At 41.4% G+C, this 72089-nt stretch overlaps 1 protein-coding gene across 2 annotated transcripts; it reads left to right on the top strand.

Moving 5' to 3' along the window:
* Positions 1-41018: 41018 nt before the first annotated feature.
* LOC139765927 (kynurenine/alpha-aminoadipate aminotransferase, mitochondrial-like) lies at positions 41019-69929 on the top strand. Of its 2 annotated transcripts, none has more exons than XM_071693893.1 (11): positions 41019-41198; positions 61727-61854; positions 62889-63057; positions 63765-63954; positions 64488-64595; positions 65229-65372; positions 65792-65971; positions 68435-68561; positions 69192-69241; positions 69433-69591; positions 69691-69929. In XM_071693893.1, the coding sequence occupies exons 2-11, from the start codon at positions 61794-61796 to the stop codon at positions 69748-69750; spliced, it is 1248 nt and encodes a 415-aa protein (XP_071549994.1). In that variant the 5' UTR covers positions 41019-41198; positions 61727-61793; the 3' UTR covers positions 69751-69929. The 2 variants fall into 2 exon arrangements, with proteins under 2 accessions (XP_071549994.1, XP_071549995.1); XM_071693894.1 differs by having other exon boundaries at positions 41030-41092.
* The last annotated feature ends 2160 nt before the right edge of the window (positions 69930-72089 follow it).

The raw sequence follows: 72089 nt of genomic DNA, 5'->3' as shown, positions 1-72089 counted from the left end.
AGACAGTTAAACAGCGTTATCCAACAAGTGATGAGGCTTGCTACCATGGCAAAATCTCGTCGTAGATCCTCTCAAAGTATATCCACACACACACACACACACACACACACACACACACACACACACACACACACATACACACACACACACACACACACACACACACACACACAAATGGAGAGAATGAGTGAGGAGAGATTGACCAAGAGGATATATGTGTCGGAGGTGGAGGGAACGAGGAGAAGAGGGAGACCAAATTGGAGGTGGAAAGATGGAGTGAAAAAGATTTTGTGTGATCGGGGCTTGAACATGCAGGAGGGTGAAAGGAGGGCAAGAAATAGAGTGAATTGGAGCGATGTGGTATACAGGGGTTGACGTGCTGTCAGTGGATTGAAGCAAGGCATGTGAAGCGTCTGGGGTAAACCATGGAAAGCTGTGTAGGTATGTATATTTGCGTGTGTGGACGTGTGTATGTACATGTGTATGGGGGGGGGGGGGGTTGGGCCATTTCTTTCGTCTGTTTCCTTGCGCTACCTCGCAAACGCGGGAGACAGCGACAAAGTATAAAAAAAAAAAAAAAAAAAAAAAAAAATATATATATATATATATATATATATATATATATATATATATATATATATATATATATATATATATATATATATATATATATATATATATATATATCTTTTTCTTTTTCTTTCAAACTATTCGCCATTTCCCGCGTTAGCGAGGTAGCGTTAAGAACAGAGGACTGGGCCTTTGAGGGAATATCCTCACCTGGCCCCCTTCTCTGTTCCTTCTTTTGGGTTGGGGAAAAAAAAAGATAGAACATAGATAGGTAGATGCATGGATTGAGAGAGACGAGTTGATATAGGAATAGCCGTATCTATAATTTATGTTGTTTATATCCACCTCATTACTATGTCATGGTCTCCGTACATGTTTTTCATTATTTCTGCTTCCAGTTCTTTTTCCTCTCCAGGCACAGAGGCAAGAGATTCTGATACATTCTCGCTAACAACCGGGTTATTAGGCTGTGAAGATTGCCTTAAGACGGTGAATGAAGTTGTTAGGGTTGGTGAACTGGGAGGGGCATGTGAGGGAGAGGGGACTGCTAGGTTGGGTGTGCTGGAGAGGGAGATGTGAGGGAGAGGGACCACCGCTAGGGTGGATATGTAGGGAAGGAGATGTGAGGGAGAGGGACCACAGGACCACCGCTAGGGTGGATATGTAGGGAGGGAGATGGGAGGGAGGCGGACGTCATATCTTCCCTCTGTAAGTTTCTTTCAAAAAGGATTTAGAAGCGCGGCTCTGATTCTCTCCTCCTTCGCCCCTGAGCATCAGAGCAGCATTTTAGAACACATCCCCCTCCTCCCCAACCCTTGCCACTTATATACATAGCCAGGAAATTGCTTTGTTCCTCACATTAAGACATGTCCTGGGCGCCGCCGCTGCTGCTGCTACTTCACATTTGGTAGGTACTGTGCTATTTTTTCTCTATATCTGGTAGGTACTGTGCTATTTTTCTCTATATCTGGTAGGTACTGTGCTATTTTTTCTATTTTTGGTAGCGCGCACGCGCGCACACACACACACACACACACACACACACACACACACACACACACACACACACACACACACACACACAGCTCAGCGTGAACGGTCCCAGGTGTGGGAATGCGGGGGTTTGCCACTGACGGATGCTTTTCCCATTGATGCCGCAGCACCACCACCAGCAGCACCCCCTCCCCTCCCTCTGCTGTGTCACGGTCTCGCGTCAGAGAAAAGATTTAGAAATACTGCGCAATGTGTGACAGGCTGGCACTAGAGGGTTGGGGTGGGGGGGGGGCTAAGTGCAGGTCGTGAGGCGAGACAAGTGGCCGGGGAATTTATTCCTCCACGGCAGCGGGAGGGAGGGGCGGCGCTCCCCCAGCTCCCCAGGTATTGGAGAGAGAGAGAGAGAGAGAGAGAGAGAGAGAGAGAGAGAGAGAGAGAGAGAGAGAGAGAGAGAGAGAGAGAAGCTGATACATTGGGAAAATAGAGAGAGAAAGAGAGATAGGAAGGAAGAAAGAAAGAAGAGAAGGTCGGGGGGTATGATAATTATCTCGGGCCTCGGGAGGAGAGAGAACACAGGCCTCTCCAGTCACCCCCAGTCGTTTCTCCCCAGATCACAACCTCACCTGCAGGTTCCCATCTCATAAATCTCTCTCTCTCTCTCTCTCTCTCTCTCTCTCTCTCTCTCTCTCTCTCTCTCTCTCTCTCTCTCTCTCTCTCTCTCTCTCTGATAAGTGATTTCTTCTTGGCTTTCAAATCAGACTGTAATTTCTCTCTCATTATAGTGACTAGGGACCTCAAACTCCAGCTTTACGTGTGAAAGTAAACGTCTTATTCGTGTGTGTGTGTGTGTGTGTGTGTGTGTGTGTGTGTGTGAATCGCTTGACCACGGTAGCTTTACCCGCTTAAGCGTTGAGGATTAACCTCTTGTGTGTACGCAACAAATACCCGCTCCCACCTCGGATACACTGCAGCTTCAGGCGACGACCCGACTTCCTTGGAGACGGCAGGTCAGACCCGGAGATTACAATGACTGAACGTCGTAAGCTTAGTGAGGGAAAAACCTCGTCGACGGTGATCGAACATGCCCCTCCTCCTCCTCTGACTCGGACCCCACGACGTCGACGGTGATCGAACATTCCCCTCCCTTCTCTTCAGACTCGGACCCCACGACGTCGACGGTGATCGAACATTCCCCTCCCTCCTCCTCTGACCCGGACCCCACGACGTCGACGATGATCGAACATTCCCCTCCCTCCTCTTCTGACTCGGACCCCACGACGTCGACGGTGATCGAACATTCCCCTCCCTTCTCTTCAGACTCGGACCCCACGACGTCGACGATGATCGAACATTCCCCTTCCTCCTCTTCTGACTCGGACCCCACGACGTCGACGGTGATCGAACATTCCCCTCCCTTCTCTTCAGACTCGGACCCCACGACGTCGACGGTGATCGAACATTCCCTTCCTCCTCCTCTTCAGACTCGGACCCCACGACGTCGACGGTGATCGAACATTCCCCTCCCTTCTCTTCAGACTCGGACCCCACGACGTCGACGGTGATCGAACATTCCCCTCCCTCCTCTTCTGACTCGGACCCCACGACGTCGACGGTGATCGAACATTCCCCTCCCTCCTCTTCTGACTCGGACCCCACGACGTCGACGGTGATCGAACATTCCCCTCCCTCCTCTTCTGACTCGAACCCCACGACTCTTAAGAGAGGAAAGAGTCACCTCTTAATTGCCAGAAGTGAACCTCCACTGTAGAGTAACTAAACTTCGTGAATATGATGAATTTATGGCACTAAGTGAGACAAGTTAATTTTCCCTGTAAGATAAATTACCGCCCATATACTACCGTAATTTAAAATGAAAACACCCCCTAGACCACTGCTATAATTCAGGCTCCCCCTCCCTCGACCAGCCGCCTTACAAGAAAGGGGAGGTGACGGATGTATTTCTTAACTAAAATCCTTTCCAACATTATGGAACGAATCTCACAAAGATACTCACATTCCCTTTTGTGTGTGTGTTTCTTCTGGGGAAAATATATTACAGATCTCAGCATCTTCTGGGAGAATCTATTGTCCAAAAACATCACATAACAGCCTGGTGTATCATAAACACAACCTGCCAGGTTATTAATGAATGTTAGTGGACACTTGGTGTCGGCGGCGGGTGGCGGGTGTCATTGCGAGGAACCCCATGCCTGGAAAGTGAGAGTGTTGGCGTGGTTGCTAAAATGCGAGCGTTGGCGTAGTGGCCAATGTGTGAGAGAGCGTTGGCGTAGTGGCCAATGTGTGAGAGCGTTGGCGTAGTGGCCAGTGTGTGAGAGCGTTGGCGTGGTGGCCAGTGTGTGATAGCGTTGGCGTGGTGGCCAGCGTGTGAGAGCGTTGGCGTAGTGGCCAGTGTGTGAGAGCGTTGGCGTAGTGGCCAATGTGTGAGAGAGCGTTGGCGTGGCGGCCAGTGTGTGTGAGAGCCCTGGCTTGGTGGCCAACGTGTGATAGCGTTGGCATGTAAGCCAGTCTTTTGTGAACTTTCACATAAATAGTCACTTTTGCTCGAGGACTTATTTATGAAGGCAGCAGGTACCCCAAGATCACATCCAGACATTTCTTTACCGTCTCCCGTGATAGATCAAGTGGTTATGGAAGAAGAAGAAAGGGCGATTACATAATGTAATCGTGAATCTTTCTTTTTCGACCAGCGATGGTCAGCGACAGACGGCGACGCCCTACATGGCATGACAAGCTTGATGCTTATCTGTCTTCTCAAGATAGTAATAGAAAAAAAAACTCCCAGACACTTATTTTCAAACGTTATAAGTTTACGTTACCGTAGTGTATAGTCAGCCTGAGACCGGGGAGTAGATTCCATTCAGATACCATTTGTCTATCGTAATTCCGGCACATATAAAGAGTCGGATCGTTATGAACTATTCATTTTTTGGCGCCCATGTCATTCCTCACCATTAGATATTTAGACACTTTAAACGTTTCATTTAAGTGCAACGTTCATGTGAACGTGTCATCCATTTTGTATCAAAGAACTTGATTTTTAAGATAAGAAAAACAGAGAAGGACGATTTCGCTCGGTTTCCCCATGTGAGTACCCACCGTATCGGGCAACCAGGTTTCCTCAAGAAATTGCATGGGAATGCATTATCATCTCCCGAACCCAAGACTTTAGTGCACCGCAAGAGTTCAACTTAAGGTTTTGAGGGTTCATTATGACCTCTAGTAGCACTGTAATATATATTGAGGACCTCATTGCAAAAACTCTTGTTTACGTATGTACTATGTTTTAACGTTACACACACACACACACACACACACACACACACACACACACACACTGTTCCTACTTGTCTTCAGAAAGTGTTGATACATACGCGTAATGGTTACCGTCTTCTCATTCGCTCCCTCCATACTTGCCGTGCACAACACGACGCGCAGGTGATACTAAGGAAATTACAAGGAAATTCAAGACAGCACACAAGACCGCTGGGTTCCCCCACGTGGCTGTAATGGTCTTTTGCATGTCCAAATTCCCCCCCTTGTTATTCCTCTGTATTACCTGCGTGTCGTGTCGGACTAACTTGAACGTTTCATCTCGGTCTATCCGCAACGTTGAAATCCTAAGCGATGGAACGTTTACATCCAAGGACCGTGTTCGAAACTGAATTTCAGCTGGAAAGCATGACTAAGTATATTCCTGCAGCTCTTTTCAAGGCGTGTGTGTGTGTGGACGGCCAGTATTATATGGTAATATTTTCACAACAGTGTGCCATGAGTTTTTCTTTTTCAAGAAAATCTTGATGTTATGAAGTCGACATTAACTTGTGTGTATATACGCTCATGTCAGCGCATGCGTCTTGGTCAATGTATCGTTGCACTTCTGTTTATACCTCCTGTGGCAGCGCATACGTCTTGGACAATGCATTGACTGTTGTGTCCGTAAGCTGATGAATCTTGACCACATCTAGATGTTGTTCATTGTGGACAAATGCTCTTTAATCGTACCACTTTTTTGTCTGGTTATTCATTTGAAGGATGTGCGAGGTGGCGCTGAGGGAGTTCGAGCAATTGCAGGTAAGGGGCGTGGGTCATCTGTATTGAGCTTCATGACCTCCTAATCCTCTCTCTCTCTCTCTCTCTCTCTCTCTCTCTCTCTCTCTCTCTCTCTCTCTCTCTCTCTCTCCCCTTTGGCTGAAAGTAAACTGTTCTTGATTCTGATTTCCTCCTACTTGAAGGTTTATTCACATGTATTCATATGAACATTCGTTACAGTCTGTGTTACAGTGACAGGGACCTCGATAGGGTTCGAACCTCACTTTCCCGAGATTTAGAAGCAGGGATATATTATGCCACCAGAGTGACTGGGGCACTCAAGTGCTCGCTAAGAGTCTCGCTCGGTGGAAGGCACAGACTTAAGTCAGTGCCCGGCTGACTTTATCGTCCCATCCGTCTTGCTGATGGTGGGGGCGACGCGACGCGGCACGACCCCACGTCCTTCACCCCCGACGACGACAGTTTGGTGTGACGCAGAACCCCACCCGGCCAACGGCATGAACGTGGGAAGAGACACGATCGCGCGCGGTGTTTAAAAGTCTTAGTATCGTCTACAAGAGCGGATGAAGCCACCTCGCTGGAACAGCGATGGCGTAAAAGGTTTATATCGACTACAGTTATTACGCCGAGGATTGATAAGGTTGTCTGCGTATTCATAGATCGTTCCTACTGTTCTCGTCTCAGCTTTCTGAAGAACTACGGGATTTACACTGGACGCGTCTCTTTACAAGGGACATGATCAGTTTCCTCCCACCTCCCTCCTCCCACCTCCCTCCTCCCATCGGTGAATGCTGTCTGCCTTCACTCTCCACTTGACCTCTTGAGGGGAGTCCTGCTGCTGCTGCCTTCTGTAGGCATGAGATCTTGCTGGAGTTGGCTGAACTTGTAGGAGGAGGAGGAGGAGGAGGAACTTCGCCGTCTTCGTCCCTCTCTCTAAGTACCATTGGCTGGTTGACTTGGAGGGGGTGTGGTGTGGAGGTAAGGTCATCGGTCCCCTGCAGCACCCAATAAATTGCCCCCACTTCTAGTCTCTCTTGACGACCTGCACTTAACCCAACTCCGGTGCTGTACCCCCCCCCCCCCCCCTCCGTCTCATCCCCCCCCCACCTCCCTCAACGATATTACGACGCTATTTTTGAATCTCTCTCCCGCAGCGCGAGATCATAACACCAGCGAAATAATACATGTCACAGGGAACGGCTGCAGGGCCTTATTTTCAATGGCGGGAGGCAGAGCGTCATCACTCCGTGACTTTGAATAACAGGGGGCCGCGGTTGGGGGGTGTTATTGTTGCTGCTTGCAGTGGTTAAAGACCTTCAGATTATTATAATTTTGTTTTTCTTTTTGAGGTGGGGTCTGCCTGGAATGAACGAGTAAAGGCCCTTCAAAGTGTGTATGGTGAAGCAATAGATATTTTCGCACGAGTTAAAACGATTCTGTTAGATTTTAAACTTACCGAGACATCGATCCTTAGAATATATATATATATATATATATATATATATATATATATATATATATATATATATATATATATATATATATATATATATATATCTTTCTTTTTCTTTCATACTATTCACCATTTCCCGCCTCAGCGAGGTAGCGTTAAGAACAGAGGACTGGGCCTCTGAGGAAACATCCTCACCTGGCCCCCTTCTCTGTTCCTTCCTTTGGAAAATTAAAAAAAAAATGAGAGGGGAAGATTTCCAGCCTCCCACTCCCTTCCCTTTTAGTCGCCTTCTACGACACGCAGGGAATACGTGGGAAGTATTCTTTCTCCCCTATCCCCAGGGATAATATATAATATATATATATATATATATATATATATATATATATATATATATATATATATATATATATATTTTTTTTTTTTTTTTTTTTTTTTGCCGCTGTCTCCCGCGTTTGCGAGGTAGCGCAAGGAAATAGACGAAAGAAATGGCCCAACCCACCCCCATACACATGTATATACATACGTCCACACACGCAAATATACATACCTACACAGCTTTCCATGGTTTACCCCAGACGCTTCACATGCCTTGAATCAATCCACTGACAGCACGTCAACCCCGGTATACCACATCGCTCCAATTCACTCTATTCCTTGCCCTCCTTTCACCCTCCTGCATGCTCAGGCCCCGATCACACAAACTCTTTTTCACTCCATCTTTCCACCTCCAATTTGGTCTCCCTCTTCTCCTCGTTCCCTCCACCTCCGACACATATATTCTCTTGGTCAATCTTTCCTCACTCATTCTCTCCATGTGCCCGAACCATTTCAAAACACCCTCTTCTGCTCTCTCAAGCACGCTCTTTTAATTTCCACACATCTCTCTTACCCTTACGTTACTTACTCGATCAAACCACCTCACACCACACATTGTCCTCAAACATCTCATTTCCAGCACATCCATCCTCCTGCGCACAACTCTATCCATAGCCCACGCCTCGCAACCATACAACATTGTTGGAACCACTATTCCTTCAAACATACTCATTTTTGCTTTCCGAGATAATGTTCTCGACTTCACACATTCTTCAAGGCTCCCAGAATTTTCGCCCCCTCCCCCACCCTATGATCCACTTCCGCTTCCATGGTTCCATCCGCTGCCAGATCCACTCCCAGATATCTAAAACACTTCACTTCCTCCAGTTTTTCTCCATTCAAACTCACCTCCCAATTGACTTGACCCTCAACCCTACTGTACCTAATAACCTTGCTCTTATTCACATTTACTCTTAACTTTCTTCTTTCACACACTTTACCAAACTCAGTCATCAGCTTCTGCAGTTTCTCACATGAATCAGCCACCAGCGCTGTATCATCAGCGAAGAACAACTGACTCACTTCCCAAGCTCTCTCATCCCCAACAGACTTCATACTTGCCCCTCTTTCCAAAACTCTTGCATTCACCTCCCTAACAACCCCATCCATAAACAAATTAAACAACCATGGAGACATCCCACACCCCTGCCGCAAACCTACATTCACTGAGAACCAATCACTTTCCTCTCTTCCTACACGTACATATGCCTTACATCCTCGATAAAAACTTTTCACTGCTTCTAACATCTTGCCTCCCACACCATATATTCTTAATACCTTCCACAGAGCATCTCTATCAACTCTATCATATGCCTTCTCCAGATCCATAAATGCTACATACAAATCCATTTGCTTTTCTAAGTATATATATATATTTTATATCTATATTTATGCTTTGTCGCTGTCTCCCGCGTTAGCGAGGTAGCGCAAGGAAATACATTGTTACGAACCTGTGTGTGCGTGTGCCCACATGTTCGTGTATATAACGTGTGTGTGTGTGTCTTGTGTATGGTGTTGTTGTTATTTCTTATCAGGGCGAGGAGTGATGTCTTCCTCTGAGACTGGCTCGGAGCTTCTCTTCCCACCGAGCGTTAGGCTGAATAATTTTGTTTTGAAGTCAGGTGGCGAATTGTCATTAAGCACCCGGACCCTTAGCAAATGCGAGAGATTAAGCTGTCAATCAGCTACGGGGTATTGCACCACCGTATGTCATCGCTGCTGTCGTAAACAAGAGGACCCGAGGGAGGGTGAAGTATGCAGAATGTGCGACAGACTAAGCTTAGGATACTCCACCCAATCACAAATGCTCTTAGTCCCATAGCCAGTCAAGGGTAGCGTTGTATCAGCAGAGCGGACGCTCGTTTTTACCTGTAATAAATACCCATGACACCCGCTGAGATTTTTGATTCCTCTCTCTCTAGCCCAGCGAGGTAAGTGGTGTCCCCCCCTGCTGTGCCGTAAGCCCGTTATAATTGAGCATCAAAGTGTAAAGGAAAGAGATCTCCTGGCTTGAAATCTTATCTGGAATGTTAACTCATGTTCAGTGTTAACCCATGTTCAAATGTTAACTCATGTTCAATGTTAAACTCATGTTCAAATGTTAACTCATGTTCAATGTTAAACTCATGTTCAGTGTTAACGTAAATGATTCATGCCTGATTTATGTGCTTATTTTTGTACTCTTCAATTCCATTTCATTGTAAGTAGATTTAATTTAATGCTGGTCTTTGATTCAATCCCATAACTTACAGATAGTGTTATCCTGTTGTGAGACATAAAATCTAACGTCCTTGCAAGACAAGGATCAGTATAGTATTTGTAACACACATATGTTACTGGCGACCTTGCCCGAATAAGTATTGAGTTCGTAACAATACATATATATATATATATATATATATATATATATATATATATATATATATATATATATATATATATATATATATATATATATATATATATATATATATATATATATATATATATATATATATTACCCTTTTAAGAAAAAGTCCTGGTGTTACCCGGGACATCTTTCCAAAAGCTCCTGCAGCTCAATCGCTGCGCTGCTTCCAGTTGCCGGGAAGTTTGGCCTCCTTTGGATATATATATATATTTTTTCTTGAGACTGTACGTACTCTCATTGATACAACTTCGCTAAAGCTAATTTTTTCACTCACGGTGTAACATCACACAGGCGTACTTCAGTGACACACACACACACACACACACGCACAGGCACACACACACACACACACACGCACATGCACACATACACACACACACGGAATTGGACCCCACCACTTAGGCACGTGTGACAGTGCGAACTCAAATCTACGGAGTATTTTCCTGTAAGAGATGCGATAAAAGCGCGACAAGGACACAGAACTCCAATATTCCCCTCTGCTGGTGAGCTGTGTTGCATAGTGCCAGCGTCGAGGAAGGGTAGTGGCTGGTGAGGTGTGGTGCGCTGTGGTTGGGGTGGGAGGGTGCGGGAGGCTGCTGGTGAGGTGTGGTGCGCTGTGGTTGGGGGTCGAGGGAGGGTAGTGGCTGGTGAGGTGTGGTGCGCTGTGGTTGGGTGTCGAGGGAGGGTAGTGGCTGGTGAGGTGTGGTGCGCTGTGGTTGGGGGTCGAGGAAGGGTAGTGGCTGGTGAGGTGTGGTGCGCTGTGGTTGGGGTGGGAGGGTGCGGGAGGCTGCTGGTGCGCTGTGGTGCGCTGTGGTTGGGGTCGAGGGAGGGTAGTGGCTGGTGAGGTGTGGTGCGCTGTGGTTGGGGGTCGAGGAAGGGTAGTGGCTGGTGAGGTGTGGTGCGCTGTGGTTGGGGTGGGAGGGTGCGGGAGGCTGCTGGTGCGCTGTGGTTGGGGTCGAGGGAGGGTAGTGGCTGGTGAGGTGTGGTGCGCTGTGGTTGGGGTGGGAGGGTGCGGGTGGCTGCTGGTGCGCTGTGATGTCCCACGGAGGCCGGGGTCGAGGGAAGGCAGCGGTTGGTGGTGAAGCGGCAACACCACTTTATTTTCTTGTCAAGAAAATGGGATCTGGTAATGTGTTTCATTTCAAGATTGCTGACGTTACGTCGTATCCTATTTCAAGGCCTCCATGTTTTATTCCACTCTATTTCAAGAACGTTGACGTTTAGTCTTGTTGTATTACAAGACGCTGACGTTTAGTCTTGTATTACAAGACGCTGACGTTTAGTCGTGTTGTATTACAAGACGCTGACGTTTAGTCGTGTTGTATTACAAGACGCTGACGTTTAGTCGTGTTGTATTACAAGACGCTAACGTTTAGTCGTGTTGTATTACAAGACGCTGACGTTTAGTCGTGTTGTATTACAAGACGCTGACGTTTAGTCGTGTTGTATTACAAGACGCTGACGTTCGTTATGCCGTGTTGTATTACAAGACGCTGACGTTTAGTCTTGTTGTATTACAAGACGCTGACGTTTAGTCGTGTTGTATTACAAGACGCTGACGTTCGTTATGCCGTGTTGTATTACAAGACGCTGACGTTCGTTGTGTCGTGTTGTATTACAAGACGCTGACGTTTAGTCGTGTTGTATTGCAAGACGCTGACGTTCGTTGTGTCGTGTTGTATTGCAAGACGCTGACGTTCGTTGTGTCGTGTTGTATTGCAAGACGCTGACGTTCGTTGTGTCGTGTTGTATTACAAGACGCTGACGTTCGTTGTGTCGTGTTGTATTGCAAGACGCTGACGTTCGTTGTGCCGTGTTGTATTGCAAGACGCTGACGTTCGTTGTGTCGTGTTGTATTGCAAGACGCTGACGTTCGTAGTCGTGTTGTATTACAAGACGCTGACGTTTAGTCGTGTTGTATTACAAGACGCTGACGTTTAGTCGTGTTGTATTACAAGACGCTGACGTTTAGTCGTGTTGTATTACAAGACGCTGATGTTTAGTCGTGTTGTATTACAAGACGCTGACGTTCGTTGTGTCGTGTTGTATTGCAAGATGCTGACGTTCGTTGTGTCGTGTTGTATTGCAAGACGCTGACGTTCGTTGTGTCGTGTTGTATTACAAGACGCTGACGTTCGTTATGCCGTGTTGTATTACAAGACGCTGACGTTTAGTCGTGTTGTATTGCAAGACGCTGACGTTCGTTGTGCCGTGTTGTATTGCAAGACGCTGACGTTTAGTCGTGTTGTATTGCAAGACGCTGACGTTTAGTCGTGTTGTATTGCAAGACGCTGACGTTTAGTCGTGTTGTATTGCAAGACGCTGACGTTCGTTGTGCCGTGTTGTATTGCAAGACGCTGACGTTTAGTCGTGTTGTATTGCAAGACGCTGACGTTCGTTGTGCCGTGTTGTATTGCAAGACGCTGACGTTCGTTATGCCGTGTTGTATTACAAGACGCTGACGTTCGTTGTGCCGTGTTTCATTCTCGAGATGTTGAAGGTTTACGGGTTTTCTCTCTCACTTCAGAGATGGAGAAGGTTTAAGATGTCTTCCATTACATTGCTGACGTTTTACGACGATAAGTTTTTTTCTTCTTTTTTTTTTTTTTTTTTTACGACGCGCTGACGTGTTTCACGTGTTTCGCTCTCTAGACGTTCCAGTTTCCAGGATGGTCTGTTTCTGGACGAAGACATTTTAGGGAAGTTTCACTCTCAAGGCGACCGATCGTTGGAGAGATGCCCCCGTGTCGCCGCCGCCGGCCTCCGGGTGGGATGGCTGCCCATCAGAAGGTTGATCCATCACACGGGTTCTAATACCAGGATGCTCGGGGTGCCACGCGTCGCCATTTCGATCATCCCTGGCGAATAGTATGTGTCAGAACGTCTCATTTCCCCCCCCCCCCCCCTGTGATGAATGACGAGGGAAAAACAACAACAACAACCACCTCCTCCTCCTCCTCCTCCCTCCCACACACATCAGGGCTTTAGGAAATGGAAGTGTGTCCCGCGTGTCGAGACTATGATAAATGAACGGGTTTAGATCGTAATGCACAGGGCATGGGCTGGAGGGTCTTAAAATGCACAGACGTGGCTGGGGTGTCTTAGATCATAATGCACACAGACATGGCTCGAGGTCTTAGTTAAGAATGCACAGACATGGCTGCAGGGTTTTTTTGTCTCAGAGTGAACACGCATGTGGCTTTGAGTATTTCGGCCCTGAATGAAGCATAAGTATTTAGGCCCTGAATGAAGCATAAGTATTTAGGCCCTGAATGAAGCATGAGTATTTAGGCCCTGAATGAAGCATGAGTATTTAGGCCCTGAATGAAGCATGAGTATTTAGGCCCTGAATGAAGCATAAGTATTTAGGCCCTGAATGAAGCATGAGTATTTAGGCCCTGAATGAAGCATGAGTATTTAGGCCCTGAATGAAGCATGAGTATTTAGGCCCTGAATGAAGCATGAGTATTTAGGCCCTGAATGAAGGATGAGTATTTAGGCCCAGAATGAAGCATGAGTATGCATGGGCTGGAGGGTCTTAAAATGCACAGACGTGGCTGGGGTGTCTTAGATCATAATGCACACAGACATGGCTCGAGGTCTTAGTTAAGAATGCACAGACATGGCTGCAGGGTTTTTTTGTCTCAGAGTGAACACGCATGTGGCTTTGAGTATTTCGGCCCTGAATGAAGCATAAGTATTTAGGCCCTGAATGAAGCATAAGTATTTAGGCCCTGAATGAAGCATAAGTATTTAGGCCCTGAATGAAGCATAAGTATTTAGGCCCTGAATGAAGCATGAGTATTTAGGCCCTGAATGAAGCATGAGTATTTAGGCCCTGAATGAAGCATGAGTATTTAGGCCCTGAATGAAGCATGAGTATTTAGGCCCTGAATGAAGCATGAGTATTTAGGCCCTGAATGAAGCATGAGTATTTCGGCCCTGAATGAAGCATGAGTATTTAGGCCGTGAATGAAGCATAGGTATTTGGGCCTTGAATGAAGGATGAGTATTTAGGCCGTGAATGAAGGACTGTGAAGTATACACCGGAAAGCCACACAGTACCATGACTGGGCGAAGATCACGCACGTTCATACTTGAACAGATGCCGTAACATCCTATATCAAGATGGCAGAATATCCTGTATCAGGATGGCGGAATATCCTATATCAAGATGGCAGAATATCCTGTATCAGGATGGCGGAATATCCTATATCAAGATGGCAGAATATCCTGTATCAGGATGGCGGAATATCCTATATCAAGATGGCAGAATATCCTGTATCAGGATGGCGGAATATCGTATATCAAGATGGCAGAATATCCTGTATCAGGATGGCGGAGTATCCTATATCAAGATGGCAGAATTCCTGGAAATCCTATATCAAGATGGCAGAATATCCTGTATCAGGATGGCGGAATATCCTATATCAGGATGCTAAAGTATTACAGAAGGCGCTAATGCTTGACAAAAAAAAAATCTTATATCAAGAACGCGAGGCATGATAGAAAGCATGATATCAAGGTACATGAGCACAGTTGATTACATGGCATTATCATGCGAGGAGAGAGAGAGATAGATAGACAGACAGATAGATAGATAGATAGATAGATAGATAGAGAGAGAGAGAGAGAGAGAGAGAGAGAGAGAGAGAGAGAGAGAGAGAGAGAGAGAGAGAGAGAGAGAGATACAGACGTAATTTTTATTTAGAACATAGGAGAACAGAGAGAGAGAGCGTGATGCAAACTTTTTTGTTTTTTCTGTCAACTTTTTTTTTTTTCCATAAACGTCTGAATTTTCATTGCCATATATTCCCAGGGTATAGACGACCGTTGTTTTTCCCGCAGTTATACGCGCTCGTTTTAGCCCAAAATTCCATTACATATGAACCGATTATAGCCCGCTGAAGTCCCTCCCTCTCCCCCAGTGCCCAGCTAACTTTTTCAACATTTCAGACTATTTTTTTTTTCTTTTTTTTTTTTTTGGTGAGGGTCGGCGTTGTATTTGATGATGAAACTTGTCGTCATATGTATTGTGTGCAGTCCGGCGGTGTTTGCTGCGAGAGCCGCAGGCGGTCTCTCACTCGCCTCTCCTGCGGCCCGAGGCTGCGGGCGGCGGCGGCAGGGGAGAGGAAGCATATACAGAAGGAGAAATAAGTACTTAAGAAGTAAGTGAGGCTGTAAGTGTTGATCGTAAGTGTAGGGGGGGGGGAAACTACTATTGATTATTGAACCGTGGCATATGAATAGAGGCGTAATGCACGACCGGTGCAAAATCTTGTAATACATTATTCACGTATTTTTCAAGAGGAACTACTTTTTTTTTTCCTTTTTCTTTCCTTTTGTCGTCCCATTTAGCCGTCAGTATCTGTCCAGCGAACACCGGCGGTGTGATCTGTCAAGATGGCCGAAGTAGTTATCTGTGAATGTTCGCATAAAGGAGGTCGATACCAGAATCACACGACCAGAATGTTCACATAAAGGAGGTCGATACCAGAATCACACGACCAGAATGTTTACATAAGCAGGTCGATACCAGAATCACACGACCAGAGTCACACTAAAGCGAACAATGGCATGAATAGAATATTTTTTTTTCCTTTCTTCTAAGAGTATAAACGAACGAATACAAGTATAATGGAATCACGCCAAGGCATTTTGTAAGATGACAGAGCTGAACTAGAGTGCTTTGATGAATAATGATTGTGCTATGAGGCCAACACCACGAAGAATAACACGAAAAAACATTCACACGAGCAAAATAACGTCACGAACTTCGATGGAGCAGAGCCCCCGAGAGGGCTTACTCACCCATGGTAAATCCTGTTTGCACTTATGCGAGGGACTCGCCCTTCGTCTTAATCCACTTCAGCAAAGAAATCGGTGATCCTGAATGCACATTAATGAGACATGAACACACCAGGTCACCTGAACCCGCAAGATTTGAGGGGGTTTGTGAGTTCTTTCGTGTCTCATATTATTGTACTTGACATCTGCTTGTTGACGCATACATTGTATATATATATATATATATATATATATATATATATATATATATATATATATATATATATATATATATATGAGAGGGCTGTGCATTAGGTGGAAGGGGTCGTTCTGGAGGTAAGTGTCTGTGGAGTGGTGAGCCGAGCAGGGGGTAGGAAGGCCTTGCGATACAAAGGTATTGCAGGAGGTTTGGGGAGGATTTGAGGATGGTAGGACCGTTCTTGGATAGGGGCTATGCAGGGTGATGGGGGCTGGCTGCCCGCCCGCACGGGTGATGTGGGTCATGTGATGAAGGAAGTGCCGGTGTGGATCATGTCCGGCCACTAAAACGGTCAAAGTGAACGGACCTTTGAAGCCCAGCATGATCGAAGCTTCGAAGCTGGGTTTTAAGGCCGGCCGAAGAAGTTTATATATATATATATATATATATATATATATATATATATATATATATATATATATATAAACTCTAAGTCCTTTTTACGAGGATCATGAAGCTTCGAGGATGCGCCCCATACGGATGCAGGATATATCCAATACACAGCCTCACGACCTTTCTTTTTTAGGGCTTCAGCAGCATCACAGATACGATCCAATCAGGGGAGCAGAAAAATGATACACACTCCCTTGGAGTGAGAAGTTCCCCAGCGAGATTGTGTTCTTTTTCGCCTCCCGACGATGTTGCAACCTCGCTGAGGGTGTTATTTTTTCTTATCCAAAGCCGGTGCCAGTAAGAGGTCTGAAGGCGGTGGATTTGTTTATATTCATTGTGTTGATGTGTGTGTGTGTGTGTGTGTGTGTGTGTGTGTGTGGAGAGCGGATGTCAGGTGGATGCTGCACGCGCGATGCAAGTGGGGAATGTCGAGAGTTATGGACCTACAAGTTAGGTTCATATCCTCCGGTGGTTAAGAGAATGATGGTGAAGCCTCTGTCCTGATTCTGTGACGCGGCGCTGCACGGTTGTTGTTTACCGTGCGGTGTCAGGGTGTGCTGACAGTGAGGTCCTCTGCATGCGAGAGAGGATATTCATGCTTCCGTGTGTTGCGTGGAGGAGGAGGAGGAGGAGGAGGGAGGTCGTGTAAGAAGTAATTGACGAGGGTTGGAGAAAGAACTGCTCCCTTGAGGCACTTCATTACAGAGGTTGAGTATTTGGAGATGATACCTTTTTTTTTTTTTCTTCCTTTCCCTTAACGAGGTAGCGTGAGGAACAGGCGACTGAGCACTCACTCCGAGAAAGCAATCCGCGCTTGGGTTCTCCTTCTGTTCCCTATTCTTAGGAATGTATGCAGGGCGAGGGGGTTCCTAGAACCTTTTAGACCCCTATCTCCCCCCTTCCTCGCCAAAGGTGAATAATTTTCACTTGCGATGTAATCTCGAGCAGGAGGAGTCTGGTACCATCTCTCTCTCTCTCTCTCTCTCTCTCTCTCTCTCTCTCTCTCTCTCTCTCTCTCTCTCTCTCTATCTCTCTCTATCTATCTATCTATCTATCTCTATCTGTCTATCTGTCTATACATATATACATACATGCAACAATTTATTCATGTAGTCATATCGAGCAGTTGTCCTCAAGGACACATTTCAGTCGATGTTTACGTAGCTTTAGGGAAGCGCCTTGGCGTCTTTGTGTTTCCAGCGCCCTCGGGACCACGCTGCACGCGGGAATTCCCAGAGGACGTTAAGGAATCACTTTCGAGTTTCTTCTCTAGAATGTATTCCAGGGTTTAAGACGGGCACGCTGCGTCGCCTTCCATATAATGGACTGCCTCCCACCACATCCTGTTTCTCTCTCTCTCTCTCTCTCTCTCTCTCTCTCTCTCTCTCTCTCTCTCTCTCTCTCTCTCTCTCTCTCTCTCTCTCTCTCTCTCTCTCTCTCTCATTTTTCCTTGTTGGAAAATATGAGTATTCAGCTTTTCCAGATTTATATTTCGAATATTCCCGTGTCAAACTGGGCTCCGTTGAAGGCCGCTGCAACAGATTCCATTTTCTGAAAACCGTGTTCTTCCTCTTCCCAGGCTCGGTCTGGGGGCTGTAGGCACCATCCTTCCAGTCTTTATATATATATATATATATATATATATATATATATATATATATATATATATATATATATATATATATATATATATATATATATATATATTTATATATATGTATATATATCCCTGGGGATAGGGGAGAAAGAATACTTCCCACGTATTCCCTGCGTGTCGTAGAAGGCGACTAAAAGGGGAGGGAGCGGGTGGCTGGAAATCCTCCCCTCTCGTTTTTTTTTTAATTTTCCAGAAGAAGGAACAGAGAAGGGGGCCAGGTGAGGATATTCCCTCTAAGGCCCAGTCCTCTGTTCTTAACGCTACCTCGCTAATGCGGGAGATGGCGAATAGTATGAAAGAAAGAAAAGATATATATATATATATATATATATATATATATATATATATATATATATATATATATATATATATATATATATATGCACGAAATCCTGAGCGCTTTCGTGTATTAACATATCTTTAGGACCTCGTGTTTCCTTTTCCATGTGGTACCCACGACCTCTTTGTAAAGGTTCCTGCAGCAGGGAAATGAAGACTCCTTTGGAGTGAGAAGCTCTTTGACGATACCCCGAGACCGTCCGTGCTCATGATGATAAACACTCACCAGGGGGTGACTCTTCACTTCCGGTGTAGCCTTTTGCACGTGGAACCCTGGAACACCTATATATATATATATATATATATATATATATATATATATATATATATATATATATATATATATATTTTTTTTTTTTTTTTTTTTTTGCTTTGTCGCTGTCTCCCACGTTTGCGAGGTAGCGCAAGGAAACAGACGAAAGAAATGGCCCAACCCACCCCCATACACATGTATATACATACCTACACAGCTTTCCATGGTTTACCCCAGACGCTTCACATATATGAGGAGGAGACAGGATGAATACATGAAAGAGAACATTTTTACCTATTCTGTGATGGAAGGATTTGGCGAAGATAGTAAAAAAAAAAAAAACATTGATAGAAGGAAGTCAGTGTAGAGGAGGGGGGGAAGTGAGAGGTTGATAAAGCATGACACGGGTCTGGAGGAGTGAGATAGAGGTGGCTCCTCCTCCCATGTGTGGTAGGTGGCTTTTGATCTATGCAGCCGGAGGTAGTAGGTATGCAAGCAGCCGAGGGTTCCTGGAGGGAGAGTCGCTCCTCCCGTGACCGCTCGTGTACATGAGGTGTGTTGTGACTGAGAATGACCTCGACACGCACAAGGCGAACAGGTGGCGAGGTTACGTGATGGTTCTGCACTTTGATTTATGCCGTGGTTTAGCTAGGGTGGACCGGGACGTCGCGATTTGGGAGGGGGGGGGGAGTGATATGGGCAAAAGAAGAACATCTTTTAGGGAAGGTGGAGATGGAAGAGAGTGAAGAAAAAAAAAATGATCAGTTTTAGTTTTTAACTGTTTCGATAAAATCATGTGGCCGCATGCTTTGAGGAACAGTTCATTTGTCATAACTGAAAATAAGGTTTGAGTACCAAAGAAATGGTTGGAGTGAAAAGAGCAGTGTGTGTGTGTGTGTGTGTGTGTGTGTGTGTGTGGGAGGGGGTGGGGTGATGGAGGGAGGGAGGCGGTGTGAGCATGGTCCAGTCACCGCGCAGGAGGTTAAAGTTAAGCTGGGATTACGTCAAGGATGAGCCCCCAAAGCCCATTCTTGCTTGTGGCAGTGGTCGTAATGGATGCCTTGCGTGAAGAAGTGTGAAGGGGATTGCTGTGCTAACTGTGATATAGAGTGCCCTCCGGTGAGGGGCCCCCCGGGCAGCTTACGTTGAGGAACAGGTGTATATCACGAGAATTAAGGCGATGCGTGAGAGGGGGGAAAAAAAAAAGTGGAGAGAAAGACAAGCAACAGCTGCACAGAATTTTGTAAGAAGAGGGGAAACATTTCTGTGTAACGAGAGAACCCACGCGACAGAGGACACAGTAAAAGATGGAACGTTATGTTCAAACACACGCACACACACACACACACACACACACACACACACACACACACACACACACACACACACACACACACAACACCCCTCGAGACACTGTAGTTGGGATGTAGGCACTTCAGAATCTAGGTCGAGTTACAGGCATCCTTACACTGGCCTTCAGGGCCCTTCCCTGAGGTCACCAAGACCCACCGTCAAGCCTTACAGACTACCCTGAGTTCACGAGGCTCACTCGAAGTGGGCCAGACCAAAAGCGGCCTCAAATTGTAACGAAGGTAACCCAGGATGAAGGGGGTGCCAGAGCTTGGATTTAAAGGTCAACAAATGCCACCTCTCAAGGTTTATGGTCACCGCAGCAGCGTGGTACTCATTCCATTTAAAATGTGACCGCACCTCGCCTTTAAAGGCCATTTGAAAGCCGACAAAGGCCATTTTGGCATATAACTTTCTGAAAGGGTCCTGGGGGTTAACCATTATATATATATACACACACACACACACACACACACACACATATATATATATATATATATATATATATATATATATATATATATATATATATATATATATATATATATACATATATATATATCTTTTCTTTCATACTATTCGCCATTTTCCACATTGGCGAGGTAGCGTCAAGAACAGGAAACTGAGCCTTAGAGGGAATATCCTCACTTGGCCCCCTTCTCTGTTCCTTCTTTTGGAAAATGAAAAAAACACGGGAAGGGAGGATTTCCAGCCCCCCCGCTCCCTCCCCTTTTAGTCGCCTTTTACGACACGCAGAGAATACGAGGGAAGTATTCTTTCTTCCCTATCCCCAGGGATGAGATATATATATATATATATATATATACCTATGAATCCACGGGGGAAATGAAACACGATAAGTTCCCAAGTGCACTTTCGTGTAATAATCACATCATCAGGGGAGACATAAGAGAGAAATATAACGGTCAGTTGATATACATCGAAGAGACGAAGTTAGGACTATATATATATATATATATATATATATATATATATATATATATATATATATATATATATATATATATATATATATATATAGTTTTATAAGTATATTCTTCAGGCGTTTTTTATTTCGAGTGTCGTCATGATTTGTCGTGTTGCCAGGAATGGGTGACGTACTGCCAGAAATCCCTGGCAATACACGTGAGCCTGTGATCCTCCTTCCCCGAGACTGGACATCCCTTTCGCTGAAAATCAGCGAGGTTTGACAGAGGCCCGGGCGGCCCCTCGCCGACAATCGGGTTATCTTTTGTGTGACACCCGTCCATCTTTTACCGAATCAGAAACATTTCGTTAGAGTCGGTGATTCCCCTTCTCTCTTTTTTTTTTTTCTAACCTCTCTGGATTTTCGAATCTTTTTCGTTAAGAGTCGGCGATTTCCCCCTCCCTCCCTCCCACTTTTTTTTTTTTCCTTCTCACATTTCTGGATTTTGAATCTTTCTCTCTCTTTTTTTTTTTTTTTGGTCGTAATCCTACCGTAGGATTCTTCGTTATATTACCGAAGTCGCCCCTAGTGACTAGCCCTCTCCGTAGCACGAATGAATGCATGCTTTGCCCCCCCTGGCGCGCACAGGAGTCCATCTGTCGCGCTGTGTATTCAAATTACATCTCGCTCCCTCTCTCTTTTATGTCTCATCTGATTATGCATATATATGTGCAGCAGCCTCACGAATACATAAAATGGGGGAGAAGAAAGCCCTGTTATGTCTGGCTGCGTGCGACGGTTTTCAGAAATCATAGAATTCCTTCATAATGCTGTTCTCCCTGTTTGTGTAAAGCAATCAGTCTGTCTGTCTGACGATTTCACACATGAGCATTCTTTTCCAGTGTGTGTGTGTGTGTGTGTGTGTGTGTGTGTGTGATATCCTATAGGTACAGGGTGAAGATGGAGTTTTGCACCCATGAGGTACCATCTCTTGAATACTATCTGTTGTCAAAGAGCTTTCCAGATCATTGTATTATATTTTTCTCCCCACTTTATCCTATTCCATTAATCGACTACTCTGATCCTATCAAACTCTTTCTTTCGATCTTTTTTTTCATAAGTTTCTTGCTTAGTATTTTTTTTTTTCCATGACCTCTCTGGTTGCTCTGTCATTGCATCTCTCTACGTGTTCGATCTGGGTCATAAGCTTGAGGGGTGTGAAATCGAGGAGCCCCACTCCCTCCTCTCGGCCATGGTGTGAATATTTATGGTCTTCTAACTCGGCCCTTTTGGCTCCGGTCTCCCTCTGGATCTTGTCTGTCACTCCCTTGTGGTTTCTCTTTAAGCTTGGTGGCTATACTTAAGATGTATATATTCTAGTCTTGACTTAATATATCTTGTGAGGAGTTCAGTAACATCACCCTGTCTTGATGCTTAGGAGCAATATCATGTGAGGAGTTCAGTAACATCACCCTGTCTTGATGCTTAGGAGCATTTCCAATATTTTTCGGCAGAGTTAGTCTCCCTTGACAATTCTCTGGCGACAGGTGAAGCACAGTGTCGACTTCCACTTTCCTGTCACACGCGCACATATTCCCTTGTAAGCTGGTGATATCCTCCTCATTCAAGGTGATACCTTACTCACTGTTCTCTTCCTTCATATCGCAGGATCATCACATTTCTGCACACACGCGGAGAAAATTCGTGTGGACCATGAACAGTATGTGGGGCATGGTCTCCTCGTGTCTTTTTTCTCTTATTAGGAATGCCATTTCTTTCCAAGACTTTTTTTTCCCTCCCCTCTCCGCCTCGCTGGTGTTCGGGCCTTAGTGTCTTCCACGGTGAAAAACACCTCTGAATTTGTTGTTTAGCTCCTGTCGTGTCTTCACATCTCCCTCTGCTACACTCTCTCTCTCTCTCTCTCTCTCTCTCTCTCTCTCTCTCTCTCTCTCTCTCTCTCTCTCTCTCTCTCTCTCTCTCTCTGAATCACAAGCCAGATTGGGCTCTCTTTAACCTATCACTCCATGACTGTCTGTCTTGATGAGAATCTAAATTCCCCCAATCTGTTTCCCCACAATTGAAATAGCCCGCTATTAGAACTTTAACACCTTTTGAGGAGTGCATCTCGTCTGCTTCCAGCACCACCCTGATTGTTCCTTCGTTGTTTTGCTGTCGAAAATTTGTTCAGTTTCGCTGAAATCCCTTAGAAGGTCACAGCTTACTCCTCCATTACGTGCCGTTTGCTGGAAGTCATCTACCAGTACCTCTTGAGACTTGATATTATTCCTTGTTAAAAGGACTAGTTCCCATACTTTCTCATCTCCTTCCCTTCTTTGCAATATCATCTTTCCCTTCGGAGAGATTAGGCCAGATCATCTTTCTTGAGTGCGTTTCCCCTTTCCTCCACTGCCCCGAGGAAATCAAGCTTTGTTTCCTGTAATTCATGGTGTAAAATCCATCTCCCTTTCCATTTACTTCCAGTCCCTTCATCATCTTTACGCATTTTCACTCTTACTTTCGCATTAGTTGACCCTTGTGACCACTCTGAGGTGATAACGACCCGTTCTGCTCTCTCTCTCTCTCTCTCTCTCTCTCTCTCTCTCTCTCTCTCTCTCTCTCTCTCTCTCTCTCTCTCTCTCTCTCTCTCTCTCTCTCTCTCTCTCTCTCTCTCTCTCTCTCTCTCTCTCTCTCCATTTAGCATGTCTGTAGCCTTTAGCAATTTTTTTTTTTGAACACGTATGTCTTCCTTTTCCACCCCCATTCCTCTTCAGCAGAATATGGTCTTGTTTATGTCCGAAGGTTATTGAATTTTTCCTCTGTCTGCCCCAAGATTCACAAAGATTCTCAGTTTCCTTTGAATCCACTTTTTCGCCAAGTCCTGCAGAGTTAATTCGTTAACCTTTGTGTCTCTGGTTGTCCTAAATAAAAATCTCGCTTTCCTTGTCTCCAACGGTGTCAGTTTCACTTTTTGTAGTTTTACTTAACAGTTTACCTTGTGTGTGTCTCTCTCCCTTTTAACGTCCCCAGGATCTGTGTTTCCCTGCATCACCCAATGCTCTTCGCTGCAGCTCATCTGGCTCAGAGTGTGCCCCTGTTCCCTGGCCTCTATATTTTCGAGAGTCTTCGGTCTGTTGATTTATGGGAATTTTCTTTTGTTGTTGTATCACAAGGACGTCCAGAGAAGACCCTCCTTGCTTCAGGGACGTGCAGAGAAGAAACCCCTTGCCTCAGGGACGTCCAGAGAAGACCCTCCTTGCCTCAAGGACGTGCAGAGAAGACCCTCCTTGCCTCAGGGACGTGCAGAGAAGATCCTCCTTGCCTTAGGGACTTGCAGAGAAGGCCCTCCTTGCCTCAGGGACGTCCAGAGAAGACCCTCCTTTTCTCAGTGGACGTCAGAGAAGACCCTCCTTGCCTCAGGGACGTGCAGAGAAGACCTTCCTTTTCTCAATGGACGTGCAGAGAAGACCCTCCTTGTCTCAGGGACGTCTAGAGAAGACCCTCCTTGTCTCAGGGACGTCTAGAGAAGACCCTTCTTGTCTCAGGGACGTGCAAAGAAAACCTTCCTGATCTTTTTTTTTTGCCTTGTCCCGTCCTCAGTGTGAATTCTTTCATTTAATTAGATTCCTTCAGTTGATTTTCATTTCGATATCACGACCTTTGACTATAGTTCTCAGCTCCTTAACTCGTTCTTCCATACGATGACACTTCTCATGTCTCGAATTTGATTCCTCAGTCTTCCTCTATTTCGTATAACTTCTGATTCTGTGAATGTCTGTGATTGACGACTTTTTTTTTGTTTTTCTACCCTTATGGTTCGGGGTGGTGGTTCACTCTCTATTGCTTCCATATCTTGGTCATTTTTTCCCCCCATCATCTGTGAGATTACCTCACATCCCCTTCACCCAGCACAGTGTAATGATACTCTTAAGGGAGGCCGCATTCAAGAGCTGGTCTGTTATCTATCTCCGCACCAACCAACCCCTCCCCCCACTCACCTTTGCCTGAAGAAGCTGTTGTCCGTGTGTAGCCTCTCCTGAAGATAAGAACTTGGGTGGGTTCTCGCTTTTTGCTGCTGACCTCTTTGTACCGACCGTATGGCGAGGAGGGAGTTTCATACTCGTGTGCTGTTGATAAACTGTCTGTCTGTTGACAGATTACTTCTCTCTGTGTCTGTCTGTCTGTCTGTCTGTCTATGCCCACCCGATTGTCTAAACTGAATCCTGTCTTTGACTGCTTTGTTTCTTCTTTTCGTTAGTCTAACCGTATTTGCCTGCGTTTGATCTATATTTCTTCCTTGTCTGTCTCGCTGACGGGCTGTCTTTTACTCTCTGTCTATCTACCTACCTTCCTGTCGTCGACGGTCAGACTGGTAGGGAGGTATGTAGGGTTAAGAGAGAGAGAGAGAGAGAGAGAGAGAGAGAGAGAGAGAGAGAGAGAGAGAGAGAGAGAGAGAGAGAGAGAGAGAGAGAGACATAGGCGGGCAGACAGGTAGAAGTGACGGACGTGAACACATACCATCGCGTTTGGGACAGAGCGACGAAGACTGAGCGAACCGGCAGGCATACAACAAGGATTCAGTCCTGTCGTCGGCGTGAAAACTTGTGGGGCGCAATGGTTACCAATTACTCGGCTCTGACGGATTACGGCGAAAAGTCGCTGCTCGATTAGGAACGCGACCTCCGACTGGCGTCTGCCCTGCGGTTTCGCTCGGTGAAACTCTCGCACAGAGAGAGAGAGAGAGAGAGAGAGAGAGAGAGAGAGAGAGAGAGAGAGAGAGAGAGAGAGAGAGAGAATCTCAACACGGGAACCAACTTTATAAAGGTAGTGCTGGAAGCATCTCTAGCTTGGGGTCCCGGTTTATTAGACATTCTAGTGGCGCTGTATCAATGAACTTAGAGATACATAGATAAAAGTTCAATATGTATCCAAAAAACTCTAGCTAACCCGCCATAGAATGAGTACTACTCTGGGAAAGTCTGTGGAATTCGGTAGCTATAGATATGACTGGGAAGTGACCGGCGGGTTAACACAGGGAGGGATGGTTAGCTAGCTGGTGTATATTAACGCTGGCCTGACGTAACGTTTTTATACATTATGACCATTTGTGTCACCAGGGGTTGGGTTACGTGTATTAATACACGCATTTTCTGTAGTGTATCAGGTTGCCCCTCTCTGACTGCAACATTTTCCCCTCATGTCGCCATTAATCCTTCTGCCTCCCTTCCTCCCATCCCCCAGATCCTCTTTCCATAGTACGTACCTCCCGGTCTCTCTCTCTCTCTCTCTCTCTCTCTCTCTCTCTCTCTCTCTCTCTCTCTCTCTCTCTCTCTCTCTCTCTCTCTCTCTCTCTCTCTCCGGAGCCTGTCTTCTCCTTCTCCCTCCCTCCCTCCCTCCGTCCCTCCAACGTAAAGTAGCCGCTGGAGAAGAGCAGGACATTGGACTTAAACGTGACCTGCCGCTTGTTCACGGCCGGTGAGACTCCGGGTCCGACCGGGTCCCTCTCCTTTATTTCCCTTCCCGTAAGGCTTCTTACCACAGGAAAGTCCACACTTCCACTCAGTTTGAGTATTACCTGTAGAAGCCCACCAGGTATGTGTGTGTGTGTGTGGCTTGGTGACAACGCCAGGCGGTCGCCACCCTAGTGAGATCCCTTATGCATGCATTGTGAGTCGCGTCTCATGGTCTATAGCTTCACACACAATACCTGTCTCATATGAATTTTTCTCAAGATGAATTCAAGTGTTTTCTTGACACAATTATTTATTTTTCTTTTCTTTTACGCCTCTTGGAACTCTGGTATGAAGTACCACACTGCTTGTGGAGGAGGAGGAGGAGGAGGAGGAGGAGGAGGAACTTAACTAATGACGTTAAAGTCATTAGTGATTAATGAAGATGATGATGCCACTGCATGTAACCTCAAATGGCGTGGGGCCACAGGACACTTGAAGGCTTGAACCCTCCACCCACCCACACCCACGCCGGGGATGTCAGGCGTCCACACTGAAAGACGAAGATTTATTGGATTATCATCACATGTGGCAACTGTTGCTGACTCCTGGGGCTGTGCCCGAAAATCTAAACTGAAAAATCTTTTACGGCGGAGGAACGTTTCGTCCGAGGCCTTGCTTAGTCTTCTGCACTTTGGGGAACCTTTGTCTGTGGCCTCCTGTGGTAGAAGAGGGCGGTCTCAACCCCACCATTGAATTTATCAAAGGGGAGATGATCCCACAGCTCCGCCCACCATGCCCCACCCCTTCATAATCGCCAACCCATTCCCCCAAGTCAACCCACTGTCCTGGACATTCCCCAGGGCTCCCCGCCCCCTCCTCTCTCTCTCTCTCTCTCTCTCTCTCTCTCTCTCTCTCTCTCTCTCTCTCTCTCTCTCTCTCTCTCTCTCTCTCCCCTCACCCTGAAAGTTCTCCCCAGTCACTCCAAAACCTCCCCTTACTCACCCTTCCAATTAGCTCCTCACTCCTACAACTCATTCCCACCCCGATATCCCCCGTCCTTCGGCACCACAGTAATTCCCTCTCTCGCATCCTGCAACTCTCGCATTCTTGCTTTGCCACTCCTCTCTTCCCCCCTTCACTCTCTCACGACTATCACCACCTTTCTCTCACCCCCCCTTCCCCCCCTCCTCCCTATTCGCATTTCTCGCCCTCCCCCTTTTTTTTTTTTTTAATCGTCTCACGTAATTGAGTTGTTGGTAATTTTTGTAAAAGGCTTCCCGTTAAACGTCCCGGGTAAAATCTGACTGAACCCCCCTTCCCTCCTTTTTTTTCTGCTGTCTTTGTCGTGAGCAGAATTCTAAACTTGACGACATCACCACCATCGTCGTCATCACCACCATTATCGGCCACAAGCACTATCACCACCACCACCATCACGATGACCATGATGACGACGACCCACCACCACCAACACGACGACGACCCCCACCACCAACACGACGGCGACCCCCACGACGACGACCCACCACCAACACGACGACGAACCCCACCACCAACACGACGACGACCCACCACCAACAACACCACACTATTGCCGTCGCCGTCACCATCAGCACCACAATCACCACCACCACCACCACCACCACCACCACCATCATCATCGCTTCCATCACTACCATCTTCACCACCACCACCACCACCACCACCACCACCACCACCACCATCACCACCACCATCGCTTCCATCACTACCATCTTCACCATCACCATCGTCATCACCACCATCATCATCATCATCATCATCATTGCCACCACCACCATTACGACCAATACCATCCACCATCGCCTCAACTACCACCACCATCACCACCATTTCTATCACCATCACCATCACTGTTGATGACCCAGGCTACCGCATTACTGGTCGTCAAGTGGATCAATAGCCTCTCCTACTGTCTGACTGGGACGAGGGAGGGAGGGAGGGAGTCGAAAGAGGAAGGGAAGGAGTCAGGAGGGAGGGAAAGAAGAAATCGGGTAGGAGGAGAGAGAGAGAGAGAGAGAGAGAGAGAGAGAGAGAGAGAGAGAGAGAGAGAGAGAGAGAGAGAGAGAGAGAGAGAGAGAGAGAGGAAGGGAAGTTGTCGGGGGAGGGTATCGAAAGAGGAAGGGAAGGAGGCGTGAGGGGAAAAGGGGTCGAAGTGGAATGGATGAAGTCAGGAGGGAGCATAGGAAGAAGTTGGAGAGGGAGGGAAGAGAGAGGGAGAGAGTAGGAGGAAAAGAGCAGGGGAGGAAAGGAGGTAGTTAGGATGGGAGGGGAGGTGGGGGAGAGAAACATGAGGGGTGGGAATACTGATGACGCGCGGGTGGAAGGAGTTAGGACGTCAGAGATCAAGGGTCAGAGCGCTCAGCGGTGGAGGAGGAGGAGGAGGAGGAGGAGGAGGAGAGGGGGGGATTGGGAGAAGATGAGGGTCCAGGATGAGGTGAGGCTCGAGAATTGGGTGAATGGTGGGGAGGGTGGGGGTGGGAGGAGTAAGGTTTAGAGGTGAAGGCTAGAAGCTGGAAGAGGTGTGTGAGTGTGGTGTTGAGGGGGGGGGGGGAGAGAGAGAGAGAAGGTGGACGATGGCTCAAGACGTGGGGGACTGGTAGGTCAGGTTCATGGTGTGTGTGTGTGTGTGTGTGTGTATGGTGGCGGGGCGAGTAAACGCTACGGAGGAGTCAGGGTTAGAAGATGCATGGAAGAAATGACATAAAGAATAAGAAAAATTGGAAGAGAGAGAGAGAGAGAGAGAGAGAGAGAGAGAGAGAGAGAGAGAGAGAGAGAGAGAGAGAGAGAGAGAGAGAGAGAGAGAGAGAGACCCCTGTTGGAAAATGATGACTTCATCTATTGGGTCTCCACGCCTGGCCGATGTTGATGCACTTAAGAACGTCTGTTGTTCACACCTGTCAGGTAGTGAGTGCAGCCTGAGCCCAAGATATCATCAGTCAAGGTGACACATGTATCATGCTTTCACCCCTGCAGCGCTGTGTGGGGGGGGGGGGGGAGTCTCCCCCCTCTCCCCGTGTCGCCGTGTGAACCACTGCAGCCAGCCTCCCTCGAGGTCTCAGTGTTGCCATGTACACGAGCCACATTCTTTTGCTCAGGTATTTTGCCATGTATTTATAGCAAAGGAGTTGAGACGTGTATAGCTGCACAGTGTTGCCCATACCTCCACTTAGAATATTCACTGTGAATAGCATCATCATCATCACTATCGTTATCATCATCGTCATCATCACTATCGTTATCATCATCATCATCATCACTATCGTTATCACCATCATTATCACTATCGTTATCATCTTCATAATGAAGACCATCACACCCTGACGATCATTTGACACTTTCATCATCATGGTCACCTTCACTTCCATCACTCATCAGACTCTGTCATCATCGTCGTCATCATTTTCACCATCATCATGAAGACGGTTCTCCTCATCATCAAAGTCATTGTCACCATCATGGTCGTCCACACGGTTCATCACGGCTGGGTCAGGTCTCGCCAGAGCAAGAAGCCCTTGTAACTCGGGATCGTTTGGCTGACTCGTCCCCTCAGTAACCCTCAGGCCTTTCCCTCGCCTGTGGCGCTGGGTTAGACGTATATTCTGGACACTTGTATGTTCATTGATTTTGACTTTTGCCGCAAGAGCGGCTATTTTATCGCGCGCTCCTACCCATCCCGAGTGCCGGTGGCGGAGAAGAGGGTACGGAGTGCGCGAAAGGTCCGGGAACTGGTCTTTTTTTTTGTTTTCAAGTAAGGAACTCTCGCGTACGAGGAGTCTGATCGGCTGAGGGAAGTCAACCACTTTCTATATGGAAGAACGTGCATCCTGGGACGGCTCACGCAGAGCTCCTCTCTCCACTAGAGGATCTCCTGTTTGATGAGCGGGTAACAGACAGCAGCTCTACTAAGACGACTACAAGAGCCTTTGCTTAGACGGGTAATAGACACCACCTCTACACTTACCACAATATCCCTTGTCTGCTGGACGAGTAACAGACAGCTCCACTTTAGAATGATTAGTCCTTTCTCTGCTGGACGACTAACAGACAGCTCCACTCTATTATAATTAGTCCTTTGTCTGCTGGACGAGTAACAGACAGCTCCGCTCTCCTATAATTAGTCCTTTGTCTGCTGGACGACTAACAGACAGCTCCATTCTTACCACAGTATGATGAATCCTTTGTCCTCTAGACGACTAAACAGAGCTACACTCCTCCACAGGGCGTTGCGTCTGCAAGGCACATTTCCTGACAGGCGGACCAGTGGAGGCCTGTGAAGGGCTGTTAGCGTCGGGAGTTATGAATGTCTCTGGATGGAGTGAGGATAGAATTCGTGCCAACGTACGTCGTTTACCCCCCCCTCTCGGAACCTGTTCAGCCGCTCTCTTTTCATGAGGGGCCCCATGTTCGCGTCTCTTCAGTGGATGCCATTGTCGCCGGTATCTTTTCCCCTTACCTCATACTTTATGCCGATTTATTACCCCCCCTTTTTGACATCTTATGCATTTCCGATTACGGTCGCAATATATGCACGCCGTCTCTGCATCTCTCGATATTCCGATAATAGTTTCCCAGATTTACAGCAAAAGGCCCCTCTCCCATGTTTTGAAGCTTAGCCGACAAAGACTCCGGGTCGCCTCGGACACCTCCGCTACATTCCTCTGAAGGAGGCTCCGCGTCAGAGGCCCGAGATCGTTTGCCAGAGAACGTTTCTTAGCTCCGCGTCAGAGGCCCGAGACCGTTTGCCAGAGAACGTTTCTTATTACTTCACCCGCCACAGTGGCTTAGTCTTTGCTGGGCTAGGCGCGGTCCGGGACACAGCAGGAAGTCTTATATAAACGTCCTCGATGGATGGAGGTCGTGTGCGGCAAGACAGGGGAAGAAGAAACAGCATAATATCACATTTTTTTTTCCCCTTCACGTTTTCTCTCACTAGATCATGGGATGAGAGGCATAGGGGTAAGCCATCAAGAGATGGGGAAGCTTGTAACGCTTTCCGTGGCTGGAGTGTCTTCAGTCTGGACCGACATTGGCTGCCTGGTTGGCTGGCTGCCTGGCCGGCCGGACGGCCACCTTAACCTTGGTCGATAATGCGAATTGTGTCCGAGAGAATTTCATTTAAATATCAATGATGCTGTCTCAAGTCTTTCCTCCCACATCCCCCATTATCTCCTCTGTCGTTCCCATAAACCTATCCGTGTGGTTTCCACACCCCTCACGACCCTGGGACTCCATAGATTTTAAGCTGTTCCAGAAAATCTTTCGAAGATGAGATTGTAATTCACATGATCAGTACACTATATTTCAGGGATCTCGCTCCCTCCCTCCCTCTCCCCTTCACAGTAGTGCCACTGTCGCTCATCCTCACGCGCCGTGAGTGCATTACAACTGCTAAAGCCGACGCCGACAGCAACGACCATCCTCCACGTATAAAGTGCTCCCGACACCTGCAGCGGAGGCGAGGGGGCTCTGCGAGAATGTGAGTTTCAAGCAACTTTACTGCCAATTGCAAGGGGGGAAAAAAATGTTTACGGGATCGCCAAGGTCTCACACTCCTGTACTTGAATGGAGTCTGCCGAGTTTTTTTTTTTTTTTTGACAGTATATGCCTGAAACTTGCACAGTATATCTACTGTACTCGGCAACTTGTGCAGTATATGCCCCTCCTCTAATGAGGAACTTCGCATTTGCACCGTCCTCCAACCACTTCATCGCCATTCACGCTGTGCACAGAAAACAAAGTGATATCTTTAAAATGTATCTCAGGATACGTGGTGAGTGTTGCGACTACGGTACAGAAACTTGTAACGGTATGTTTACTCTGTATATGTATCACTGGGAACCTTGAGCACGAACGACGCTATTGGAACATGCGAAGTACTGGAGCACTACCCAGGAAAATGGAGAACTCGTTTGACATAAGAGAGTTCATTTTCTGGACCCACTCTCCTCGCACGGTTGATATGGGAGGTTGATTGACCAGACCTTGAACTGCACTCAGGATATTGGTGGACCAATCTGTTTACTCCGCAGTGAACATGGGCTGTGTAGGTGCGCACTCATCGCGAACCCGGGCCATATCTTCTGTGTATTCAGGTGATTGAAAAGGGAAATATTCAGTGTTTGCGCCGCGCTCAGGAACACGGGGAGGAAGTTTCGTCTATGGTGTCATCAACGTGGATGATAGGAAGTAAAGCAAGTTGATATCCATCTAGATATTCAGAGAATATTCGTTAAACTCCAGCATCAAATATTACCATCAAGATGAAGTCGCATGGTAAAGACGGGTTTTCTACTTCGGTGATAAGAAAATTGGTTGACGGACAGTTAGGAAAGAGTAGTGATTACATGGTCAAGTCTCAGAATGGAAGAAAATATTCAAAAATTACCACCTTACTTAGGAATATGGACTAAAAAAAACAATCAATATTTGGATTTTCTTTTTTCTGATAAACTTTGCAACGCGTTAAGCAGCAGACGATTCTTTTTCTTTTTTCTTATCAGTCTACCAGATCATAATACATAGCAGGAGGCGCAATACACAATACACTTCAAGCTCCGTCATGTGTGCGATAACCCCCGGACGGGAGAGTGACGGGTTGAGTGTAGTGGGATCTGTCGTCGTCCACCGCCGTCTCCTCAAATACAAGGAAAGAAAGAGAAAAAGTTTTGTACGCTGGCCTGCGTCTCACTGGCTCATGAAAATGAATCACGTGGGTTGTGCTGAGGTTTGGTTCGCCGGAGTAAGTAAAGCTTCGGTAGGTAGGTAGGTAGGTAGGTAGGTAGGTAGGTGTCTGTGAGTGTGTGTGTGTGTTTCTGAACCGCGGTCTACGGCTGGTCGCTAGCCTCTTCGGTTGTCACGTACACGAGCATTGCGAAGAATGTTTGAACGATAGGAGGTGGATACGTTAAAAAGCCCATCCCCCCCCTTCTCTCTCTCTCTCTCTCTCTCTCTCTCTCTCTCTCTCTCTCTCTCTCTCTCTCTCTCTCTCTCTCTCTCTTGATGTGAAAAGACTTACTACCAGATGGATTTTATTTTTTTATGACCATCCCTCAGTGGTTCTGGGTCATGATGAATTCAGACTGAGAGAGAGAGAGAGAGAGAGAGAGAGAGAGAGAGAGAGAGAGAGAGAGAGAGAGAGAGAGAGAGAGAGAGCAAAAAAAAGGGAAGGAGATGGATATTTCTCCCTCATAAATATCCTTGTCGTGTGAAGCTGAGGTCGTCTATTTCCCTCGCTTGTACCTTATCCTCTGGGTCGAGAAGGCCCCTAGGCGCATGGTGGATGCCGGATGTAACAGACAGATGGATGGAATCCTGTAGAGATTCACCACAGGGTTTAGAGACTCTTCGTAGTGCCAGAGATTAAGAGATGCCTCGTACGTACGCCCCTGATATCCTGTTGTCACTTGACGCATTTCCCCGTCAGAACCCGACAGGAACGTCTCACGCGTAGGAACTAGGTACCCATTTCCTCCCGTGATCGTGTCGGTTTATAGGCAAACTTTTGTGGCCAGTCCGTCGCGGCGCAGCCTCATTATGCAGTATGTGTTGGTGATCACGTTATGTGCGCCTAATGCGCGTACACACACACACACACACACACACACACACACACACACACACACACACAGAATGTCCAACGATGTCCAAAGGCAAAGGAGCTGCGATATGTACGGTGGCGATGACATAGAAGATATTCCCGCCACTTACCTTATGGAAGGTATGTGAGAGGAGGGAACGAGTGAAGGACGATAAGGAATGAGGAACAAAGAAACTTTGACAATAAAACTGTGGACGAGGCAGGAGATGATCCAAAACTTTTCCATAAATTCATCAGGTGTCATTTGTCAGTTAAAGAGGGCGCTACGTAGACGTAGAGATTCTGAGGGAATTGTTGTATAAGATGATGTAGGGGATTTGTGAGAAACTGAATCATAGATTCAAAGATTGTTTTCACAGTGGAAGAAACTATATCCCTAACACTAGTGGGATGGAAAGGGGTGGAGATTTTAGAAAACACCGAGATACTAAGAAAAGAAACTGAGAGAATTCGAAAAGGTCTTGACTTATACAATTACGGCCTTGCTAAATATTTTCACCGTAAATGCTGAAGATTTGTGGAGATACGCGACATAAAACTTAAAATACTGCACAGTATGTCACTGGAGAGAAGTGCTAACGCAATGGATTAAGGCAAGCGTCATACCCATCTATAAACAGGCACTGAATTACATCCAGACCTGTCTCGCTGACGATTGTAGTCTGTAAGGTTCTAAGGAAGATTATCAAAAGGCAAATGGGAGATTTCCTACTGAAGAAACGTTACGTATGTGAGATACAGCACACTATGAGAGGAACGAAGTCATACGTAACAAACCTCTTATATTTCTACGAAAAAGTGAGCTCTGTCTTAGATGAAAGAGGAGACTTCGTGGACGTGGAACTATTGAGCAAAGCAAACTGTTGTACATTCCACGTCAGGCCAGAACCAGAACGTGCTTCCTAAGCTTGGTCTAGGTAGCAAAGAGAGCTAATAGAGAAGATCCAGAGGGGGAGAACAAAGATGTTACAATAATTAAGAGAGCTAAGTTACAGAGAAGGGATGAAAAGCCTCAGAACCATCGTATCTTGAAGCAGTGTGGACTGTACCGTGGCTGTTGTGAAAAGCTTTGGAAGATAGAGAGTCAGCAGGGGGGAGGGTTCAGCGTCACCCTTCTGTTGAAAAGTCTAACTAATTTATCATGTCTTGCAGAATTGGCTGGGCCTGTGCCACATGGAGTCCCCCCTCCCCTCCCTCCCCCTTCCTGTCTTCCTGTGTATATTAATTTTTTTTCTTTTTTTTCTCTTAACACTTCCCCCTCTCCTCCCCTTTTTGTTTCAGTCCCTTCATTTCTGTTCGTATGGTTGTGTCTTCCTTTACACACACACACACACACTCTCTCTCTCTCTCTCTCTCTCTCTCTCTCTCTCTCTCTCTCTCTCTCTCTCTCTCTCTCTCTCTCTCTCTCTCTCTCTCTCTCTCTCTCTCTCTCTCTCTCTCTCTCTCTCTCTCTCTCTCTCTCTCTCTCTCTCACTTGTAATTAACAGTCACCTCTCGCCATCACTTATGGCTTTCCCCGACAGACTTTCATTCTCTTCCTTTCAGGGGACATTTCCTGCCGTCTTACACGTTCAGAAATGCGTCTTCCTCTTAGGCAATCATTCCTGGTAAATCTCCAACGAACGGGCGTCCTCCAGCTTCAAGTGTCGTGCCCGTTCGCCACCGTTGACGCATGTTGTCTACATATACGTTGATAACGGAACCAAGATGTTATCCTCGTTGCAACCCGACCGTCATATACACAATGTCTTTTATTAAGATACAACCCCCCCGAGTCGCCTACCCCCCGGCTGTCCCCAGCCTGTCGTATGTCTTTATGCATGTTCTTTATGAACGGAACAGCTTTCCTGGGGTCATGTATGTATGTGTTTTACCACCAAGCGTCATTTGCCCCTGCCATATTTTTGTGGTCTTGTAGATGTAGATCGCCGTAGTGTTCCACACACACACACACACACACACACACACACACACACACACACACACACACACACACACACACACACGCCGTGGCTCATGGTCCCCGTTTCGGTTCATCAGGTGTTTCTGCAGTTAGTGATTGCCCCTCCCCCCTTGCCAGGCATTACGAGAAGCAAGGGGGCGTCATCGGACACGACAGATTATCTGGACTATCCAGCACTTCCCAGCAAACACGACACTATACGTTTTCTTTCCAAGTTGTGACTGACGCATGCAGGGTAAGGTAATCTCCGCGGATTATTCCAAGTGTCACCCCCCCCCCTTTTATTTACGTTAAATGGGCATGTGATGTTGTCTTCTTCCCCCGTGTCTTCCACCCAGTTCTTCAGCGTTCTTCCTCTCCCCCCCTACGTTATCCACATCCACTTTCGATGGTCACTGCTCGCCCTCACCACTTCAAGTCACTGCCGCCCGCCGCCCGCGTCGATGGGCCGCTCACGTCCGCAGAGGTGGTTATGAGGTTATCGCCTCTCTCTCTCTTCTCTCTCTCTCTCTCTCTCTCTCTCTCTCTCTCTCTCTCTCTCTCTCTCTCTCTCTCTCTCTCTCTCTCTCCCGCCCTCGGGAAAAAATAAGAAAGTATTGTATAATCCCTTCGCATCGAGAGGATGGAGGTCAGGGTTTAAACGCTGATGTTGCCTTTTTTTTATGAATACATTCTTTAAAAATAGAATGAAGGAATGCATGTTTTTGGTGAGGGAATGCATGACATAGTCACATTTGAAGGAATGCATGTTTTTGGTGAGGGAATGCATGGCATAGACACATTTACTAGCATTATCTGATTTTCTTGGACGTTTTAGTTCTACAAGGTATTTCTTCTGTCTGTTTAGTTCTACAAGGTATTTCTTCTGTCTGTTTCTTGTGCGGCGTGTTGCCGAAGGGAGTGGAGGGCGTGGAGAGGGCCTCTCTCATGCTATTCCTTTCTTCAAGTGCTTTTAAGGGGTTAATAAGGCCAGACCAAACTCATTTGGGCCATGGGATCTATGAGGGCTGTGGATAACTCTTGTGTAACCCTCCTTCCTTCCTCCTTCCAGTGATGTTCCTCATATCATTTGAACCCCTTTGTACTCTGTTTTCTGCCCTGTATACGACTTGGGTACTCTCCAAGCCAGACAGTTAGTTATCTGTTACATAATTCGGGGTCTTACATCCAACATTGTTCTCAGGGCTTCCGGCCCGGCACGTACTTGCCAAGAAATGTTGACGAGACGGTGACTTGGGGGGCCTTGGCTTCCCATTTACGAGAAAATCCAACGCCTCCCCTCTCCTTCGGGTTATATAAGGCCTCTCTCTCTCTCTCTCTCTCTCTCTCTCTCTCTCTCTCTCTCTCTCTCTCTCTCTCTCTCTCTCTCTCTCTCTCTCTCTCTCTCTCTCTCTCTCGACTGTTGCACAGGATCTTAGGGACATTTCTCAGCGACTTTGAACAGTTTATGTGGGGAAGTTTCTTGTTGACGTCGTTTATAAAAGCGTTCTCACGCATGATCAGACCAACCGGCCAGCGAGCTGGTGTTCATGCCGGATGGTGGTAACGTCCGGGGAAGAGCTGTGTAACAAGGAGTACCACCCCGTAACACGATTCTGTGACGTAACGCTGACACGGTGTCCACAAAAAACGCATGGCCAAGGACGCAACCCCAAAACAAGACCGTGCTGCTCCCGACATGCCTCCGACGCACTCCCACCACACGCAAGAGCGCGCTGTGCTAGCCCACTTCACGCACCCCGGTAAGCGTCCCAGATACTCCTGATGTGTCTTCAACGTACTTAGAAAAGTATTCCGGTACACTGGCAACACAAAACTTACGAACCCGGAGCACGCTCCAGACTGGGACCATACCAGACAACACGTCACGATCTTTCTAAAGGCCAACAGGCCCGACGCTCGCAGCTCTCGAGAACGAGAGATGAGGGCGTTGTCGCTTGCGTGCCAGAAATGTGCCGTGAGTATGTTGGAAGCGCGGTATGAGGGCAGTGCTGCGGGGTGTGCCTTTGCAGGTCACCTCCCATTCGATTCACTGCAGAGGACCACAGCCCACCCGACCTACAAACGGCACACTGGTGACACGCTCATAGTAAACGTACAGTACACTCTAAACCTTCCCCCCAGCAGAATATTACCAGCACACCAGCAACAGAATCCCTGCCACACACACACACACACACACACACACACACACACACACACACACACACACACACAAGCTACCAACATACAGTACGCACACGGCCAACACAATCAACCCACACACACACACACACACACACACACACACACACACACACACACTGCCACCAGAGAGCTGGCTCCATCAAGCGAACTTGGCTAAGAGTTTCGGGGGAGAGGGAGGGGGTCAGAGTTTTGGGGTGTGTGAGATCTGAAGCATAAAGAGGGAAAACATTTCCCCCCCCCACCCCTTGTATTCTCCCCCCCCCCCCTAGCCTGTCTTTCATACAACAACGGAAAGGAATAAAAAAAAGAGACTTATTATTGCATTAAACGTCCCAAGCCCCTTTAGTCTACGAGAAGCCTTATAATGGCTGCGCATCACAGGGCGCTGAGAGGAAATGTGAGTAGATAGCTTTAGATTGTAGTCGAAATCAAAAGGTCTTACCAACTGTACCACTTAAATGTCTTCCTAAACTGAATATAAGGAAAATATATATATATATATATATATATATATATATATATATATATATATATATATATATATATATATATATATATTTATTCATTTTTTAGTTATTCATTTCATTTATTATACTTTGTCGCTGTCTCCCGCGTTAGCGAGATAGCGCAAGGAAGCAGACGAGAGAATGGCCCAACCCACCCACATACACTTGTATATTCATACACGCCCACATACACACACATAAACATACCTATACATTTCAACGTATACATACATAGACATATACATGTATACACATGTGCATATCAATACTTGCTGCCTTCATCTATTCCGTCGCCACCCCTCCACACATGACATAAATAAATATATATGCTACATATTCGCCATTTCCATGGTTTAGCGAGGTAGCGTCAAAAACAGGGTCCTGGGAGTAAATTGCAGATAAATAGATGTACATCAGCTTAAGCCAGGTACTCATTTATCTACCAGCCAAGAGGAGGAAGATGAACAGCTGGGATGGTTGTGGGCCTACTGCCCAGCCCATGATTAACTTCGCCGAAAGTATGACGTGGGTGTTCCCTTCAGGGTCACTGTTCTCTATGTCTGTGTTTTCTTGTCGGAAATTTACTTGTAAAGTCAATCTTTATTTTCCATCATCACTGTCGATCAGTCATGCATGTGTTTCTTTATTCTTCTCCCCCTAACTGTAGACCATTCTGGTGTCTCTCTCTCTCTCTCTCTCTCTCTCTCTCTCTCTCTCTCTCTCTCTCTCTCTCTCCCTCCGATTACATTTCTATCATTATGGAGAGGCTTCACAACTCGTTGTCGACCTTGGGGAGGGGGTGGTAATGCAAGTCAGTCGCTGATGGCTGGTCACACGCTTGAAATTCGGGTAACGGCGAGAGATTTATGCGCAGCTGCGTCCAGGCACGGTATTAATGACGGGCACAGCATTGCGTGGACCCAGCTAGCGAAATCTGTAAGCCTGTCGGTGGTTACCTGTCTGCTATTATCATGGAAAGTGTTAGTGTCTGAGCTGGTGTGTGTGTGTGTGTGTGGGTGGGTGGGTGTGCGTTGGAGCTGGTGGGTTTTGGGGCCGGCGTGTTGTTTTGGGACAGATATGTTCTGTGAGAAGTGGGAGGATGGTAAGGGGTAGGCTGAGGTACCGTAGAGGTGGGAGGGGGCTCCCATATTGGAAATGGGGCGAAGTGGACGACGGTGGGCGGTTGTATATTCAAGGTGGGCCGAGGCATCGGTAGTCACTATCTGGCATCAACCCCTGCTTGAGGCCCCTCCGTGCCACCCGGAGCCGCCGTCAGATCACGGTCAGGCCTCCTGATAGCAACAGCAGCAGCTTGTCACCTCCTGCTTCAGCAGCGACGCCATCTCCATCACCCACCAGAACCACACGCTGTACCTGTTCCTTTGCTCACGGGTAAACGTGAAACGAAAAGAATAAAACGAACGTACTTTACATCTCTTGTGTCACTATGAGAACCTGTGCTTGACGTTCTGATGGCGTTTATATCCCTACTTCTTCTAAATTTTCGAGAAGCATTTATTGAGGAGCATCTGTTGTGTAGTAAACTTCCATTAATACTGTGGAGTAAATATCCATTATTATTTTCATTTTGGCTGTGCGGTCAGCTTTTTCTTGCCAACTGCATCTATGAATAGTCCTCAGCCTTCGTCTGTGAGTTCCCTCTTCCTCCCTTGGAAACAAATATAACACGTCATGCATCATTACAATAAATTTTCTCCATTCGTTGGTGCACATGGTACGGGACGAGATGATGCCCCCCCTCCCTTCCCTTCTTCTTTTTTGTTTTTGTCTTTTTCTATCACGACGTGTAGTAACTCATAAGGAGGACCTAAGCCACGCAAGAGTCAGGACATATACCGAGGATGACCATACATACATACATACATACATACATACCGTCAAGCATCGTCGTGTTGATCTGCGTAACGTAGTGCCTACCGTCACGTGTAGGGTTAAACTCTGGAAGCACCATGACCCTCCCTGATCAACCATGACCCCCCCCCTGATCAACCATGACCCTCCCTGATCAACCATGACCCTCCCTGATCAACCATGACCCTCCCTGATCAACCATGACCCCCCCCTGATCAACCATGACCCTCCCTGATCAACCATGACCCTCCCTGATCAACCATGACCCTCCCTGATCAACCATGACCCTCCCTGATCAACCATGACCCTCCCTGATCAACCATGACCCTCCCTGATCAACCATGACCCTCCCTGATCAACCATGACCCCCCTGATCAACCATGGCCCTCCCTGATCAACCATGACCCTCCCTGATCAACGTGTTATCTGATAACCCCCATGACTCACACCAGATTACTCTCTTGCTGCGCGTTGGTTCTCCTTATCTTTTCCAATCATCAGAGAACAAGCTCCTGCTGATAAGAGATAAGTTGCTGGTGATAGGAAGTCAGTGTTTCTGGGAACATCTGCATTACAGTCCGTGGGAAAGATCGCTACACAAGTATTAGAACTGTGAACAATTTGTGGGTTGGAAGTGAGTGGATTATTGGATGACAGTGATTAGAAAAAACAAGATATATCTTTGAAGTTTTATGGTATCGTGTTATATCATATTATATTATTTCGTTATTCGTCAATTGGTAAGAAAGATTTCGTAAAAGCCACACTTTAGGCTAAATGAGGATCATTCATTAATTGGTTTATCATGTTCCATATTTTGCCCGATCCCCCAATAACTCAGTTGCCAGAAATTCATCCACATCGTAGGAAGGATAGAGATGGCTGCCTGTTGGGGAAATTATTGCTCATGTCGATGCGTCCGCTTGGTGTAAAGCCCTAAGTCCAAAACAGCTGCTCAGCGACCACCCTATCCCTCCACAGGAGCGAGTGGATAAGGGCCCAGAGGGCCGGTATCTGCTGGTATTATTACAGTGATCAGGTGCAAAAAATTGTGTTAAGTCACTGAATGGATGGAAAAATGACACTTCATCGTCGAAGTATTTTCATCATTATAAACAGAGTTTATAATGATGAAAATAGGATAGGGGAGAAAGAATACTTCCCACGTATTCCCTGCGTGTCGTAGAAGGCGACTAAAAGGGGAGGGAGCGGGGGGCTGGAAATCTTCCCCTCTCGTTTTTTTTTTTTTAATTTTCCAAAACAAGGAACAGAGAAGGGGGCCAGGTGAGGATATTCCCTCCAAGGCCCAGTCTTCTGTTCTTAACGCTACCTCGCTAACGCGGGAAATGGCGAATAGTTTGAAAGAAAGAAAGAAAAATAAACAGAATTACCGAGATCGCTTTGGGACATACGATATTGTTTATCTTATGTTATTCATTAATACGTGTTTAGCAAGCGTTCTTTGACATCATTTAGTGTACATTTTACAGCATATTAATATAATTGATTACAATTAATATTAAATATGTGGTTAAGCGCTCAATTTTACGAAATGCAGTCTTATGACTCGATATCCTTAATCACCATATAGAATACCACATATACCCTGAGTTTCATTAAAATCTGAAGAACTTGAAAATCTGAGCAAAATATTACCCAAGGATTTTTCTTGATTTTTTTGAAAAAAATAGATTTTCCTGAAAATTTCAGCATAGATCCTGGTACGTGTGTTGAATGACTATCTTTGGTTATAAACTTAAGATTCGTGTAATTAGTCGAGTAATTAGCATTTTAATTTAATTAATTATTAATATTAAATATGTGGTTAAGCGCTCAATTTTACGAAATGCAGTCTTTTGACTCGATATCATGAATCACCGTATAGAATACCAAATATACCTTGAGTTTCATTAAAATCTGAAGAACTTGAAAATCTGAGCAAAATATTACCCAAGGATTTTTCTTGATTTTTTTGAAAAAAATAGATTTTCCTGAAAATTTCAGCATAGATCCTGGTACGTGTGTTGAATGACTATCTTTGGTTATAAACTTAAGATTCGTGTAATTAGTCGAGTAATTAGCATTTTAATTTAATTAATTATTAATATTAAATATGTGGTTAAGCGCTCAATTTTACGAAATGCAGTCTTTTGACTCGATATCATGAATCACCGTATATAGCCTAGGATTTTTCTTGATTTTTTTGAAAAAATAGATTTTCCTGAAAATTTCAGCATAGATCCTTTTACGTTTCTTGAATGACAATCTTTGGTTATAACCTTAAGATTCGTGTAATTAGTCGAGTAATTAGCATATTAATATAATTAATTATAATTAATATTAAATATGTTGTTAAGCGCTCAATTTTACGAAATGCAGTGTTTTGACTCGATATCCTTAATCACCATATAGAATACAACATATACCCTGAGTTTCATTAAAATCTTAAGAACTTGAAAATCTGAGCAAAATATTACCCTAGGATTTTTCTTGATTTTTTTCAAAAAAAAGATTTTCCTGAAAATTTCAGCATAGATCCTTGTACGTGTGTTGAATGACAATCTTTGGTTATAACCTTAAGATTCGTGTAATTAGTCGAGTAATTAGCATATTAATATAATTAATTATAATTAATATTAAATATGTGGTTAAGCGCTCAATTTTACGAAATGCAGTGTTTTGACTCGATATCCTTAATCACCATATAGAATACCACATATACCCTGAGTTTCATTAAAATCTGAAGAACTTGAAAATCTGAGCAAAATATTACCCAAGGCTATAGCCTAGGATTTTTCTTGATTTTTTTCGAAAAATAGATTTTCCTGAAAATTTCAGCATAGATCCTTGTACGTGTGTTGAATGACAATCTTTGGTTATAACCTTAAGATTCGTGTAATTAGTCGAGTAATTAGCATATTAATATAATTAATTTTAATTAATATTAAATATGTGGTTAAGCGCTCAATTTTACGAAATGCAGTCTTTTGACTCGATATCCTTAATCACCATATAGAATACCACATATACCCTGAGTTTCATTAAAATCTGAAGAACTTGAAAATCTGAGCAAAATATTACCCAAGGCTATAGCCTAGGATTTTTCTTGATTTTTTTCAAAAAGTAGATTTTCCTGAAAATTTCAGCATAGATCCTTGTACGTGTGTTGAATGACAATCTTTGGTTATAACCTTAAGATTCGTGTAATTAGTCGAGTAATTAGCATATTAATATAATTAATTTTAATTATATAAATATGTGGTTAAGCGCTCAATTTTACGAAATGCAGTGTTTTGACTCGATATCCTTAATCACCATATAGAATACCACATATACCCTGAGTTTCATTAAAATCTGAAGAACTTGAAAATCTGAGCAAAATATTACCCAAGGCTATAACCTAGGATTTTTCTTGATTTTTTTGAAAAAATAGATTTTCCTGAAAATTTCAGCATAGATCCTTGTACGTGTGTTGAATGACAATCTTTGGTTATAACCTTAAGATTCGTGTAATTAGTCGAGTAATTAGCATATTAATATAATTAATTATAATTAATATTAAATATGTGGTTAAGCGCTCAATTTTACGAAATGCAGTCTTTTGACTCGATATCCTTAATCACCATATAGAATACCACATATACCCTGAGTTTCATTAAAATCTGAAGAACTTGAAAATCTGAGCAAAATATTACCCAAGGCTATAGCCTAGGATTTTTCTTGATTTTTTTGAAAAAATAGATTTTCCTGAAAATTTCAGCATAGATCCTTGTACGTGTGTTGAATGACAATCTTTGGTTATAACCTTAAGATTCGTGTAATTAGTCGAGTAATTAGCATATTAATATAATTAATTATAATTAATATTAAATATGTGGTTAAGCGCTCAATTTTACGAAATGCAGTCTTTTGACTCGATATCCTTAATCACCATATAGAATACCACATATACCCTGAGTTTCATTAAAATCTGAAGAACTTGAAAATCTGAGCAAAATATTACCCAAGGCTAAGATTTTTCTTGATTTTTTTGAAAAAATAGATTTTCCTGAAAATTTCAGCATAGATCCTTGTACGTGTGTTGAATGACAATCTTTGGTTATAACCTTAAGATTCGTGTAATTAGTCGAGTAATTAGCATATTAATATAATTAATTATAATTAATATTAAATATGTGGTTAAGCGCTCAATTTTACGAAATGCAGTCTTTTGACTCGATATCCTTAATCACCATATAGAATACCACATATACCCTGAGTTTCATTAAAATCTGAAGAACTTGAAAATCTGAGCAAAATATTACCCAAGGCTATAGCCTAGGATTTTTCTTGATTTTTTTGAAAAAATAGATTTTCCTGAAAATTTCAGCATAGATCCTTGTACGTGTGTTGAATGACAATCTTTGGTTATAACCTTAAGATTCGTGTAATTAGTCGAGTAATTAGCATATTAATATAATTAATTATAATTAATATTAAATATGTGGTTAAGCGCTCAATTTTACGAAATGCAGTCTTTTGACTCGATATCCTTAATCACCATATAGAATACCACATATACCCTGAGTTTCATTAAAATCTGAAGAACTTGAAAATCTGAGCAAAATATTACCCAAGGCTATAGCCTAGGATTTTTCTTGATTTTTTTGAAAAAATAGATTTTCCTGAAAATTTCAGCATAGATCCTTGTACGTGTGTTGAATGACAATCTTTGGTTATAACCTTAAGATTCGTGTAATTAGTCGAGTAATTAGCATATTAATATAATTAATTATAATTAATATTAAATATGTGGTTAAGCGCTCAATTTTACGAAATGCAGTCTTTTGACTCGATATCCTTAATCACCATATAGAATACCACATATACCCTGAGTTTCATTAAAATCTTAAGAACTTGAAAATCTGAGCAAAATATTACCCAAGGCTAGCCTAGGATTTTTCTTGATTTTTTTGAAAAAATAGATTTTCCTGAAAATTTCAGCATAGATCCTTGTACGTGTGTTGAATGACAATCTTTGGTTATAACCTTAAGATTCGTGTAATTAGTCGAGTAATTAGCATATTAATATAATTAATTATAATTAATATTAAATATGTGGTTAAGCGCTCAATTTTACGAAATGCAGTCTTTTGACTCGATATCCTTAATCACCATATAGAATACCACATATACCCTGAGTTTCATTAAAATCTGAAGAACTTGAAAATCTGAGCAAAATATTACCCAAGGCTATAGCCTAGGATTTTTCTTGATTTTTTTGAAAAAATAGATTTTCCTGAAAATTTCAGCATAGATCCTTGTACGTGTGTTGAATGACAATCTTTGGTTATAACCTTAAGATTCGTGTAATTAGTCGAGTAATTAGCATATTAATATAATTAATTATAATTAATATTAAATATGTGGTTAAGCGCTCAATTTTACGAAATGCAGTCTTTTGACTCGATATCCTTAATCACCATATAGAATACCACATATACCCTGAGTTTCATTAAAATCTGAAGAACTTGAAAATCTGAGCAAAATATTACCCAAGGCTATAGCCTAGGATTTTTCTTGATTTTTTTGAAAAAATAGATTTTCCTGAAAATTTCAGCATAGATCCTTGTACGTGTGTTGAATGACAATCTTTGGTTATAACCTTAAGATTCGTGTAATTAGTCGAGTAATTAGCATATTAATATAATTAATTATAATTAATATTAAATATGTGGTTAAGCGCTCAATTTTACGAAATGCAGTCTTTTGACTCGATATCCTTAATCACCATATAGAATACCACATATACCCTGAGTTTCATTAAAATCTGAAGAACTTGAAAATCTGAGCAAAATATTACCCAAGGCTATAGCCTAGGATTTTTCTTGATTTTTTTGAAAAAATAGATTTTCCTGAAAATTTCAGCATAGATCCTTGTACGTGTGTTGAATGACAATCTTTGGTTATAACCTTAAGATTCGTGTAATTAGTCGAGTAATTAGCATATTAATATAATTAATTATAATTAATATTAAATATGTGGTTAAGCGCTCAATTTTACGAAATGCAGTCTTTTGACTCGATATCCTTAATCACCATATAGAATACCACATATACCCTGAGTTTCATTAAAATCTGAAGAACTTGAAAATCTGAGCAAAATATTACCCAAGGCTATAGCCTAGGATTTTTCTTGATTTTTTTGAAAAAATAGATTTTCCTGAAAATTTCAGCATAGATCCTTGTACGTGTGTTGAATGACAATCTTTGGTTATAACCTTAAGATTCGTGTAATTAGTCGAGTAATTAGCATATTAATATAATTAATTATAATTAATATTAAATATGTGGTTAAGCGCTCAATTTTACGAAATGCAGTCTTTTGACTCGATATCCTTAATCACCATATAGAATACCACATATACCCTGAGTTTCATTAAAATCTGAAGAACTTGAAAATCTGAGCAAAATATTACCCAAGGCTATAGCCTAGGATTTTTCTTGATTTTTTTGAAAAAATAGATTTTCCTGAAAATTTCAGCATAGATCCTTGTACGTGTGTTGAATGACAATCTTTGGTTATAACCTTAAGATTCGTGTAATTAGTCGAGTAATTAGCATATTAATATAATTAATTATAATTAATATTAAATATGTGGTTAAGCGCTCAATTTTACGAAATGCAGTCTTTTGACTCGATATCCTTAATCACCATATAGAATACCACATATACCCTGAGTTTCATTAAAATCTGAAGAACTTGAAAATCTGAGCAAAATATTACCCAAGGCTATAGCCTAGGATTTTTCTTGATTTTTTTGAAAAAATAGATTTTCCTGAAAATTTCAGCATAGATCCTTGTACGTGTGTTGAATGACAATCTTTGGTTATAACCTTAAGATTCGTGTAATTAGTCGAGTAATTAGCATATTAATATAATTAATTATAATTAATATTAAATATGTGGTTAAGCGCTCAATTTTACGAAATGCAGTCTTTTGACTCGATATCCTTAATCACCATATAGAATACCACATATACCCTGAGTTTCATTAAAATCTGAAGAACTTGAAAATCTGAGCAAAATATTACCCAAGGCTATAGCCTAGGATTTTTCTTGATTTTTTTGAAAAAATAGATTTTCCTGAAAATTTCAGCATAGATCCTTGTACGTGTGTTGAATGACAATCTTTGGTTATAACCTTAAGATTCGTGTAATTAGTCGAGTAATTAGCATATTAATATAATTAATTATAATTAATATTAAATATGTGGTTAAGCGCTCAATTTTACGAAATGCAGTCTTTTGACTCGATATCCTTAATCACCATATAGAATACCACATATACCCTGAGTTTCATTAAAATCTGAAGAACTTGAAAATCTGAGCAAAATATTACCCAAGGCTATAGCCTAGGATTTTTCTTGATTTTTTTGAAAAAATAGATTTTCCTGAAAATTTCAGCATAGATCCTTGTACGTGTGTTGAATGACAATCTTTGGTTATAACCTTAAGATTCGTGTAATTAGTCGAGTAATTAGCATATTAATATAATTAATTATAATTAATATTAAATATGTGGTTAAGCGCTCAATTTTACGAAATGCAGTCTTTTGACTCGATATCCTTAATCACCATATAGAATACCACATATACCCTGAGTTTCATTAAAATCTGAAGAACTTGAAAATCTGAGCAAAATATTACCCAAGGCTATAGCCTAGGATTTTTCTTGATTTTTTTGAAAAAATAGATTTTCCTGAAAATTTCAGCATAGATCCTTGTACGTGTGTTGAATGACAATCTTTGGTTATAACCTTAAGATTCGTGTAATTAGTCGAGTAATTAGCATATTAATATAATTAATTATAATTAATATTAAATATGTGGTTAAGCGCTCAATTTTACGAAATGCAGTCTTTTGACTCGATATCCTTAATCACCATATAGAATACCACATATACCCTGAGTTTCATTAAAATCTGAAGAACTTGAAAATCTGAGCAAAATATTACCCAAGGCTATAGCCTAGGATTTTTCTTGATTTTTTTGAAAAAATAGATTTTCCTGAAAATTTCAGCATAGATCCTTGTACGTGTGTTGAATGACAATCTTTGGTTATAACCTTAAGATTCGTGTAATTAGTCGAGTAATTAGCATATTAATATAATTAATTATAATTAATATTAAATATGTGGTTAAGCGCTCAATTTTACGAAATGCAGTCTTTTGACTCGATATCCTTAATCACCATATAGAATACCACATATACCCTGAGTTTCATTAAAATCTGAAGAACTTGAAAATCTGAGCAAAATATTACCCAAGGCTATAGCCTAGGATTTTTCTTGATTTTTTTGAAAAAATAGATTTTCCTGAAAATTTCAGCATAGATCCTTGTACGTGTGTTGAATGACAATCTTTGGTTATAACCTTAAGATTCGTGTAATTAGTCGAGTAATTAGCATATTAATATAATTAATTATAATTAATATTAAATATGTGGTTAAGCGCTCAATTTTACGAAATGCAGTCTTTTGACTCGATATCCTTAATCACCATATAGAATACCACATATACCCTGAGTTTCATTAAAATCTGAAGAACTTGAAAATCTGAGCAAAATATTACCCAAGGCTATAGCCTAGGATTTTTCTTGATTTTTTTGAAAAAATAGATTTTCCTGAAAATTTCAGCATAGATCCTTGTACGTGTGTTGAATGACAATCTTTGGTTATAACCTTAAGATTCGTGTAATTAGTCGAGTAATTAGCATATTAATATAATTAATTATAATTAATATTAAATATGTGGTTAAGCGCTCAATTTTACGAAATGCAGTCTTTTGACTCGATATCCTTAATCACCATATAGAATACCACATATACCCTGAGTTTCATTAAAATCTGAAGAACTTGAAAATCTGAGCAAAATATTACCCAAGGCTATAGCCTAGGATTTTTCTTGATTTTTTTGAAAAAATAGATTTTCCTGAAAATTTCAGCATAGATCCTTGTACGTGTGTTGAATGACAATCTTTGGTTATAACCTTAAGATTCGTGTAATTAGTCGAGTAATTAGCATATTAATATAATTAATTATAATTAATATTAAATATGTGGTTAAGCGCTCAATTTTACGAAATGCAGTCTTTTGACTCGATATCCTTAATCACCATATAGAATACCACATATACCCTGAGTTTCATTAAAATCTGAAGAACTTGAAAATCTGAGCAAAATATTACCCAAGGCTATAGCCTAGGATTTTTCTTGATTTTTTTGAAAAAATAGATTTTCCTGAAAATTTCAGCATAGATCCTTGTACGTGTGTTGAATGACAATCTTTGGTTATAACCTTAAGATTCGTGTAATTAGTCGAGTAATTAGCATATTAATATAATTAATTATAATTAATATTAAATATGTGGTTAAGCGCTCAATTTTACGAAATGCAGTCTTTTGACTCGATATCCTTAATCACCATATAGAATACCACATATACCCTGAGTTTCATTAAAATCTGAAGAACTTGAAAATCTGAGCAAAATATTACCCAAGGCTATAGCCTAGGATTTTTCTTGATTTTTTTGAAAAAATAGATTTTCCTGAAAATTTCAGCATAGATCCTTGTACGTGTGTTGAATGACAATCTTTGGTTATAACCTTAAGATTCGTGTAATTAGTCGAGTAATTAGCATATTAATATAATTAATTATAATTAATATTAAATATGTGGTTAAGCGCTCAATTTTACGAAATGCAGTCTTTTGACTCGATATCCTTAATCACCATATAGAATACCACATATACCCTGAGTTTCATTAAAATCTGAAGAACTTGAAAATCTGAGCAAAATATTACCCAAGGCTATAGCCTAGGATTTTTCTTGATTTTTTTGAAAAAATAGATTTTCCTGAAAATTTCAGCATAGATCCTTGTACGTGTGTTGAATGACAATCTTTGGTTATAACCTTAAGATTCGTGTAATTAGTCGAGTAATTAGCATATTAATATAATTAATTATAATTAATATTAAATATGTGGTTAAGCGCTCAATTTTACGAAATGCAGTCTTTTGACTCGATATCCTTAATCACCATATAGAATACCACATATACCCTGAGTTTCATTAAAATCTGAAGAACTTGAAAATCTGAGCAAAATATTACCCAAGGCTATAGCCTAGGATTTTTCTTGATTTTTTTGAAAAAATAGATTTTCCTGAAAATTTCAGCATAGATCCTTGTACGTGTGTTGAATGACAATCTTTGGTTATAACCTTAAGATTCGTGTAATTAGTCGAGTAATTAGCATATTAATATAATTAATTATAATTAATATTAAATATGTGGTTAAGCGCTCAATTTTACGAAATGCAGTCTTTTGACTCGATATCCTTAATCACCATATAGAATACCACATATACCCTGAGTTTCATTAAAATCTGAAGAACTTGAAAATCTGAGCAAAATATTACCCAAGGCTATAGCCTAGGATTTTTCTTGATTTTTTTGAAAAAATAGATTTTCCTGAAAATTTCAGCATAGATCCTTGTACGTGTGTTGAATGACAATCTTTGGTTATAACCTTAAGATTCGTGTAATTAGTCGAGTAATTAGCATATTAATATAATTAATTATAATTAATATTAAATATGTGGTTAAGCGCTCAATTTTACGAAATGCAGTCTTTTGACTCGATATCCTTAATCACCATATAGAATACCACATATACCCTGAGTTTCATTAAAATCTGAAGAACTTGAAAATCTGAGCAAAATATTACCCAAGGCTATAGCCTAGGATTTTTCTTGATTTTTTTGAAAAAATAGATTTTCCTGAAAATTTCAGCATAGATCCTTGTACGTGTGTTGAATGACAATCTTTGGTTATAACCTTAAGATTCGTGTAATTAGTCGAGTAATTAGCATATTAATATAATTAATTATAATTAATATTAAATATGTGGTTAAGCGCTCAATTTTACGAAATGCAGTCTTTTGACTCGATATCCTTAATCACCATATAGAATACCACATATACCCTGAGTTTCATTAAAATCTGAAGAACTTGAAAATCTGAGCAAAATATTACCCAAGGCTATAGCCTAGGATTTTTCTTGATTTTTTTGAAAAAATAGATTTTCCTGAAAATTTCAGCATAGATCCTTGTACGTGTGTTGAATGACAATCTTTGGTTATAACCTTAAGATTCGTGTAATTAGTCGAGTAATTAGCATATTAATATAATTAATTATAATTAATATTAAATATGTGGTTAAGCGCTCAATTTTACGAAATGCAGTCTTTTGACTCGATATCCTTAATCACCATATAGAATACCACATATACCCTGAGTTTCATTAAAATCTGAAGAACTTGAAAATCTGAGCAAAATATTACCCAAGGCTATAGCCTAGGATTTTTCTTGATTTTTTTGAAAAAATAGATTTTCCTGAAAATTTCAGCATAGATCCTTGTACGTGTGTTGAATGACAATCTTTGGTTATAACCTTAAGATTCGTGTAATTAGTCGAGTAATTAGCATATTAATATAATTAATTATAATTAATATTAAATATGTGGTTAAGCGCTCAATTTTACGAAATGCAGTCTTTTGACTCGATATCCTTAATCACCATATAGAATACCACATATACCCTGAGTTTCATTAAAATCTGAAGAACTTGAAAATCTGAGCAAAATATTACCCAAGGCTATAGCCTAGGATTTTTCTTGATTTTTTTGAAAAAATAGATTTTCCTGAAAATTTCAGCATAGATCCTTGTACGTGTGTTGAATGACAATCTTTGGTTATAACCTTAAGATTCGTGTAATTAGTCGAGTAATTAGCATATTAATATAATTAATTATAATTAATATTAAATATGTGGTTAAGCGCTCAATTTTACGAAATGCAGTCTTTTGACTCGATATCCTTAATCACCATATAGAATACCACATATACCCTGAGTTTCATTAAAATCTGAAGAACTTGAAAATCTGAGCAAAATATTACCCAAGGCTATAGCCTAGGATTTTTCTTGATTTTTTTGAAAAAATAGATTTTCCTGAAAATTTCAGCATAGATCCTTGTACGTGTGTTGAATGACAATCTTTGGTTATAACCTTAAGATTCGTGTAATTAGTCGAGTAATTAGCATATTAATATAATTAATTATAATTAATATTAAATATGTGGTTAAGCGCTCAATTTTACGAAATGCAGTCTTTTGACTCGATATCCTTAATCACCATATAGAATACCACATATACCCTGAGTTTCATTAAAATCTGAAGAACTTGAAAATCTGAGCAAAATATTACCCAAGGCTATAGCCTAGGATTTTTCTTGATTTTTTTGAAAAAATAGATTTTCCTGAAAATTTCAGCATAGATCCTTGTACGTGTGTTGAATGACAATCTTTGGTTATAACCTTAAGATTCGTGTAATTAGTCGAGTAATTAGCATATTAATATAATTAATTATAATTAATATTAAATATGTGGTTAAGCGCTCAATTTTACGAAATGCAGTCTTTTGACTCGATATCCTTAATCACCATATAGAATACCACATATACCCTGAGTTTCATTAAAATCTGAAGAACTTGAAAATCTGAGCAAAATATTACCCAAGGCTATAGCCTAGGATTTTTCTTGATTTTTTTGAAAAAATAGATTTTCCTGAAAATTTCAGCATAGATCCTTGTACGTGTGTTGAATGACAATCTTTGGTTATAACCTTAAGATTCGTGTAATTAGTCGAGTAATTAGCATATTAATATAATTAATTATAATTAATATTAAATATGTGGTTAAGCGCTCAATTTTACGAAATGCAGTCTTTTGACTCGATATCCTTAATCACCATATAGAATACCACATATACCCTGAGTTTCATTAAAATCTGAAGAACTTGAAAATCTGAGCAAAATATTACCCAAGGCTATAGCCTAGGATTTTTCTTGATTTTTTTGAAAAAATAGATTTTCCTGAAAATTTCAGCATAGATCCTTGTACGTGTGTTGAATGACAATCTTTGGTTATAACCTTAAGATTCGTGTAATTAGTCGAGTAATTAGCATATTAATATAATTAATTATAATTAATATTAAATATGTGGTTAAGCGCTCAATTTTACGAAATGCAGTCTTTTGACTCGATATCCTTAATCACCATATAGAATACCACATATACCCTGAGTTTCATTAAAATCTGAAGAACTTGAAAATCTGAGCAAAATATTACCCAAGGCTATAGCCTAGGATTTTTCTTGATTTTTTTGAAAAAATAGATTTTCCTGAAAATTTCAGCATAGATCCTTGTACGTGTGTTGAATGACAATCTTTGGTTATAACCTTAAGATTCGTGTAATTAGTCGAGTAATTAGCATATTAATATAATTAATTATAATTAATATTAAATATGTGGTTAAGCGCTCAATTTTACGAAATGCAGTCTTTTGACTCGATATCCTTAATCACCATATAGAATACCACATATACCCTGAGTTTCATTAAAATCTGAAGAACTTGAAAATCTGAGCAAAATATTACCCAAGGCTATAGCCTAGGATTTTTCTTGATTTTTTTGAAAAAATAGATTTTCCTGAAAATTTCAGCATAGATCCTTGTACGTGTGTTGAATGACAATCTTTGGTTATAACCTTAAGATTCGTGTAATTAGTCGAGTAATTAGCATATTAATATAATTAATTATAATTAATATTAAATATGTGGTTAAGCGCTCAATTTTACGAAATGCAGTCTTTTGACTCGATATCCTTAATCACCATATAGAATACCACATATACCCTGAGTTTCATTAAAATCTGAAGAACTTGAAAATCTGAGCAAAATATTACCCAAGGCTATAGCCTAGGATTTTTCTTGATTTTTTTGAAAAAATAGATTTTCCTGAAAATTTCAGCATAGATCCTTGTACGTGTGTTGAATGACAATCTTTGGTTATAACCTTAAGATTCGTGTAATTAGTCGAGTAATTAGCATATTAATATAATTAATTATAATTAATATTAAATATGTGGTTAAGCGCTCAATTTTACGAAATGCAGTCTTTTGACTCGATATCCTTAATCACCATATAGAATACCACATATACCCTGAGTTTCATTAAAATCTGAAGAACTTGAAAATCTGAGCAAAATATTACCCAAGGCTATAGCCTAGGATTTTTCTTGATTTTTTTGAAAAAATAGATTTTCCTGAAAATTTCAGCATAGATCCTTGTACGTGTGTTGAATGACAATCTTTGGTTATAACCTTAAGATTCGTGTAATTAGTCGAGTAATTAGCATATTAATATAATTAATTATAATTAATATTAAATATGTGGTTAAGCGCTCAATTTTACGAAATGCAGTCTTTTGACTCGATATCCTTAATCACCATATAGAATACCACATATACCCTGAGTTTCATTAAAATCTGAAGAACTTGAAAATCTGAGCAAAATATTACCCAAGGCTATAGCCTAGGATTTTTCTTGATTTTTTTGAAAAAATAGATTTTCCTGAAAATTTCAGCATAGATCCTTGTACGTGTGTTGAATGACAATCTTTGGTTATAACCTTAAGATTCGTGTAATTAGTCGAGTAATTAGCATATTAATATAATTAATTATAATTAATATTAAATATGTGGTTAAGCGCTCAATTTTACGAAATGCAGTCTTTTGACTCGATATCCTTAATCACCATATAGAATACCACATATACCCTGAGTTTCATTAAAATCTGAAGAACTTGAAAATCTGAGCAAAATATTACCCAAGGCTATAGCCTAGGATTTTTCTTGATTTTTTTGAAAAAATAGATTTTCCTGAAAATTTCAGCATAGATCCTTGTACGTGTGTTGAATGACAATCTTTGGTTATAACCTTAAGATTCGTGTAATTAGTCGAGTAATTAGCATATTAATATAATTAATTATAATTAATATTAAATATGTGGTTAAGCGCTCAATTTTACGAAATGCAGTCTTTTGACTCGATATCCTTAATCACCATATAGAATACCACATATACCCTGAGTTTCATTAAAATCTGAAGAACTTGAAAATCTGAGCAAAATATTACCCAAGGCTATAGCCTAGGATTTTTCTTGATTTTTTTGAAAAAATAGATTTTCCTGAAAATTTCAGCATAGATCCTTGTACGTGTGTTGAATGACAATCTTTGGTTATAACCTTAAGATTCGTGTAATTAGTCGAGTAATTAGCATATTAATATAATTAATTATAATTAATATTAAATATGTGGTTAAGCGCTCAATTTTACGAAATGCAGTCTTTTGACTCGATATCCTTAATCACCATATAGAATACCACATATACCCTGAGTTTCATTAAAATCTGAAGAACTTGAAAATCTGAGCAAAATATTACCCAAGGCTATAGCCTAGGATTTTTCTTGATTTTTTTGAAAAAATAGATTTTCCTGAAAATTTCAGCATAGATCCTTGTACGTGTGTTGAATGACAATCTTTGGTTATAACCTTAAGATTCGTGTAATTAGTCGAGTAATTAGCATATTAATATAATTAATTATAATTAATATTAAATATGTGGTTAAGCGCTCAATTTTACGAAATGCAGTCTTTTGACTCGATATCCTTAATCACCATATAGAATACCACATATACCCTGAGTTTCATTAAAATCTGAAGAACTTGAAAATCTGAGCAAAATATTACCCAAGGCTATAGCCTAGGATTTTTCTTGATTTTTTTGAAAAAATAGATTTTCCTGAAAATTTCAGCATAGATCCTTGTACGTGTGTTGAATGACAATCTTTGGTTATAACCTTAAGATTCGTGTAATTAGTCGAGTAATTAGCATATTAATATAATTAATTATAATTAATATTAAATATGTGGTTAAGCGCTCAATTTTACGAAATGCAGTCTTTTGACTCGATATCCTTAATCACCATATAGAATACCACATATACCCTGAGTTTCATTAAAATCTGAAGAACTTGAAAATCTGAGCAAAATATTACCCAAGGCTATAGCCTAGGATTTTTCTTGATTTTTTTGAAAAAATAGATTTTCCTGAAAATTTCAGCATAGATCCTTGTACGTGTGTTGAATGACAATCTTTGGTTATAACCTTAAGATTCGTGTAATTAGTCGAGTAATTAGCATATTAATATAATTAATTATAATTAATATTAAATATGTGGTTAAGCGCTCAATTTTACGAAATGCAGTCTTTTGACTCGATATCCTTAATCACCATATAGAATACCACATATACCCTGAGTTTCATTAAAATCTGAAGAACTTGAAAATCTGAGCAAAATATTACCCAAGGCTATAGCCTAGGATTTTTCTTGATTTTTTTGAAAAAATAGATTTTCCTGAAAATTTCAGCATAGATCCTTGTACGTGTGTTGAATGACAATCTTTGGTTATAACCTTAAGATTCGTGTAATTAGTCGAGTAATTAGCATATTAATATAATTAATTATAATTAATATTAAATATGTGGTTAAGCGCTCAATTTTACGAAATGCAGTCTTTTGACTCGATATCCTTAATCACCATATAGAATACCACATATACCCTGAGTTTCATTAAAATCTGAAGAACTTGAAAATCTGAGCAAAATATTACCCAAGGCTATAGCCTAGGATTTTTCTTGATTTTTTTGAAAAAATAGATTTTCCTGAAAATTTCAGCATAGATCCTTGTACGTGTGTTGAATGACAATCTTTGGTTATAACCTTAAGATTCGTGTAATTAGTCGAGTAATTAGCATATTAATATAATTAATTATAATTAATATTAAATATGTGGTTAAGCGCTCAATTTTACGAAATGCAGTCTTTTGACTCGATATCCTTAATCACCATATAGAATACCACATATACCCTGAGTTTCATTAAAATCTGAAGAACTTGAAAATCTGAGCAAAATATTACCCAAGGCTATAGCCTAGGATTTTTCTTGATTTTTTTGAAAAAATAGATTTTCCTGAAAATTTCAGCATAGATCCTTGTACGTGTGTTGAATGACAATCTTTGGTTATAACCTTAAGATTCGTGTAATTAGTCGAGTAATTAGCATATTAATATAATTAATTATAATTAATATTAAATATGTGGTTAAGCGCTCAATTTTACGAAATGCAGTCTTTTGACTCGATATCCTTAATCACCATATAGAATACCACATATACCCTGAGTTTCATTAAAATCTGAAGAACTTGAAAATCTGAGCAAAATATTACCCAAGGCTATAGCCTAGGATTTTTCTTGATTTTTTTGAAAAAATAGATTTTCCTGAAAATTTCAGCATAGATCCTTGTACGTGTGTTGAATGACAATCTTTGGTTATAACCTTAAGATTCGTGTAATTAGTCGAGTAATTAGCATATTAATATAATTAATTATAATTAATATTAAATATGTGGTTAAGCGCTCAATTTTACGAAATGCAGTCTTTTGACTCGATATCCTTAATCACCATATAGAATACCACATATACCCTGAGTTTCATTAAAATCTGAAGAACTTGAAAATCTGAGCAAAATATTACCCAAGGCTATAGCCTAGGATTTTTCTTGATTTTTTTGAAAAAATAGATTTTCCTGAAAATTTCAGCATAGATCCTTGTACGTGTGTTGAATGACAATCTTTGGTTATAACCTTAAGATTCGTGTAATTAGTCGAGTAATTAGCATATTAATATAATTAATTATAATTAATATTAAATATGTGGTTAAGCGCTCAATTTTACGAAATGCAGTCTTTTGACTCGATATCCTTAATCACCATATAGAATACCACATATACCCTGAGTTTCATTAAAATCTGAAGAACTTGAAAATCTGAGCAAAATATTACCCAAGGCTATAGCCTAGGATTTTTCTTGATTTTTTTGAAAAAATAGATTTTCCTGAAAATTTCAGCATAGATCCTTGTACGTGTGTTGAATGACAATCTTTGGTTATAACCTTAAGATTCGTGTAATTAGTCGAGTAATTAGCATATTAATATAATTAATTATAATTAATATTAAATATGTGGTTAAGCGCTCAATTTTACGAAATGCAGTCTTTTGACTCGATATCCTTAATCACCATATAGAATACCACATATACCCTGAGTTTCATTAAAATCTGAAGAACTTGAAAATCTGAGCAAAATATTACCCAAGCTAAGGATTTTTCTTGATTTTTTTGAAAAAATAGATTTTCCTGAAAATTTCAGCATAGATCCTTGTACGTGTGTTGAATGACAATCTTTGGTTATAACCTTAAGATTCGTGTAATTAGTCGAGTAATTAGCATATTAATATAATTAATTATAATTAATATTAAATATGTGGTTAAGCGCTCAATTTTACGAAATGCAGTCTTTTGACTCGATATCCTTAATCACCATATAGAATACCACATATACCCTGAGTTTCATTAAAATCTGAAGAACTTGAAAATCTGAGCAAAATATTACCCAAGGCTATAGCCTAGGATTTTTCTTGATTTTTTTGAAAAAATAGATTTTCCTGAAAATTTCAGCATAGATCCTTGTACGTGTGTTGAATGACAATCTTTGGTTATAACCTTAAGATTCGTGTAATTAGTCGAGTAATTAGCATATTAATATAATTAATTAATTAATATTAAATATGTGGTTAAGCGCTCAATTTTACGAAATGCAGTCTTTTGACTCGATATCCTTAATCACCATATAGAATACCACATATACCCTGAGTTTCATTAAAATCTGAAGAACTTGAAAATCTGAGCAAAATATTACCCCAGGATTTTTCTTGATTTTTTGAAAAAATAGATTTTCCTGAAAATTTCAGCATAGATCCTTGTACGTGTGTTGAATGACAATCTTTGGTTATAACCTTAAGATTCGTGTAATTAGTCGAGTAATTAGCATATTAATATAATTTATTATAATTAATATTAAATATGTGGTTAAGCGCTCAATTTTACGAAATGCAGTCTTTTGACTCGATATCCTTAATCACCATATAGAATACCACATATACCCTGAGTTTCATTAAAATCTGAAGAACTTGAAAATCTGAGCAAAATATTATATAGCCTAGGATTTTTCTTGATTTTTTTGAAAAAATAGATTTTCCTGAAAATTTCAGCATAGATCCTTGTACGTGTGTTGAATGACAATCTTTGGTTATAACCTTAAGATTCGTGTAATTAGTCGAGTTATTAGCATATTAATATAATTAATTATAATTAATATTAAATATGTGGTTAAGCGCTCAATTTTACGAAATGCAGTCTTTTGACTCGATATCCTTAATCACCATATAGAATACCACATATACCCTGAGTTTCATTAAAATCTGAAGAACTTGAAAATCTGAGCAAAATATTACAGCCTAGGATTTTTCTTGATTTTTTTGAAAAAATAGATTTTCCTGAAAATTTCAGCATAGATCCTTGTACGTGTGTTGAATGACAATCTTTGGTTATAACCTTAAGATTCGTGTAATTAGTCGAGTAATTAGCATATTAATATAATTAATTATAATTAATATTAAATATGTGGTTAAGCGCTCAATTTTACGAAATGCAGTCTTTTGACTCGATATCCTTAATCACCATATAGAATACCACATATACCCTGAGTTTCATTAAAATCTGAAGAACTTGAAAATCTGAGCAAAATATTACCCAAGGCTATAGCCTAGGATTTTTCTTGATTTTTTTGAAAAAAATAGATTTTCCTGAAAATTTCAGCATAGATCCTTGTACGTGTGTTGAATGACAATCTTTGGTTATAACCTTAAGATTCGTGTAATTAGTCGAGTAATTAGCATATTAATATAATTAATTATAATTAATATTAAATATGTGGTTAAGCGCTCAATTTTACGAAATGCAGTCTTTTGACTCGATATCCTTAATCACCATATAGAATACCACATATACCCTGAGTTTCATTAAAATCTGAAGAACCTGAAAATCTGAGCAAAATATTACCCAAGGCTAGCTAGGATTTTTCTTGATTTTTTTGAAAAAAATAGATTTTCCTGAAAATTTCAGCATAGATCCTTGTACGTGTGTTGAATGACAATCTTTGGTTATAACCTTAAGATTCGTGTAATTAGTCGAGTAATTAGCATATTAATATAATTAACTATAATTAATATTAAATATGTGGTTAAGCGCTCAATTTTACGAAATGCAGTCTTTTGACTCGATATCCTTAATCACCATATAGAATACCACATATACCCTGAGTTTCATTAAAATCTGAAGAACTTGAAAATCTGAGCAAATATTACCCAAGGCTATAGCCTAGGATTTTTCTTGATTTTTTTGAAAAAATAGATTTTCCTGAAAATTTCAGCATAGATCCTTGTACGTGTGTTGAATGACAATCTTTGGTTATAACCTTAAGATTCGTGTAATTAGTCGAGTAATTAGCATATTAATATAATTAACTATAATTAATATTAAATATGTGGTTAAGCGCTCAATTTTACGAAATGCAGTCTTTTGACTCGATATCCTTAATCACCATATAGAATACCACATATACCCTGAGTTTCATTAAAATCTGAAGAACTTGAAAATCTGAGCAAAATATTACCCAAGGCTATAGCCTAGGATTTTTCTTGATTTTTTTGAAAAAAATAGATTTTCCTGAAAATTTCAGCATAGATCCTTGTACGTGTGTTGAATGACTATCTTTGGTTATAACCTTAAGATTCGTGTAATTAGTCGAGTAATTAGCATTTTAATTTAATTAATTATTAATATTAAATATGTGGTTAAGCGCTCAATTTTACGAAATGCAGTCTTTTGACTCGATATCCTTAATCACCATATAGAATACCACATATACCCTGAGTTTCATTAAAATCTGAAGAACTTGAAAATCTGAGCAAAATATTACCCAAGGCTATAGGAAAATAGGATTTTTCTTGATTTTTTTGAAAAAATAGATTTTCCTGAAAATTTCAGCATAGATCCTTGTACGTGTGTTGAATGACAATCTTTGGTTATAACTTTAAGATTCGTGTAATTAGTCGAGTAATTATTATATTAATATGATTAATTATAATTAATATTAAACATGTGGTTAAGCGCTCAATTTTACGTAATGCAGTCTTTTGACTTGATATCCTTAATCACCAAATAGAATACCACATATACCCTGAGTTTCATTAAATTTTGAAGAACTTGAAAATCTGAGCAAAATATTACCCAAGGCTATATAGCCTAGGATTTTTCTTGATTTTTTTGAAAAAATAGATTTTCCTGAAAATTTCAGCATAGTCGGGCACTTCTCTTCACCGTAGTCTGCAGGGTACTACAGAGACAACCCCTCCCTCTTCAAGATGAACTACCTGAAGTATATGTCGGAGCTTGCGAGACGCGTCAACCGGCCACCCTACGAGAGTGAGTGACACAGTTGATTCTGCACCTGTATTACTGTCTCTTCCTGAACTCTGCCGGTGGATTCATCCTTCTGTTTACGTACCTTCCCATATTCTGATCGCTCTGTTCCCTTCTTAGTCCTGAACTCTGCCGGTGGATTCATCCTTCTGTTTACGTACCTTCCCATATTCTGATCGCTCTGTTCCCTTCTTAGTCCTGAACTCTGCCGGTGGATTCATCCTTCTGTTTACGTACCTTCCCATATTCTGATCGCTCTGTTCCCTTCTTAGTCCTGAACTTTGCCGGTGGATTCATCCTTCTGTTTACGTACCTTCCCATATTCTGATCGCTCTGTTCCCTTCTTAGTCCTGAACTTTGCCGTTGGATTCATCCTTCTGTTTACGTACCTTCCCATATTCTGATCGCTCTGTTCCCTTCTTAGTCCTGAACTTTGCCGGTGGATTCATCCTTCTATTTCCCCACCTTCCCATATTCTGATCGCTCTGTTCTCTTCTTAGTCTAGGGGTAATAAGAACGCCCGTATCTCTGATGATCGCTTGGTATAGTTAAGACTCAAGATTAGGAAGCAGTGTTCAGGGTTACTGTTGCTCGTGTCCAGCAATACTTGTTGCACCAGGGAGCAGTCACACATTTCCAGACACCTCATGTATGAAGTCTGCAAAGAACATCTTAATTTTGTATTACTTAAAAACCAGTTGGCTTTAAACTACCATATATACATTTTTTTTTTTTTTCATTTTGGTAAGGCTTCCTTTTTTACTACTTTTCAGCTCTGTTATACTCACACCTGCCCTATAGAATATACCCTTCCTTAAGGTGATATACCGTTACCCAAAGGTTTATTGTGATCATCGTCTTCTTACAGTGATATTACTTCATACGTCCACAGTTTTAGCGTCTGGAAGCCACAGCACCGTCCATCCCCTGACCACACACACACACACACACACACACACACACACACACACACACACACACACACACATGAAGACCCCCAGTAGTTCTCCTAAGGCAGTTCACGTGAACCATTTCAGAACAATTTGAGGACAAGGTGTCGGCCAACACGCTGCAAGTGAATGACGGCTTGACCGACTCGTCTGTCTTCCCCTTCCTTAAGGCTAGCTTCACCCTCCTGGACGGAAGCAGCCTCACCGTCAGCCCTCGCCTCATGACTGCCTGTCTACAATACGGGAGCTTAGACGGGTGGGTTTTCTGTCATGACACGAACCGACTAACGTTCATGGCTCCCGTGCACTCGTTCGAAACCAATGAGGTGATAAGTTTGGTTTTCCTTCTTTTTTTTTCTTTTTTGAAAAATAAAGTGAGACTAAAGATACGCAATTTTTATGCGTTGATGTAGATAGAGGAATCAGACAATGCCGTCTCCAGCAGGGGCATCTCTGGCAAATACCTCATGATTTTTAATTTTTTTTTTTCTTGTTCCCTCATATTTTACTTGATACTCAAGTTTAATCAGTAGCAGTAAATTTTAATTTGCATATCATGGTTTTGTAAACTTGCCCTTGACCCTTAGCGCTGCTGCTCCTCCTCCTCCTCCTCCTCCTCCTCAGCAGCAGCAGTAGTAGTAGTAGTAGTAGTAGTAGTAGTAGTAGTAGTAGTAGTAGTAGTAGTAGTAGCAGTTATCTTTGAGTCAGGTCCTTGTGTTTAGTGTTAGTTTCTTCCCAAGAAAGGTTAGTCTGAGATGGTTCTGAGATAGCATCATGTCACAGGTCCTGTTTTCTTTTTCCCTTGTTTTTGCTTTTTGAAACAGAAAACTATATCTGGTGTTTCAGAGTATAGAATCTGTATACTTAACACATGGAACACACACACACACACACACACACACACACACACACACACATCACTTTGTCTATTAATGATCCTGACACGCACTGTTGTGACCTTAGGTACAAGCAGCTCAAGGAACAGGTGGAGGAACTGACCAACAGGTTCCACTCACCGCCCCGCATGTCGGAAAGGGACATAGTGGTGACCTACGGGGCCCAGCAAGGCTTGTCGTTGGTTTGCAACCTGCTGCTCAACCCTGGCGACTACGTCGTGGTGGAGGACGCTTGTTATTACATGATCTTTCCAATAGTGGGTCATGGTTTTTTTGGGTTTTTTTTTAAAGGTAAAACCGGAGGGGTGGATTTCCAGTCTCCTCTCTTCCATCCCTTTTGGTCGCCTTCTACGACACGCAGGGAATACATGGGAAGTATTCTTTCTTCCCTATCGCCAGGGACAATATATATATATATATATATATATATATATATATATATATATATATATATATATATATATATATATATATATATATATATATATATATATATATATATGTGTGTGTGTGTGTGTGTGTGTGTGTGTGTGTATGTGTGTGTGTGTGTGTGTGTGTGTGTATTCCATATTGTGGCAGAGGGAAGGCAGTGTTATCATCAAAATCATAGTTAATATGAAGTCACTCGAGTTTCATTACAGTGCTGATATCTAAATAACGTGAGAACTGTACAGGCCTTTGTTTAACAACCTTTTTCACTGATCTTAGAGACATGGTCCTGTGAACAATGGAAAATACTCCTCCTCCTGCAACTGTGACACACAAGATTTTCATGAGCTTCTTCCAACAGCTGCGGAGACTTGGGGCTCGTACTCTTAGCATCCAGTGTGACAGTCAGGGGATGGAGCCCAACCTCCTCCGCAAGGCTCTTGCCACAGTTACGGATGGCGTGGTCAAGGTGAGTTTGGCTGCCACACTGGCCATGGTGAGGACGTGCTGGGTACGTGGCTGGAGTGAGTAGTTTTTGGACCCCCTACAGGACGGAAAGGTTCCCTGAAGGAATGCGAAGGTGCATGTGACCAAGATGAATGATCTCCAGATGTGGCCAATATCTTTTTCGTTTGCTTAGATTGCAGGCTATTTACTATGTCCGAGGTGAGGGTGGTAAAATGTAGTCGGCAATTTACTCAGTTCGAGTTGTCTTGACGTTGCAGAAGTAATGGGCTTAAAAGGGGGGTGGGGTAGTCTGGCTTAAGTGAAGAAATGTTTGGCCCCTGATAAAGGTGAGCCTCGAGAAGTCCCATTGGCTTGCGGTGTGTGTGTGTGTGTGTGTGTGTGTGTCAAGATGAGGGTCTCTTGAAGGTTAGGCCATAAGCGAGAGGATGCTGAATACCGGAGTGAGGTGAGGGCGACAGTGATATTACACAGGTTGCAGGGGCGTGTGGTCGAGGGTAGGAACCGACGAAGCCCAGATCAAGCTGAAGCATTCTCGGGGGCGACCTGACTCCGTGATCAGAGTTAAGCTGAAGGGGGAGTAATACCTCACCGTCTGGCTGGACACTTCATTGTGACCATCATTCACCTTTTCCAGATGATGTACCTGAACCCCTGTGGGACGAATCCAACAGGGACGTGTATGGACGAGACCAGACGTCGTGATATATACAACATCGCCTGCGAGAATGACTTCATTGTCCTCGAGGACGACCCGTACTACTTCATTCAGTTTACAGAGGTGAGTTTATGTCTGGGTCATGTATATACCTTCTGCGTCTTCTCAGATGCTCCTGCATCTCCATGACTGAAGGAACACCATCGTAGGGACGTCTGGTCCGACGCCTTTAACTTTTACACTAATACAATATGTTTTCTTCAGTCTTTAACCTGTGTGAAAGGCGTCCTTACATCATCACCCTCCTGCAGGTGGTGCGTCCCTCCCTACGTGTATACATGATATCACCCTGACCTCTGATGCAGTAGTACCAACTGGTAATGATCACTAACCATTCCTTGACTTTATTACTCGGGAGAAGGTTCCTCCCTCCAATACAAATATTATATATAACTGTCTGAAGCTTCCCCTTCCAAAGCGAAGGCTTGGCTTGCGGCCAAATTGCTTGACACATTGTCGTCTGAATCGTCAAACTCTTGCAGAAAACCCCTCCCAGTTTCTTGAGTCTGGACACAGAGGGCCGGGTGCTGCGAGTGGACTCGTTCTCCAAGATTCTATCTGCAGGGCTGCGTGTAGGGTACGTCACTGCACCCAAACCCCTCGCAGAGAGGTTGATAATGAGCGTCTCAGACTCCGTCCTTCAGTGCACAGCGCTCCCACAGGTAGGCGAAAGATCGTTGTAGTAAAGCAATGGTGTGGCCGTCTGTGTGTGTGTGTGTATACATATATATATATATATATATATATATATATATATATATATATATATATATATATATATATATATATATATATATATATATATACATATATATATATATATATATATCCCTGGGGATAGGGGAGAAAGAATACTTCCCACGTATTCCCTGCGTATCGCAGAAGGCGACTAAAAGGGGAGGGAGCGGGGGGCTGGAAATCCTCCCCTCTCGTTTTTTTTTTTTTTTTTTTTTTTTTTTTTTTTTTTTTTCCAAAAGAAGGAACAGAGAATTGGGCCAGGTGAGGGTATTCCCTCAAGGCCCAGTCCTCTGTTCTTAACGCTACCACGCTAATGCGGGAAATGGCGAATAGTTTGAAAAAAAAAAATATATATATATATATATATATATATATATATATATATATATATATATATATATATATATATATATATATATATATATATATATATATACGCGGTTAGAACATATTCATCCAAAACGGCAGAATGGATGGGCCTTAGACGTGGTGGAAATTTTGGGTCATGGCTAAAAAGCACTAGTATGAACGCTTTTCTAGTGCAGTATTTTCACGAAAAAGAAAAAAAAAAATCGAAAAGAAATGCTGTATATGTAATTAAGAGCGTGTTTGAGTGGACCACTTTCAGCACGGACCACCATGGTCGAGACCAGACAGGTTACCAAGGTCAGTGCGACCACTGGGGAGAGGAGGTTTATGCACGGGATGGCGGTCTTCAGGGGAAGGGGGTGTCATGTAGGAGTCACTAGGGGGTCTGGGAAGGAGAGGTCCTTGCAGAGGGGGCGGGGATGTCTTGGGTGGGAAAGGAGGTGGGTGGGGAGATCGAGGGAAGGGGAGGCCATGCCATGGGGTGGCCTGTGAGATATATAATGAAGGGAGTGTTTGTGTGGTCACGTCCGGCCGCTAAGATAACATAGAAAATGATCGAAGCTTCACAGCCCAAAAAAGATTGAAGCTTCGAAGCAAGGTTCGAGGCGGGCCGAAGAATCTACTATATATTAATTGTATGACCCCCCCAGGACCTCCTTTATGGGGTTCCTTGCATCTCTTCCTTAAGGCTGCACCCCGAGCAGAAGCAGGGACACGTTGTAGCAAAGAAGGGAATGACAGGACAAAGAATGAGGAGGTTTGGGCTACCTGATAAGAAGACTGCCTTCAGTTTTAGGAGATAGTGAACATGATGGGTTGAACAAAGGAGGGAAAGAGATGCACAGTGGTGTTGACACTGTAAAATCCTCCAAAGGGCTTTAACGATCCGGAACAAACATGCGATGATAAACAGCGAAGGTAAACAACCAGGAGGGTAAGTGAGAGAGAAAAATTCATCCTCCGCGGAGATGATGAATAATTTCAGGTGTAGAGAGACAGACTTTGTAATACTAGAATTCCATGGGAGACAGGGAATCGTAAAGGAGCGTAACTTTCTTGAGTGTGTATAGGAAAATTTTCCACTCGTAGTAGCACAGATATTCAGAGGACCCCGTGTGATGAATCACCTTTGTAAAACAAGTGATCATATCATGCCCAAGTCTGACTAATGGGGCAGAGAAGGTAAATAAGGCAGAGACGAAATGCGATCCAATTAGGTTAATACGGCCGCGGAAGCTTCACAGAGCCACCAACAGTTTTCTATGGTTAACCGTAAATTGGGATGTTCACCGGGTCTGATCGAAAGCATAGATGAAAACATTAGCTTCAAGAAAAGGATGTAAAAAGTAGTCAGGAAGTTAGCAACTTTCGAACAAGCTGCACAATAAGCAAGAAAGAAGAAAAATGGAGTGAAACCATACCACACGAAAGCTGTTTGTGCGAGCATATATATATATATATATATATATATATATATATATATATATATATATATATATATATATATATATTATGGTATATCCATAAGCTTATATATTCATGATATATCCTCTTATGTATCGCTATATTAGCTAAATATGCATTGGTTCGTTCTATTATATGTTGCACCTAATAAGCTGCACAACACACACACACACACACACACACACACACACAGAGGAATCGGTGAACTGATAAGCTAGCGGGAGAGGCAGCGGGTGGCATGGTTACCTTCTTAAAGCCCAGGGTCGACACCCCTCCGCCCAGGGCAGCACCGAGGAAGTCCTCTGTATCATGTGCATCAGTAGTTTTATAACTACACCCTGTTTGGCGAGAACAATACTCCGTTTCACTCTGTTAAGGACCATTAATATAACGTGTGTTCAGTTCTTCCTCCCCCCCACACACACACACACACACACACACACACACACACACAGAAAAAAAGCCAGCAGCAGAGGAGGAGGTAGCTAAGAAAATAGGATATTTCTTCTTTTCTCTCACGAGTTTTACTTAACTCGCCTTCCACTACTCCACAGGTGCTGCTCAGTGAACTGCTGTGCACGTGGGGGCACGAAGGGTTCATGCAGCATGTGAAGAAGGTCTGCCAGCTGTACCGCGCCCGTCGAGACGCCACGCTGAATGCAGCAGACAGACACCTGACAGGTGGGTCCCAACCCTTCACCAAACGTAGTAGAAACAAAAATCGTGCGTAAAGCGCACGTGGAAGACCCTCCCTCCCCACCTATATTTCTAGATTTGGGGGGGGGGGGAGTTTATTAGTAGTGAGTCATGTAAAAAAAAAACTCCCCCCCCTCCCCACACTTGTTTCTCCCGTACACTCAGTCCCCACTTCAGTACATTTTGAAACAGGAGGAAGTTTTGATATGATCATCTGGTTGTTAGTCGTGTGTTGGCATGCGTTGCTCTACTTGTTTACCAGTGACCCCACCACCAGGATGGGAAACCTACCATATCCCTGCTCCTGCTAGAAGGGCAGACTCGAAGCAGCCCCAGAGAAGGGGGTTTAGGGATTGTGTAACTGCGAGGGTTTAGGGATTGTGTAACTGCGAGGGTTTAGGGATTGTGTAACTGCGAGTGTTTAGGGATTGTGTAACTGCGAGGGTTTAGGGATTGTGTAACTGCGAGGGTTTAGGGATTGTGTAACTGCGAGTGTTTAGGGATTGTGTAACTGCGAGGGTTTAGGGATTGTGTAACTGCTCAAGAGAAGATTCGCATATACCTGTCTCAGTCTGGGTGAATATATGTCTAACCTTTCCTTACCATCCACTGCAGGACTGTGCGAATGGACGATACCAGCAGGTGGCATGTTCCTCTGGATCAAGGTAGGCTGATATTACGGTTCTTGACATGATTTAGGTTTGGCTGGAATACAGTGGGAATGGTTATATGAAGACTAGTTTAGTCTACATCAAGGCCGGACCCCTAATGAGAAGAGTGAGTTATTAGCTCAGGTGCCTCGAAATCAGATGGGTTCTCGCCCGTGGGTTTGAACTCGTCCCTATATGTACCGCAGGTGCTGGGAGTGACGGATACCTGGATACTAGTGATGGAAAGAGGGCTGAAGAGGGACGTGCATTTCACGCCTGGGTGTGTGTTTAAGGCAAAGGAGCAGCAGCCTTGCCCGTACATCAGAGTGTCCTACTCGTCTGCGACAGTGGAGCACATAGACAAGGTTAGCAGTGGTTTACGTTACCCTGTACTTAACTGTAAGGTGTGGAGTATATTTGTAAAACTTTGTGTATATGAAGATAATGAGAGATTATTCTTACAGGCTCTCGAAATTCTCGCTGAGATTATTGTGGAAGAAAAACAAGAGTCCAAGACTCCCTAGTGGGGGAGAAAAACCCTTTTATAGCATTGAGACTTAGGGTGTTGCATGTACCTGCCGCTCGCTCCCACATGGATGTAAGGCTTGTCACTGGCTTCCGTGACGTCAGATGTACCTCACCTGACAACGCAGCAGTCAACAAGGTACTGGAAGGAAGTGAAATAAAGCTTGACATACCTGTAGCGTTATAATGATTTACTCCTCATTTTGTCAGGTGCAACACGTTTCACGTGTAAATCTAAAGTGTTGTGAGTGTGGATACATTATTTATACTCGCACTCGCATATACTTAGTTTCCCTAGACACCTCCTGTCTTTCTTTTTGTCATTCTCTCTCTCTCTCTCTCTCTCTCTCTCTCTCTCTCTCTCTCTCTCTCTCTCTCTCTCTCTCTCTCTCTCTCTCTCTCTCTCTCTCTCTTTTTCTCTCTCTGGTTCCAGATCATGCCATACGAATCTCGTTTGATTTTATGAATTATTCACCATCCACGATAAGGAAAAAAAAAAAAAAAGCAATGAATGTTATTTTCCTGAACTTCTAAAAAGCTTCCTGTAACGTATCATCATAGAGTAGTGGTGTATTATAATGCCTTCTTAACCACTGTTATCTCCCGGACCATGAGGCGATAACGTGCTATCATCATCATTGATTACCCCGTGTCGTCTGCCTTGACAAAGCAAGAAATGATTATCGCAGCATTTTTTGACATTAGGAATAACAGACATGGTAACTCGAGAGGCTGGGGCTCAAGTTCACCCTGGCTACTGTCTTCATCACAGAAAGTGAAGGGATGCATGTCGTTGGTGAAGTGATGCATACCATGTTCATTCCACCTTATGACTTTCCTATACAAATTCCCTTCAGGCATGATTATCCTGCAAGGGTTCTCTTTTTTCTTGTTTTTCCCTTCGGCATTTTGCCAGAGGGAGTGTGTGATGGTGAGGAGAAAGAGCTTTTTCCTTGCTATTCTTTTCTTTTACTGCTTTTAAGGGGGACTTCCTTTTTTTTTTTTTTTTTAATTATTAAGGCCAGACCACCTCGCTTGAACTTAGGGAGGGTCTGTGTATTTATGTATGTAGCACACACAAACACACACTCTCTCTCTCTCTCTCTCTCTCTCTCTCTCTCTCTCTCTCTCTCTCTCTCTCTCTCTCTCTCTCTCTCTCTCTAATCAAGAACAGTTCCATAAACGATTGCCAGCGTCGTACGTAACGTAGAAGGCGAATATGAGGGGCGGGAGTGTGAAGCATCTTGAAGAATTATCAGTCACAAATCATATAATGACAATGAAAAGACTTTCCCGCCAATCTTTACTGGTGAAGGTCGTCTTTGATTCGACAGTAGAGTTCAGCAACATTAGGTATTACTTGGTCTGTGTGATGTGAACACACGGTAGACAGATATATGAACTGCTCCTAGTTCATGCATCTGTCTTCCTCGTCTCCTGCAGCTGGTATATTTTATATACAACTTCATATATCTGTCTTCCTCATCCCCTGCAGCTGGTGTATTTCATATACAACGGTATGAAACGCTTGTGTTCAACACGTCTTGAAAACTTGCATCAACTACTCGGCTCATGAATCTATCTTCCCCAAAGTAAATGTGACTTCCTTTTCAAGAATGTCAGCCAGGACACGTATTGCTATCTTTTCAGTCGAAAGAATGAAACCACTTCCCCATCACTCAGGAGTAAAGTAGGTCAAAGATACTACCATGAGCATCTGTAATGTAACATTAAGGAGTTATGTTCAGGTGGGGACCGCTATACTGGAACCTGGGGCATCCTAGTCATTGTTGGTCTACGTAGAAACTGTTGCATACGTGAGGATTTTGAGTCTACAAGTGTCGTAGAGTTTGCAAATGATGTAGAAGTTACAAGTGTTGTGGAACCTGCATGTGATGAGCCTACAAGTGTTGTAGAACTTGCAAGTGATGTATAATCCACAAAGGATGTAGAGCCCACAGGCGTTGTACTGCCTACAAGTGTCGCACAGTCCACAAGTGTTGCAAAACTTATGATTATTGTAGAGCCTGCAAGAGTTGTAGACCCTACAGGCGTTGTAGGAATTAACGGAAATTACAGTCTATAAATTTGTAAATGGAGCTGTGGTGCTGATCCGTTGTAAAAGAGCAGGTAGTGGCTGCACTTGCTGGGGTTGTTTTTTTTGGGGGGGTTTAAGAAGTGAAAGATGCTTTAGAAATGTGTGTGTGTGGAGAGAGAGAGAGAGAGAGAGAGAGAGAGAGAGAGAGAGAGAGAGAGAGAGAGAGAGAGAGAGAGAGAGAGAGAGAATGACAAGAAAGGGAAAGGGTGAGATGAATATAGGCAACTGACTGACTTCATG

The sequence above is a fragment of the Panulirus ornatus genome, chromosome 56, assembly GCF_036320965.1.
Source record: "Panulirus ornatus isolate Po-2019 chromosome 56, ASM3632096v1, whole genome shotgun sequence".
In the NCBI taxonomy this organism is placed as follows: domain Eukaryota; kingdom Metazoa; phylum Arthropoda; class Malacostraca; order Decapoda; family Palinuridae; genus Panulirus; species Panulirus ornatus.
This window is presented reverse-complemented; position numbering and strand designations above follow the sequence as displayed.

Coding starts and splice junctions, on each gene's coding strand:
- LOC139765927 (XM_071693893.1), top strand. CDS start 61,794: ATGAACTACCTGAAGTATATGTCGGAGCTTGCGAGACGCGTCAACCGG. Junction 64,596..65,228: donor TTACGGATGGCGTGGTCAAG/GTGAGTTTGGCT, acceptor CACCTTTTCCAG/ATGATGTACCTGAACCCCTG. Junction 65,373..65,791: donor ACTTCATTCAGTTTACAGAG/GTGAGTTTATGT, acceptor AAACTCTTGCAG/AAAACCCCTCCCAGTTTCTT.